Source organism: Thalassophryne amazonica, chromosome 8 (genome assembly GCF_902500255.1).
Source record: "Thalassophryne amazonica chromosome 8, fThaAma1.1, whole genome shotgun sequence".
NCBI lineage: Eukaryota > Metazoa > Chordata > Actinopteri > Batrachoidiformes > Batrachoididae > Thalassophryne > Thalassophryne amazonica.
The window spans coordinates 80,973,812-81,045,900 of NC_047110.1; the positions used below are offsets into that span (position 1 = coordinate 80,973,812).

The following is a 72,089-nucleotide window of genomic DNA, read 5'->3' on the forward strand; positions in this document are numbered from 1 at the left end:
GCAGTCAGTAACAGTTACTTTTTTAGGCCAAGCAGAGGGAAAAAAATATGGACTCACTCAATTCTGAAGAATAAATTATGGAATCACCCTGTAAATTTTTATCCCCAAAACTAACACCTGCATCAAATCAGATCTGCTCGTTAGTCTGCATCTAAAAAGGAGTGATGACACCTTGGAGAGCTGTTGCACCAAGTGGACTGACATGAATCATGGCTCCAACACGAGAGATGTAAACTGAAACAAAGGAGAGGATTATCAAACTCTTAAAAGAGGGTAAATCATCACGCAATGTTGCAAAAGATGTTGGTTGTTCACAGTCATGTTGTGTGGGCCGCTGAAGAGGAGGTACTGCTGGCCCACCACCACCAGAGGGCGCCCTGCCTGGAGTGCGGGCTCCAGGCACCAGAGGGCGCTGCCGCATCATGGGAGTAGCCTGGGTGACAGCTGTCACCCATCACCAGACACAGCTGTTCTACTCAGCACCGAGGTATATCAGGAGGACGCCGTCTCCACCTCAGTGCCGAGATATCGCCTAAGACCAAGGTAGTATTCTCTGCAGTTATACATTGCATCATCAGCTAAGACTGTTAAAACCTTTTTCAGGACTGGTGACTACTGAAAACCTCATTCTTTGGATAAGTACTCACCTTCCTGCTATACTTTGCCAAGAGGTGGAGGCGGCTTCTCCCCTCTCTGTTACTGGGTGCGTTCATCCACTCCTGTGTGTTGTTGCTCTCTCCTGCCAGCAGTACCGGATCCGACGAGCGGAGGCAGTGGCCACCTGGGAATTCGGGACTTGGCGGTTCCAGTATTTCCAGGGTTCGGTGGCAGAGGAGATCTGGGTGGTTCCGGTTCGACTGAGACAGACGTCTCCTACCTTCGAGCCTGCCCACACGACACCAGCGGATTCGACCCCAAATTGTGTTTGTTGTATTACTCGTGCTTGTTTCAGTAGTAAATCTTGTTATTTACTCTCTCCATTGTCCGTTCATTGCGCCCCCTGTTGTGGGTCCGTGTTCCTACACTTTCACAACAAGTCACCTGTGTCTAAACTCTGGACCAAATACAAACAACATGGGAAGGTTGTTAAAGGCAAACATACTGGTAGACCAAGGAAGACATCAAAGCGTCAAGACAGAAAACTTAAAGCAATATGTCTCAAAAATCGAAAATGCACAACAAAACAAATGAGGAACGAATGTGAGGAAACTGGTGTCAACGTCTGTGACCAAACTGTAAGAAACCACCTAAAGGAAATGGGATTTACATACAGAAAAGCTAAACGAAAGCCATCATTAAAACCTAAACAGAAAAAAACAGGATGAAAGTCATATTCAGTGATGAATCTCGAATTTGCATTGGGCAAGGTGATGATGCTGGAACTTTTGTTTGGTGCCGTTCCAATGAGATTTATAAAGATGACTGCCTGAAGAGAACATGTAAATTTCCACAGTCATTGATGATATGGGGCTGCATGTCAGGTAAAGGCACTGGGGAGATGGCTGTCATTACATCATCAATAAATGCACAAGTTTACGTTGATATTTTGGACACTTTTCTTATCCCATCAATTGAAAGGATGTTTGGGGATGATGAAATCATTTTTCAAGATGATAATGCATCTTGCCATAGAGCAAAAACTGTGAAAATGTTCCTTGCAAAAAGACACATAGGGTCAATGACATGGCCTGCAAATAGTCCGGATCTTAATCCAGTTGAAAATCTTTGGTGGAAGTTGAAGAAAATGGTCCATGACAAGGCTCCAACCTGCAAAGCTGATCTGGCAACAGCAATCAGAGAACGTTGGAGCCAGATTGATGAAGAGTACTGTTTGTCACTCATTAAGTCCATGCCTCAGACTGCAAGCTGTTATAAAAGCCAGAGGTGGTGCAACAAAATACTAGTGATGTGTTGGAGCGTTCTTTTGTTTTTCATGATTCCATAATTTTTTCCTCAGAATTGAGTGATTCCATATTTTTTTTTTTCCCTCTGCTTGGTCTAAAAAAGTAACTGTTACTGACTGCCAGTATTTTTTTTTCTTGATTTCTTATAGTGTTTCTTAAAGCCAGAAAGTTGCCATTTGAAATGATTTTAGTTTTGTGTCATGCCTGTGATCTGCTTTTTTTCTACAAAATTAAACAACTGAATGAACATCCTCCGAGGCCGGTGATTCCATAATTTTTGCCAGGGGTTGTACATTCTTCAGTCTAATAATGTGTATTTTATAATGTGTTTTTAATCATCTGATTGAACTTTCTACATGCAAATTTTCTAGGGAGAATGAACAGAGTAAGAATTTCATTGTGTGGTATAACTGCCTGTTTTTACTATGCACATGACAATAAAAACTCTTAACTCTTCAGAGAAGCAATAAATGGTCCTTGCTAATTTCATATATTTTAATAACGTGTTCGCTTCATATAGTATGTAAACAAATGGAATCCATTACCTGAAGGTTACCATCCTCAATATAGTGGAGGACCAAGCCGAGACATGTATGTACATGATTTAGGAGAGGATAACTCAACTGTTCTAGACTAATATGACCCCAATGAACATCTTGGGATATGTGCCAAAATTTCTATCTGGGATGAACAGCCCGAAAATGACCATGCCCTTTTTTGCCCCGAGTGTTAGTCAAATACAGCTGTATTTTCTGTATTTTCTTCACAGTGCAAATTTGGTCGAACTGCGCATGAAGCAGAAATCGTACGCAAAACATGTAAATTCGTAGCTGCCTCGAACGCCGCGTACACCTGTTGCTACAATTATTTGTGCACACCAGCAGCTGAAAGACAGAGTGTGCGCTGTGCCCTTGAACCCTCTCGCGTCAGGTGCCGGCCAAATTCCAGGTGACACACACGAACATCTAACACCGCTTGTTTGGCACTTAGAAAATGCGTGCCCATTCATACTATCATCAGGAAAACAGGCAGCAGACAATCACGGTCGAGCTGGATGTGAAATTTGTCTAAGTTCCCCACGACTGTGGAGTTGCCAAGTGCACATGTGACATGGTCCCCACAACACGTGTGTGTGTCACGCTCTCCCCCGCCTCTCATCCCCAACATGTGGTTTGCCCCCCGCAGGTGAGGCATCTCTCATCTGATGAGAGTGACACATTGGTTTGTGCACTAAACAGACGGGGCGTGGCAGCTGTTGACAACTCTCGTCCTGGGCATCAGAGCTGCAGAACACGCACCGCATTTTGACGGGCATGTGCGTGTGTATGCTTGCTGTCCTCACCTCAAAAAACATGAAAACATATATCGCTTCTGTGACGGGTTGGAGAGCACGCACATTGACAGGCCGGACTGCCAGTTCATGTGGACATGCAGCAGGCGATCTGAATGTCACATCTGTCTGACAGGACAGTGAGCACCGCGCCACAGGACCATATGAAAGACCAACAGTACGACAAATACGCCACTTTCAGTCATATCAGCAGAAATACGCCATATCAAATGCTGTTTGGTCAGTTGTCACAATGCTTTTTTTTAGAAAATACATTTATCTGGTTGTTGATTTTAACCATTTCACGCTACTGTTATGAAAAAGTGATTGTGGCATAGTGCTAAAGTTCTGTTTGGTAATCAGAGCTTGTGAGTTCAAATCCTGTGAGTGGCAATTTAAAAAAAAATTAACCAGGGTTATTTAACCGTGGGTTTTCTGTATTGCATCCCTTTTTATGTATTATTTATATCAACCCAGTGATATTCACTAATTATACAGCTGGTTTTAGTTTATTTTCCTCCACATCAGCAGCATGATGTGGTGCAGCTCGTCCCACAGTGTGAGCAGCTGCTACAGCTTGCACTTTGTTCCTGCTTGAAAGACACTGTCGCGTCACTGTCATGAACAGTCACACTGGGATCGTGCACGCCTGCCTGTCAGCGTGATGTTTCATGGTGCGCTAATTCGAATTGTTTTGCGCTGTTTCGCCCTAATTCGACCAAATTCACACTATATGTGAAGGGGCCCTAAACTGCAGCAGGTGTAGATTTTCCTGCTTTTTCAGAATAAGAGCAAATTTATAGAAAAGCGTCTTTTCTCCTTTTCTGTAACATTACAATGTCGCCTTCAAAACTTTTACTTTTTCTAAATTCACTAAGATTTTTAATCTGGTTCCACAAATTATTGCAAGCCACCAATGGCACCATTTTCAACAAACACCTTCACCTCTTGGGTCAAGCAAGTTCCGACGGACCTGACTGCCGAAGCATCAGCACAACTTGTCGGCAAATCAAGCCAACCCTGCACCTGGTATCCCTGGGAAAAACCAGCAGCTCAACCCCAGAACCAGGCAATCTCAGGCCAAACCCGGCCATCAGTGACAGACGAGGTTCATCGAACCACCTCTTAAACGGACCAGCTAAGAAGACCCCGTTAAAGGTTCCAGCAAGGGGTTTGTTGTCAATGGATGCAAAGAGGTTTTATGTTATGTGGGCCACTGAAGAGGAGGTACTGCTGGCCCACCACCACCAGAGGGCGTCCTGCTTGGAGTGCGGGCTCCAAGCACGAGAGGGCGCCAGACCCAGAGGAAGTGACAGCTGTCACTCATCGCACCAGCTGTCACTCATCTACACCAGTACATAAGCCGGACTGCAACTCCACCTCCCCGCCGAGAAATCGACTACCATTGGAAAGGTAATTTCTCTGCTGACTAACACTTTGTGTGTAATAACCTGAACTTCTATTGCAGCCGTTTTCCTGGAGTGTTGCCTTATCTGGAGGATTGGCGTTTGGTGTGACAGCGACGGCTTCGCCTCACACCCCAACCCAGATAAGTAGTTGACCAGGAGCTGCACGAGTGTGTGTGATTGGAGGTGGAGGTGCTCCCTCCTAACTGTGTTTGGACTGTGGATTACTGAGTGTGCGGACTCACACTCATACATCTTATCTCTGCTTTCTGCCAGCAGTACCAGGGTCGACAGCTGAAGACAGAGGCCACCTGGGGACTTGGGACTTGGCGGCTCCGGTGTTCTTCAGACCGTTGGTGGTGGAAGCCGTGTGGGACGCGGCTTCTCTCTTGTCGGGGTTCTTCTATCTTCGAGCCTGCCCACACGTCACCTGGTGTTAATTGACTGTGCAAATTCTGTGAATTTAGTTGTGTATTATCACAACATTAAATTGTTACTTTTTGGCTTACTCATTGTCCGTTCATTTGCGCCCCCTGTTGTGGGTCCGTGCTACGACACCATCACAACAGGATTTCTCGGCCAATCGTCATGGACTCCGAGGGGCGTAACCCGAGTTTGAACGGCCAATGGAAGAGCCAGGAGCGCAGGCGTCAGCGGGAGGCGTGTTGAGTGAGCTGCAGCAAATCTTAACCGCCTTCACGGCTCGGCTGGATTTAGTGGCCGAGCAGAATGTTCTCCTTAACCGGAGGGTGGAGGCTCTCACCGCCAGGGTGGAAGCGCGCGATCAGGGCGCTGCTGCAGCCACTCCTCTGGCTGGTCCTGGGCCTGTAACAGACGTTCCACTGGTCGTTCAACGACCCCCCCCACCGTCCCCTGAAGCATACATAAGCCCTCCAGAACCGTATGGAGGCTGTGTTGAGACGTGCGCAGATTTCCTCATGCAGTGTTCGCTCGTCTTTTCACAGCGTCCTGTCATGTACGAGTCAGACGCCAGCCGGGTGGCTTATGTTATTAGTCTGCTTCGAGGAGAGGCACGCGCCTGGGCTACGGCGCTTTGGGAGCAGAATTCACGGCTCCTAACGTCTTATGCTGAGTTTATACGGGAGCTCAAACAAGTTTTTGACCATCCCAACAGAGGCGAGACCGCTTCAAGCGTGCTGCTGTCAATGAGACAGGGGCGCCGCAGCGCAGCCGAGTATGCAGTTGACTTCCGCATCGCGGCAGCGAGGTCCGGCTGGAATAACGTTGCACTCCGCGCCGCCTTCGTAAATGGACTGTCTCTGGTCCTGAAGGAGCACCTGCTGGCTAAGGAGGAACCGCAGGATTTTGACGGGCTTGTCGATTTGGTTATACGCTTAGACAACCGTTTGAATGAGCATCGTCGGGAGCAGGCCAGGGGGCGTGACCGGGCATGAGCCGTCCCTCCCCCTTCCGGTTCCGAAAGGGTGACGTCGTCCCCACGCTTCACTGCCAGAGAGCTCCGTGTGGCTACAGCTCCCCCTGCTGAGGAGGCTATGGACACGAGCAGGGCCAAAATAAAAACAAACATCAGACAAAGGAGGCTGGCCCGCGGGGAATGTTTTGTCTGCGGCTCTTGTGAGCATATGCAGAAGGACTGCCCCAAAACGGTCAAACTACAACGCCCGTCCTTAGAAACTGGGCTAAGGGTGGGTCATAACACGCACGCGGGGAAACCCCGCAAATCTGCACGAATCCCAGTAACGATCCTTTGTGGGGATTTAACCCTTCACGCCCCAGCACTGGTAGACACGGGGTCGGAAGGGAATCTGCTGGATAGCGGATGGGCAAAGGAAGTAGGGCTCCCCCTGGTGGCTCTGCCGGCACCATTGCAGGTGCGAGCACTAGATGGCACCCTGCTTCCATTTATTACACATCAGACACAGCCAGTGACCTTGGTTGTGTCTGGAAATCACAGGGAGGAGATCGTGTTCCATGTAACACCTTCTACCTCCCGAGTGATTTTGGGCTTTCCATGGATGGTGAAGCACAATCCCCAGATAGATTGGCCGTCTGGGGTTGTGATGCAGTGGAGTGAAACCTGCCATCGGGAGTGTTTAGGTTCCTCGGTTCCTCCCGGCACGACGGCTAATGAGGAGGTTAAAGTCCCCCCCAATCTATCGGCGGTGCGAAAGGAGTACCACGATCTTGCTGACGTTTTCAGCAAAGATCTGGCGCTCACTCTTTCACCGACCGTACAATTGTGCCATTGATTTGGTCCCGGGCGCTGAGTACCCGTCCAGTAGGTTGTACAACCTCTCACGTCCGGAACGCGAATCAATGGAGACCTACATCCGGGACTCTTTAGCTGCCGGGCTGATCCGGAACTCCACCTCCCCGATGGGTGCTGGTTTCTTTTTTGTGGGCAAAAAGGACGGCGGACACCGTCCATGCATTGATTACAGAGGGCTGAACGAGATCACGGTTCGCAACCGATACCCGTTACCTCTGTTGGATTCAGTGTTTACGCCCCTGCATGGAGCCCAAATTTTCACTAAATTGGATCTTAGAAACGCGTACCACCTGGTTCGGATCCGGAAGGGAGACGAATGGAAGACGGCATTTAACACCCCATTAGGTCACTTTGAGTACCTGGTCATGCTGTTCGGCCTCACTAACGCCCCCGCGACGTTCCAAGCTTTGGTAAATGACATCTTGCGGGACTTCCTGCATCGGTCCGTCTTTGTATATCTGGACGATATACTCATCTTTTCCCCGGACCCTGAGACCCATGTCCAGCATGTACGTCAGGTCCTACAGCGGTTGTTGGAGAACCGGCTGTTTGTGAAGGGTGAGAAGTGTGAGTTCCACCGCACTTCTTTGTCCTTCCTGGGGTTCATCATCTCCTCCAACTCCGTCGCCCCTGATCCGGCCAAGGTTGCGGCGGTGAGAGATTGGCCCCAACCAACAAGCCGCAGGAAATTGCAGCAGTTCCTCGGCTTTGCAAATTTCTACAGGAGGTTCATTAAAGGCTACAGTCAGGTAGTTAGCCCCCTGACTGCCCTGACCTCCACCAAGGTCCCCTTCACCTGGTCGGATCGGTGCGAAGCCGCGTTCCAGGAGTTGAAACGCCGGTTCTCGACTGCACCAGTTCTGGTGCAGCCTGATCCTGATCGCCAGTACATAGTGGAAGTGGACGCCTCTGACTCAGGGATAGGAGCTGTGCTGTTCCAGAGCGTGGAGGATGATAAGGTTCTCCATCCTTGTGCCTATTTTTCCCGGAGGTTGACCCCAGCTGAACGGAACTATGACGTCGGAAATCGGGAGCTCCTCGCGGTGAAGGAGGCTCTTGAAGAGTGGAGACACCTGCTGGAGGGGGCATCGTTGCCTTTCACGGTTTTCACGGACCATCGGAACCTGGAGTACATCCGGACCGCCAAGCGGCTGAACCCCAGGCAAGCCCGCTGGTCTCTGTTCTTCGGGCGCTTTGACTTCCGGATCACGTACCGCCCCGGGACCAAAAATCAAAGACCAGATGCATTGTCCCGGGTGCACGAAGAAGAAGCCAAAGCGGGGCTGTCGAACCCCACCGAGACCATCATCCCCGAGTCCACTGTCGTGGCCTCCCTCACCTGGGACGTGGAGAAGACCGTCCGGGAGGCCCTGGCAAGGAGCCCGGACCCGGGGACCGGCCCCAAGAACAGACTGTACGTCCTACCAGAAGCAAGAGCTGCCGTATTGGACTTCTGTCACGGGTCCAAGCTGTCCTGTCATCCCGGAGTGCGTAGGACCGTGGCAGTAGTCCAGCAGCGCTTCTGGTGGGCGTCCCTGGAAACCGACGTCTGGGACTACGTCCAGGCCTGTACCATCTGCGCCAGGGGCAAGGCAGACCATCGGAGGACCTCGGGACTCCTCCAACCCCTGCCGGTGCCTCATCGCCCCTGGTCTCACATCGGCCTGGACTTCATCACGGGCCTCCCGCCGTCCCAGGGCAACACCGTTATTCTCACGATACTGGACCGGTTCTCCAAGGCGGCCCACTTCATGGCCCTCCCGAAGCTCCCGACGGCCCAGGAGACGGCAGACCTCCTGGTCCACCACGTCATGCGGCTGCATGGGATACCATCGGACATTGTATCAGATCATGGTCCCCAGTTCTCTTCGCAGGTGTGGAAGAGTTTCTGTAAGGAGCTGGGGGCCACCGTGAGTCTCTCGTCCGGGTACCACCCCCAGACAAACGGCCAGGCAGAGCGGACTAACCAGGAGTTGGAACAGGCCCTTCGCTGCGTCACCCCCGCGCACCCGGCAGCCTGGAGTCACCATCTGGCCTGGATCGAGTATGCCCATAACAACCAAGTCTCGTCTGCTACCGGCCTCTCCCCTTTTGAGGCATGTTTGGGGTACCAGCCCCCATTGTTCCCGCTGGTGGAGGGAGAGGTCGGTGTGCCCTCGGTCCAGGCTCACCTCAGGAGGTGCCGCCGGGTGTGGCGGACTGCCCGCTCTGCCCTGTTAAAGGCCCGGACGAGGGCCAAGTCCCATGCGGACCGCCGGCGTTCCCCGGCCCCCACGTACCAGCCTGGGCAGGAGGTGTGGCTCTCGACCAAGGACATCCCTCTTTGTGTTGACTCCCCAAAACTGAAAGACAGGTTCATTGGTCCTTTCCGTATCCTCAAGATCATCAACCCGGCCGCAGTGAAGCTCCAACTCCCGGCTTCACTGCGGATTCACCCTGTTTTTCATGTTTCCCGTCTGAAGCCACACCACACCTCGCCCCTCTGTGCTCCGGGACCTACGCCGCCTCCTGCCCGGCTCATCGACGGGGAGCCTGCTTGGACAGTCCGCAGGCTCCTGGACGTCCGTCGTAAGGGCCGGGGGTTCCAATATCTGGTGGAGTGGGAGGGGTATGGACCTGAAGAATGCTCCTGGGTGAAGAGGAGCTTCATCCTGGACCCAGCCCTCCTGGCCGATTTCTACAAAAGACACCCGGACAAGCCAGGGGGGGGGTCCTGTTATGTGGGCCGCTGAAGAGGAGGTACTGCTGGCCCACCACCACCAGAGGGCGTCCTGCTTGGAGTGCGGGCTCCAAGCACGAGAGGGCGCCAGACCCAGAGGAAGTGACAGCTGTCACTCATCGCACCAGCTGTCACTCATCTACACCAGTACATAAGCCGGACTGCAACTCCACCTCCCCGCCGAGAAATCGACTACCATTGGAAAGGTAATTTCTCTGCTGACTAACACTTTGTATGTAATAACCTGAACTTCTATTGCAGCCGTTTTCCTGGAGTGTTGCCTTATCTGGAGGATTGGCGTTTAGTGTGACAGCGACGGCTTCGCCTCACACCCCAACCCAGATAAGTGGTTGACCAGGAGCTGCACGAGTGTGTGTGATTGGAGGTGGAGGTGCTCCCTCCTAACTGTGTTTGGACTGTGGATTACTGAGTGTGCGGACTCACACTCATACATCTTATCTCTGCTTTCTGCCAGCAGTACCAGGGTCGACAGCCGAAGACAGAGGCCACCTGGGGACTCGGGACTTGGCGGCTCCGGTGTTCTTCAGACCGTTGGTGGTGGAAGCCGTGTGAGACGCGGCTTCTCTCTCGTCGGGGGTCTTCTATCTTCGAGCCTGCCCACACGTCACCTGGTGTTAATTGACTGTGCAAATTCTGTGAATTTAGTTGTGTATTATCACAACATTAAATTGTTACTTTTTGGCTTACTCATTGTCCGTTCATTTGCGCCCCCTGTTGTGGGTCCGTGCTATGACACCATCACAACATTTTAAACATATTCATTTAATCATTTGAATAATAATAATTGGTTTAAAAATTCATCACTAAATTCAAATCTGATTTATTTACTTAATTCCTTAAGCTTTATTTCACTGCTTTTTTCAACATCTCATGATTAACAAATGTGTCCATGATAAACTATTTAATCATTGTCCATATCCTCAAAATGCCAGTAAACTGTTCACACCTCTGCCAACGAAGTTGAACGGTTATGTTTTCACTCCTGTTTGCTTTTCTGTTTGTTTGTGAACAGCCTGTAACCCACAGTTATTCATACTTGTATATTGTTCTGAAATGTTTAGAGAGGATTCAAAGAACTGATTCAGTTTTCAAGCTCATAGGTAAAGTCTGGAAAAATCTTGGAAAAAGTCCCTATGTTTTAACATTGAACGGATTTTCAAAAATTCAGAACTCTGTCAAAAAAGATTGAAATGCTTTCATATTTGGTGCATTATGTAGGATTGTGACAAAGTTTGATCCAGATCTGGTCCAGATTGCAGATTTCGTGGTCATTTAAATTTAACATTGAAAACAACATTGAATGTATATTTTACATTATATCTTAATCAAACATGCACCAATCACTCTCATATTTGAAAGTGAGGTGCAGACTGGCACTTACAATCACCTGACAAAGTTTGATCTGGATCGTGCAATGTTGAGAAATGTTGGTTTTTCACAATGAAAAAGATGGAGAACCACGCCCTACTTTTCTCGGTCAGGCTCAAAATTTTTCAGTCGCCCTTGTATGTTAGTTGATCATTCCACAACTTCACACTAGTATTAAAAAAACAAACCTATTTTTTTTCTGAAAAAGAACCAATGTGGTTAATAACAAAAGAATCAAAAATATTCCTTGTATGGGTATATGAAGAGACTTGAAATTTTGATTTTCAAATATTTTGCAGCATTGTTGCTGTAAATGGTAATTTCAATGATAATGTTTAGATTGTTCTAGTTATCGGGGTCCTTCTAATCCCAATGATTTCAATTCTGAAGAGAAATTATAAACAATATCACAGTTCAGGCATTGAAGTTAAGCGTTTCTGATACAAGCTGCACTGTAGATATAGAAAAGAAATACCCTGACAAACACACCATTATGCAGCAGAGGTTCTTTCCAAGTCTGACATCTCACTGCGCCCTGGCATCAAAGCCTTTTGTGCAAAAGCCAACACCTGGTCCCTCTTTCCTTGCCAAAGAGATGGAGTGAGTGGGCTCAGATGATTGAAAGAGCTGTGAGAATTTAAACCAAACTCCTACGTAAACTCAGCCACACACAAGCTCCTGGATGTGCGGGTAATGGCAGAGTGTGGTGCCCCCGAGTTACCCCACATCACATACCTTCACCCAAACATATACTGACACTCGCACTATGTGTTCGAGCTGATTCATACATGCTGGATCAGTGCCAGGCACACACACTAACCTGCTGTGATAGCATGTGTATCTAATGATGCTAAATCAACAATACGGAGGTCAAAGATGGTTTAATTAGTTTTTGGAATGGACTGTTTCACCACTTGAGGGTTTTTGGCTGAAAAATTCAAACCATTTTCCGCTTTAATGCAGCAAATAATACTGTGCACATGTAGTGATTCCAGCCTTAGGCTGTGTGTTTATGTAACTTTGACTTTTCCTGATTTATGCATTATAATATGTAGGTTATTTATGCCCCTAGTGTTTCTGAAGGCTAGCGTGGGTTTTACATATTTGCAGGATGATGCAGCTACGCCACTCCAATAAGGTGCGAGGACTCAAACTCACTGCAGCCCCTAAAATGAGCATCCAAGACATTTAGGAAGTTTGTTTTTAATCTGACCTCTTTGAAGTTTTATTTAAAAGCAGTAATTGGAAGCTGCCTGTGCATGAATGTGATGGTTTTACACCATGTATAAGCAGTTACTGTCCACCAGTAATAATGGTAGAAATTGCAGTGTAATATGACAGATTGTACATGTGACAGCATTACATATCAGCTCATGCCCAATGTAGCCTAAAATATCTTCACAAAAGTTATTGATAGATTCCCTAGATGGTACTTACATCAAAAATGGCTTAAATATGAAGCCTTTATTGGTTATGTTGGGAGTTAAATTGTTTAATATTTTAGACACAACACAAACACTAACTATTAACATGGGAAGCCTTAAGTCCTGCTTAAGAGGTCACATAATTTCCTATACTTCTTCCAAATCTAAGGGCCCCTTCACACATAGTATGAATAAGTACAACTTAGGGTGACTCATGGCGAAACAGCTCATATGAGTGAACCAATCAACATCAAGCATGGTTCGTGCATATGCGATTGTGTCTTTCGAGCAGGAACACAGTGTGAGCAGCTGCACCACATTACGCCACTGATGTGGAGAACAATAAAATAAAAACAGGTGTACAATTAGTGAATATCACTGGGTTGATATACTGTAAATAATATATAAAAGGGGACACAATACAGAATCCCGCGGTTAAATAACACTGGTTTTAAAAAAAAAAATGTCACTCAACGGGATTTGAACCAGTAAGCTCTGAATACCAGATGGAAACTTTACCACTGCACTACCATTTCTGGCCTGTAATTAGTGCGGAAAAATGCCTGAAGCCAAGAAAGACATGGAGGAGGTGTGCTGTGTCCGGCTGCTGCAGCCCAGCGCAAAGGCAAAAGATGTTTTATATATTTCCATGTGAGGACAGCAGGCAGAGACACATGCCTCACGGAGGAATGTTGTAAGTTCATGTCCTTCCAAACACGGAACATGTTCTCAAGCTGGGATGTACAGGAACAGAGATCTTTACAGCCACGGCTGTGAGTGGCTGTAAATAATGAAAATGAACGATCACATAACACAGAGTGACCATATATATATATATATATATATATATATATATATATATATATATATATATATATATATATGTAACTGTCCTGGTGGTGGTGTCTGTGTTGTAATGTGTGCACTGAGTTGTCATCCAGCTGTCAGTGTGCTGTCGTCAGCTGACAGGCACCTTCCCATGCTGTGTGTGATCAGACCTCACTGTCCGGCCCCCATGTGATCAGATCTGTACATTCATATAAGCATTTTATGCAAGTGTGTCCCCACGGCACGTCCGACATGTTGGGGGGAGCGAGGAGGGGGGAGCGTGACACACGCGCACACGTGCTAGACACGTGCACCACATGTATGTGGCTGTTTGCATCTCCACAGTCGTGGGGCACTTAGAAATTTTAAGTAGTTGAACTGCACTATTTTGATTAGAAATTGTTTAATACAGAAACCACATTAACAGATTTGAACAACTTCAATGATCAAATTAACATTTATAGGGAAGAATATGATCATACTTATACTTCTCATTTTCCAAAGCATTCCTTCAGCACTTTTGGTATTTGATGAACACTGCATTTACATTCAGAATTAACCATTCTCTGTAAAAACAGAAGAGCTTGAAGCTTGGTGCTGCAGCTACTGTGTTGTAATGTGAAGTAAATAATTCACAAGTATTGTAATGTGGCAACTGCAAGCTTAATTTTTTTGATAAATTCCTATATTGCTTAGCACATGACATTACATTTCTTCCGACCATCATAAAAAGCCCAAGGGAGTTCTTCCTTTCCACTGTTGCAAATATGCTTGCTTGTGGTGTGGTGAGGTTTAAAAGTATATGGCCACTGAGCTTTTCAAGATTTAAGTGATAAAAAGAATTTTCTTTGGCACCACTATGATTTTATTTATTAGCCTATAAATAGGGGATTCCTAATATGACATTGGCAATATGAACAAATTTGAGTGTTAAGAAAAAGTTAATAGTTTCCCTGCCAGGGAAAATTTTAAATGAAGAGACGTTCGAAGTACTTAATAGCAACCCATACAGGCTATTATAATGATGTCATAGATCGAGTGGGGGCTGCTTCCAATTTGTGTGAGGGATGCGGGGAAGCACCACGGTGACAGTCAATCGGAGTACAGAAAGCATGGCGACATCTTTTTGTTCATTTATTTCTGTGTAAAGCTAATCTGTTTCTTGTATATTATGTAAAGGTTAGTAAGAAATAAACACTTCTAAATCTAAAAACACTGTTTTTTATAACCAGAAGTGATTTACAAGTCGTGATTTACAAGACGCCTCACGGATATCAGCGTGCATCACCTGAGGTCAAGTTTAGTCCCATTAACTCACGTGAGTTGGGGTCCACAAAATCGGACCACGGGTTATCTGAAACTGCGAGTTACTGCAACCCTGTCTCATGGCAAGTCGTGATTCAGCAGCACGAAATATACATTAATCTACTGGTTCGTGATATTGTGACAAAAAGCACCTCATTTTCATCACAGCAGCACAAATTCATTCTAATTCATTCCTTGATGGCTGCATGAAATTAAAAGTGAAGCGGTGGGGGGGGGGGGGGGGGTTGGTTGGGTGGTTATGGTTAGGGTGGGGAGAAGGAGTAAGATTAGGTTATGGTTAAGGTTAAGGTTAGGGTTGGGGGTAGGAGTAGGGTTAGTATGGTGAGTTAAAAAAATCCTGTCATGAAAATTGTGACTCAATTCATCACGGGAGCACGAAAAAAAAAACGTGAGGACTGGCTGGTTACTGAAGTTATAATATATATATATATATATATATATATATATATATATATATATAATATATATATGTATACAGTAGTCTAAATTTTTGGGGTCCGTGAGTAAAACCAAATCACGACTTATGCATGCGCGAGCTGATGGGGTTCACCTCTATGTTCTCTTCATTAAAATGAGCTATAATTTTGACATATGTCTCAAAAATCATATTTGGATTTCATTAGAAACTACATTTTGTCAGCTTAGTGATATCTGAATGGCTTCAAACCTTCCTCATGTGTTGCACATTTGAGAGTTTTATGTTGTGATTTGGAGCTGTATAAATAAATTGAGCTGAACTGAATTACCACAAGAATGCATATCAACAGAATATTATTTTTCTCTACCAAATCGATTTAGTAGGCTCCTTTTTGAGTTAACTCCATGCCAATAAACTAACTATCTTGGATGCTAGCTGGATGAGAAATGAGTAATTACATGAATGGAGTAGTGCAAATTATTGTATTATTGTGTTAATGTTTGGTATAGTGCAGAATTTTAGGAAAAATAACATGAACGGCAAATATGATAGCCAGCCACCACACGCCTTTTTAGTAAGCAGGTTATGAGATCTAGTTTAAACAGTCTGTAATTGACTACCAGCAATAAATAGACAGTTCTGTTCAGTATTATCGTGCAACATATATATATGTGGAAAAAAATATTATTTGGAAAGAACAGAATAATAATAAAAAAAATTAGAAAATATATTACCTAATGACATAATTCCCACAAAGGGATCCTGAGTTACCCACAGGTGATACAACAACAAACAAACAAAAACAATACCTATTAACTGCATACGGAATCACTTCTGATGGGTGAGTCCAGGAAGTGATTTAAAGCCTGGATTTCAGTCTTGATCCAGACAATAATAAAACAACATAATGTACTTAATATATAATCTGAAATTAAAGGTTCTTAGTTGTCTAGAATAGTTGTTAATTGCCAAATGTTTTACCACTTATTCTGCTCCTTGTTCCCATCTTTTTACAGTGTTTTATGAAATACAGATGAGTGAAAGCCAGTCTTAAAACTTACCCATACTCCAACTTTATTACTTTTCAAACCGTATGTGTTGGGAAAGTGTCAGTACACGGACCCACAACAGGGGGGCGCAATGAATGGACAATGGAGAAAGTCAAATAACAAGGCTTTACTTGTTGTGAACGTGCACAACGAATACAACCAATCACGAAATGGACAACAGTCCAATTCACAAAGTGTCGTGTGGGCAGGCCTCGAAGATAGGAGACGCCTCTCCAAGGTAGACCCGAACCACACGGCTTCCTCCGCCACAGACCCCGGAAATACTGGAGCCGCCAAGTCCCGAACTCCCAGGTGGCCACTGCCTCCGCGTGTCGGACCTGGTACTGCTGGCGAGGAACAAAGAACAGTTAGATGGGGGCGCGTTTGCACCCAAGACTCCCGAACAGCAGGGTAAGTTACCTCCCACTCTCATTGGAACAGTAATCCACAAGCTATACACTAATCCAAAAGGATACACTCCGTCAGCTTTGATACGTTACCGCGTAGGTAGAAACGATATCTCGGCAATGAGGTGGAGGTGCCGTCCTGCTGATATACCCCACAGATGATTGCCGTCAGCTGTCTCAGGTGATGGGTGACAGCTGTCACCGTAGCTGCTCACGTGAGGGCGGCGGCGCCCTCTGGTGCCTGGAGCCCGCACTCCAGGCAGGGCGCCCTCTGGTGGTGGTGGGCCAGCAGTACCTCCTCTTCAGCGGCCCACACAACAGTATGCTTGGAAAAATTCTCCAGGATTGAAAATCTTTCACAAACAAAATTCATTTCAGTTCCTTCTCTGACACAATGAAAATGAACATTATGTTACCCATCGGAAGCACTGGTCCATGTGCCTCTGAAGGTAAAGGTGACATCTTGCTATGACTTGGGGATAAAGGTGTGTTTATACAGACTGCAAGCATGACTCACATTACCTGCCTCTGTGAGCACACAGTCTGTTGAGGTCACACACCCGGAGAAAGCCTTCATTGAAGCCAACCTTACAACGGCGACCTGTGCTCCACTGCAAATAAATGCAACATTTGGCTTTTTTTCTCTGTTTTGGCTGTTTTCCATATAATATTTCTTGCACAAATCGACCTTTTCCTTGTTGTCCAAGGCTGTTCCAAACCCCACAACACTGAGGTTCATGGGTACAAAACCTTTATAAACCCTTGCATATTTTTCCTCATTGAAAGATTTAAAAGCAGCCTCACAAACATATTCCTTTAGCACCGTGCAGCAGCACGAAGCTCGCTCATGTACAGGGAGTCCCAAACAGGAAGCGCCAAATATTGAGTCCACAGTGAAACAGGGAACGTGAAATGTCAAACACTTCCTGGATCACACTCCCTCGATTGACAGACAAGATCCCATGGAATCTCACGGGAACTCAGTGGCAAGTTCACACTGAAACAGGAAGTGCCATATTTTAAATCCACAGTAAAACAGGAAATGCCAAATGTTGAACACTTCCTGGCATGGGTGGAGCCAGAGCGGAGCATTACTCAAAAAAAGTCTGAAGGACCTAACTGACATGGTGAGACCCTGAAGAGCTTCGCTCATTATGTCCGTAACATATACATATTACATTGTCATTTTGGAAGCATCATGCGATGTTTTGAGCAATGCTTGTTTGTTGCTCTTCATCTCCAAGGTTCTTTGTTCAATTTCCAACAACTTGGTATGTCAGTGAAGATTGACCCCAGAATTAACCTGAAAAGGTTTGCTTTTGCAAAAGTCAAGGCCATTGGGATCAACAGTGAAAAAATATATTTCACTCCGAAGTCCACCAAATGTAGCATACATATGTAGGTGGGTTATGGAATTGCATACATGAGATCAAATTTAACACAGGTTAATCATGGGGGACAAGGTTAGTGGAGAATAAGGTCAAAATTTAAAGGTTTTGCTCCAATTTTCACCAAAGTGGCACACGTGTGGAAATGGGTTCTCTGAAATGCTACGTCCTCCTCCCCACTGTTGTCAGTTGGCCCCTGTCTGATTCCTGGGGTCAGCTCCACACTTGCTTTCTTTTGATGGCAAGATTCAGATCAATGCACTCCTTCACCATCAAACTTGGACATCCTGTTGTGTGTTGGGGGGGCGTGGCTGGATGTTTGGTGTTCTTTTCTTTTTCTTTGCTCTCCAGGTGGCATGAGGGCTGATTTGTCTGTGAAGAAGGTGCTGGCTGAAGAGTCTTCACCCTCATCAACATCATGGAAAGCACCTGTGATTGGTGCTCACGTGCAACCTGGACGACTTGCAGCTGAAGCAGATAATTGGATGGCGTTCTGCATTTAAGTCATGTGTGATTTGAGCAGAACTGCCGGGAACTCGACCTTGTGACGTTCATTTGTGAGACGCTGAGGACCGCACCTGGGTTTTGACACATCGAGCCCGTGAAGCAGGGAGGGGTGAGGACACATGCTGTCAGCACACACTAAAGGTAATTAAGTGTTTAAGTAATTGTTGATAGTAACTTGGGTGTTTGTTACACAGTATACTGGAATGTGAAGAAGAATTGTGCAGTTTGCTTCTCACTGCTGTGGCGTGAAGGATAAGTGATCCTCCACTTGTTGTGAGAAGCTGCTCATTTGCATAAAGTAAAAAAGGACACTGACCTGAGTGTGTTGCTGATAGCGTGTGTTTATTGGAAGATATAGTTGTATCTGTTGACTTACCTCACCTTCTCTTTGCTTCACAGAGAATCAGTTTGTCGTGTCCACCTGGGGGGTGTTTGGCGGTGGTAGGAAGTCCAGGAGCGCCGGCTTTAATCCTTGCGGGCGCTGGAGAGCGAGCCACGAATCACTCCACCAGAGGGACGTTGTTTTTATGTTTTTACACTTTTAACCACAGCGTGAATAATAAATAGTTTCTGTTTGGAACCGCTTTCTGGTTATTTTTAGCGCTGGGTCCTGTCTGACGCAGGTCCGCTCCTCAACCCGCGTCGGCACATAACACATCCTTCAAGACTGTTCTAACATTCTGTACTATATCGCTATGGATTAAATCTAAAACTATTCTAGTCTCCTGATTCTTAATGGAACAACTATAGCTTTAACCCAACAGAAAAAGCTTATAAAATTTGTAGTAGTAATCATTCATAAATAAAGGATTAGCTCCAAATACAAGCAGAATTTTTCAAAGGAAATTCCTTGTGGTGGGAAGCAGGGTATTGTAATCACTCATGTATGTTTGTGTTTGTTGGTCTGTGTACAAAATAACTCGGAAATGAATTTTCACAAAAGTTTACCAACCCTTTCACCATTGTGACTGGGACATCCACCAAATACTGTCTAACATTCTGTACAATATCACTAGGCACTTAACTGTTGTCGTCTCAGTGTTATTGGTAAATTACCCTGCAAAGGTCAATTTGCCAAGGGTCAGTCATTGTGGTGAAGATCATGTCTGCCTGTCTGTTTGGTTGGCATACTCCTGCCAGGTCCATTTGGTGATTTCCACCAAATTTACTATGTCAATGAAGATTGCCCTGAAATTGCCCTCAAAAGAATTCATTATGACAAAGGTCAAGGTTAAATCATTTTACTTTCAACCCAGTTTGGACAAAATGTAGCGCACACTTAAATATAGCAAGGCCAGCCAGAGGTTTGGTGAAGTTCAAGATCATTGGGGCCAAATATCATAAGCATATCCTTATCTCTCTTTGCATCCATGGGTATTACTACCTTGTAAATTAAAAAGAAACATTTGCATTGACATTTTGAGGCTTTCTTGCCACATTGTCAAATGCAGTGCACTACTTAACAAAATTCCATAGCACCCAATCATACATTTGAGCTATTTTCAAGTCACAGCATCAGACAGAATCACTGCGGTGCCACAAGAAGGCAAGCTGCAGGAAACATGTAGCATCACCTCAAAACAGGAACATCCACTTAAATTATCAACTGCTCATCATTGAGCAAATCCTGAGCTTCAGAAGAACTCCTGCCATGCTAAATGATCACAATGCCTCTAAGCTTGAAATGAAGGCAGGAAGGCAAAGTAGAGTAAAGTTCAGTTGGTTATTACAGATGGGTGATAAGTTTACAAAGACTGGCGTTCCAAAATGCCACACAACTATCCATAAGTACGGAACCGGGAGAGGTCACTTAAAGTGATATTTTTTTTTCTGACCATGATAATTTGTGCGCACGTTTTCCTTTAATTGAGCCCACAAATTATAAAATGGCTCCCAAATTAATAAATGTGCGCACGTTTCCTGGCCGTGATAATTCATGCGCACATTTTAATGGCCGTGATAAGTCATGTGCATGTTTTCCTTTAAATGAGCCCTCGAATTATAAAACATGCCACGTTTTCCTTTAATTGAGCCCTCGAATTATAAACTTGCGTACGTTTTCTTTAATCAAGACCTCGAATTAATAAAATGTGCGCATGTTTTCCTTTCGTTCAAATGAAATTCATAATATGACGAAGCGTCTCCCTGTCCTCATGACGCAGAGACGCTTCACCTCAGCATTCCTTTTTAATGTGCTTAAACTCCAGATGATGTCATGCTGGGTAGCTGGAGTTCTCTGTATGTCTTTGTGTGCCCAAACCATGATGATACACTCTGACCAGATCCATTTCTAAAGGGGAAATGTATTACACTGTCTGCTGGTTGTTGGCTAATAGCCAACATTTATGTGTCACGACAATATTGAATGCACGTTTATGCACACAATGTAATAAAACGAGCGCACAATATAACAAAACGTGCGCACAATATAACAAAACGTGCGCACAATATAATAAAATGTGCACACAATATAACAAAACGTGCGCACAATACAACAAAACATGCGCACGTTCTCTTCACATGCAAAACATTTTGCAATGACACTTCCAGGGCTCCGTACATAAGGCTTAAAAGAAACAAGAACTCGACTCAGCTAATGTGGTATAGTGGAAACTGTTTGATGAAATAATTAGCTGAGGAGAAAAAAAAAGCTATGTCCAAAAGACCAAACAAAAATCTAAACTATTTCACAGAACAGAGTGATGCCATATAGAGTTCAAAGCATGTCTTTTTTAACGGTTTGTTCTGAGCAGAATGTATACCTGTGTTTCTGGTATTGGGTTACACTTTAAAATTATTGTTCTCGAAAAGGTTGGAAACCTAATGGGCAGCAGTTTTGTAGCTTGTTTTTCTGGCTGCTTTGGTGAATGACAATGTCAACTCCAGCTATTTTTTTTTTTAACTCTGTGGTTTAGCCTAACTGGAACTAGCATACTAGCTTGCTATTTTCCAACATTATTTCTCTTTACATGTTAGCCTGTCTGTCAAACACTGATGAGACCAACATTTACATGGTACATACCACAATATTTACCCATATACTTGAAACAGGGAGCTCAAAACTAGAGGGGAGCGATACCGGGAATTTTGGTATTGATCCGATACCAAGTAAATACAGGCCCAGTATCGCCAACACCGATACTTTTTCATATTTAAGCTTCATAGATTCAAAGGATCCAAAGACCTAGGATAGAATTTCGCCAAACATTGTACGTGACAACAAATACTTTATTATCACAATCAACATTTTTGTTTATAAATAAAACTCAACACAACTGAGTGGGCAGGCCAGGCTGAGCCTACCTGCATGGCTGTTGGCTGGCGCTGCTGAGCCACGTGACGGCGCAACAACAAAAGATAAGAGGGGGGATGGTGCGCTGCTCCGTGTTGTGTGACACAGCGCAGCGCTTCTGTTACAGACAGAGAGTAGACTTTGATGAATCTGCATGCGCAGCAGTCAGTGCATGCAGGAGAGAAAAAAGCTTGAGTATCGATCTTTTACACGAGGATTGTTCAATATCAATACCAGCTTTGGTATCGATATTATCGATATTAGGATCAATCCGCCCACCTCTACTCAAAACACATTTTACTTTAATTGCCTGCTAATGCCACATTTCTCTCCATCATTCAAAGACATGAAGACAGAAAGTGAAATCAGCAGTACGTTATTGTAATCATAAAAAATACATGTATAAAAGAATAAATAAAAAACCAACAACAAAAACAAACCATTATTAATGAGTTACTATTATTTCAAATAAACATTTCTGTTTACATATATATATATATATATATTATATATATATATATATATATAATATATATATATATATATATATATATATAAATAAAGCAATTTCTGTATATTAGCATATAGCCAGATATTTGATGGGGACCTCAACAGTCAAATAATTTCTTCCCTATCCATAGGAACGAGTTGTCTGCCATGTTTCATCAAAACTGCCTTAATGGACTGGTTGTCAGTCTGGATGATGCCCATTCAGGACTGAAGGCGGTTCTGTAGTGTGTTTAATGTGGACACGTGATACCCGCACATGCTCGCAGAACTGACCTGATACATTCAAACATAAATACACAGACCAAAGTGGGCACAAGTGTATGCCCCCTGGTGGCATTGCTAATTAATTACAGGGTGCAGGTTGGAGAGCGTTAATTGGGGCAAATGCATTTTGTCCTCCTCAATCAGCTGGCAGAGACAATAAAGCTACAATCACATATTTCTTGGCTCACTTTAGTTGTAAAAATAGGTTAAGACTATCAGAATTAGCACTGAATTAGAATACTTCAAAAATAATAAATAAATTGGTTGAATTTTAACTTGACCAGGTGCCATCTCTCCATAAAATGTGAACACAGTGCCTACATAAATTTTTAAAATGCAGTACGCTGATTACAAATAGAAAACAGGAACATTCACATATTTTGTTGCTAATAATAATTTTGTTTCCATTCCAAGATAATCAGTTTTCAAAACATTTGTCCTCACCAAAACCATTGATTAATTTGCTGTAAGCCCTGTGACCTGATCCCAGATAAGTGGTTGAAGATGAGTGAGTGAGTTTTCATTGTTAGCTGAAGTTGATTCCATGACATCTGTCGCTCTACTTGGTTGATGACCAGTTTTATTGTTCATATACAGGATTAACATTTGCTTGATGTGTCAAAAAGCTAGAGCCAGAGAAAACAAGTAATTATTAAGGTGCTATAGAATCATCACCACCACCTTCTTTGCCTAGCGAGGAGGTGCGTCTGCTGTCAGACGAGGCAGAAAGTGTGATTTTGCTGATAGAGTATGGTTGGGTCCATTGCAGACCTCATCAAGGACTCCAAGAAGGTCAGAAAAGGCATTGCTAACAGATGTTCTCAATCCACCCGGTAGATTTTTGTTTTTCATCTGACATGAAAAGCAACACTTTTTATGTTTTGGAGACCACTGTTCTCAAAGCACCAAAGACAGTAATACTATTATCAGTATGCTGGAGTACACAGTTTAGGTTTATACAGTCACAGTTGTAGGAAGCACACAGTGTTTTCCCCCCTCCAGCTTTATTTCAAAGAGACACCCTGAGCTCACATCCCAGGGAAGCCACCGAGGTAACACTCGAAAGACTTCCACAGAACATCACGCAGCAGGGTGGAAGGCATCAAAGTTGCTGTGACAATGACTTATGCTTTGGTTGAAGGTTGGTGACAGACCTCACAAAGGACGTTTCCTCAGAACAGTTTGTGATTGATGATTGCAGTCCTAACCCGTACACTAACCACAGCGTCTGTGGGGGTCTTCTGTACCTTTGGCGGTCACAAGCCTGTGAAGATGTTTGTGCAACCTTCACCAGTCACACTATGTTCTGAAAAGAAAAAAAAAACTCCTTCATCGGAACTCCTGCGCCAGAACACACTGAATCTATGGGACAAGATAGAGACCATCAGACAGTTTGTACCTTCCTGGTGGAGTTACCTTTCTCATGCACTCACTGAAAGAATTCAGAAAAATTTGTAGTTATTGGTTTATCAGTCAAATTATAATGACTTCAGTTTAAAAAAAAAAAAAAGTCTACACAAAGTGTACAGAAAGCAAGAGTTGTAAACCAGGAGGTATACAATGTTCAAACTGTGAGTGGAATGCATACCAACCAGTAAGAATGCTTGGTGACACAGCATTATTGTGTAGATAAATGTGGGGTCCCATGTAATTTTGGGACTCCTGCCTATCAGCTCAGGACAACCATGTGCTTCAGTCTGCATCTGGATCAAGGTACGAGGTGCCTTCAATAAGTTTTGAGACTTTTATCGTAGGGGCAGTCATAATCATCCCACACTCTTGTAATTTTGATATGTCATTACCATATGTCTAAGGAGATAATCTACCAATTTTTGTTATTCCAGGTTGAAAGAGATGGCTGTATTTGGACGTTAAGCGGACCCTACTAAATCACGCTCGTCAAAACTGCCTTTTTTGGAAAATGCATTCGGGACGGGAGGACACTTTGGAAGAGCGATATGCTATAGAATTTTGTGTTAAGCTCGGAAAGAATGCTACGCAGACTTATGAACTGCTTCAGACTGCTTATGGATTAAATTGCATGGGCAGAGCATCGGTGTTTCGTTAGCACAAAAAGTTTAAGGGTGGCAGAGAGTCTGTGAGAAACGATGAGAGGTGTGAGAGGGGGAGGGAAGTCAGAAGACCGGAGCTGGTGGGGAAAATAAGTACTTTTATGGATGAGGACTGTTGAGTGTCAATAAAGACAATAAGTGTAGAGTTTGAAATCAGTGTGGGAACTGTGCACACGATTATTCATGATGAACTGAACATGCGGAAGATTTGTGCGAAGTTCAGGACAATGCACCAGTCCACAGCTACATCTGTGTTTCCAACTATTTGACAGAGATGGGCATCAAGACAGTTTCTCCCTACAGTCCAGACCTTTCTCCCTGTGACTTTTGGTTGTTCCCCAAGCTCAAGGAAAACCTTAGAGGCAGTTGTTTTGAAACCATTGAGGAGATGAAAGAGGCTGTGATAAGGGTTGTGGACACGTTCACACCAGAGGACTTCCAGGGGGCCTTCCAGAAGTTGTTGGAACGATACAAGAAGTAGGTTGCATCTGGAGGATAGTACTTTGAAGGGGACTAGAGTTTCGTGCTTGTCCGAGGAAAAAAGTGTCCCTACTAAAAAATCTCTCAAAACTTATTTAAGGCACCTCGTAACAAGTTGATGATTTGAGGTGTTGCACACTGTGTTTTAGGGGTTTAAAACCAACAAGAAAAAGCCTTGGATGATGCCATTAAACAAAATGTGTGACATTTATCTGCAACTTTTAAATTTGTGCTGAACACTGATAAGCAACCTGTCAGCTTTACGTAAAAGAAACTATGTCATTACTGCAGTTCTTATCAGGAATATTTGAGAAAAATGTCCTTCTGCAGAATGTAAAGAGAAGTCTTATCTGGCAGAGGATAACAGCTGTTAAAACACATTGCTATGGTGACCTACAATTTTGGGACAATCCAAAAATATCCACATATGGGTGGAAAACCGCTCCTTCCCTTTTAATCCACTTCCAGCATGCTCCAAAGTCAATGCACAAATTTTAATAACAATACCAGTGGAGCTTCCTGGAATTGTTTCCCCTGCTTGCACAAGACACTTTTTCAAAGAAAAAGGTTTACAGCAATGTTCCTGCCAAGGTGAAGGACACACAAACAAACAAAAGCACGGTGACAGAATGGGGATGATGAAGAGTATGAGGCCATAAAACAAATCTTGCTCATTATGTTGTTGCAACTTCCTCACAATAAACACAGGATTGCCACTGGGACAGCTGTTAGCATTTTATTTGTAGATTAATAAGAAGATTAATGGATAGCGGAAATAATTAAAAATGCTTTTATCTTCCCAGTTTTCCCACATGGGAGATGTAGTATTAAATGTCACGCAAATGGTGTCACTTTGGAGTGTGTGCCATCCGATTATGATTCATATGGTCACAGTTTGGCCTCCACATGGAACACATCTTTTCTGAAATCAAAACAAGAGTACTCTCGATCAAGATTAAAAAAAAAAAAATTAAGGGAACAATTTGCAGGGATCTTTTTCCACTAATTCCAAATGGAATGTAAATGCTTAGTAAAGCATTAATTAAGTAGTTTAGCATACTTGATTTACTTTGTTGTGTACAAGGTTTGTGTTATACTGTAGGCCAAATAACTTCAATTAATTTATACTAACTTCTTTATTTTGCTTCTATTCTACTCAAAAATGCCCATACAAATTACCTGATTTATTTATTTTTGAATGTGATAGCCAGACAGTTAGTTTGCTTGCTTCTGAAACAGAAGGTTCCTGGACAGTGTTGCCACAGTTACTTTGAGAAGTTACTTTATTAGTTACTTTATACAGTTACTTCATTAGCAGCTGCTGACAATTTGTAACTATTCAGTAATGTAACTAACAAAGTAAGTAATAATCTAACTTGGTTACTCTTATGACTGAGTAATCAGCAAAGTAACTAATCAGCAAAGTAACTACTAGTTACTTTTCTGAGTTCTCAATCTTAAAAATAACCTAGTTAGATTACTACTTATTTGATTAGTTACATTCAGCAGCTGCCGACAAGTTGTCCACAGTGACTAATGAAGTAACTGTATAAAGTAAGTACAAAATGTTACTGTATAAAGTAACTAATAAAGTAACTTTTCAAAGTTACTGTGGCAAGATCACGGCTCAAGATCACCTCTGCCCATTCTCTATGGAATGCAAGGTTGCATCAGGAAGAGCATCAACATACCTCAACTGGAACATTTTCTTTACCGGGCGACTTGTTGTTTTTCATGCTGAGCAGGGCATTGCCGGGAGACTTTCTACTTTACATTTGCCGGAAGACGGTCTTGGTGATAATGAGATCATTTTTGGTGCACGTTGTGAGAAGCAGGGTTACATTGATGTTGCACTTGTCCACACCGTTTCTCCCAGTGTGGAGAAACAGAGCTGGTGGTCCTTTCCAAACATGGGCATTGAAGTCACCAAGGAGGATGATTTTGTCAAATGCTGGGATCGCAGACAGAACGGTGTCCAGCTTGGCGTAAAAGGTTTCTTTCGTTTCGTGGCTGGTGTCAAGTGTTGGCATGTAAGCACTGTTGATGGTAGCACAGGGTTTACTCACAAGTTGGTGACGGAATGTCATCAGTCATTCATTGATGCCCACTGGGAGTTCTGTCAGCTTTGAATGAAGGGGGTTCTTGATAGGCAAAACGGAAGCGATGGATTTGTTTTTCCTCAAGAAGCCCTTTCTAGAAGAAAGTGTAGCCCCCTTGTTCCTCCGGTAAATGAACTTCTCCTGCGCCTCTTGTTTCAAAGTGACAATGTTGAGTTCAAGTTTCTGGTCGGTTCAATTTTATGTTGTCCATCAATGTTTGTACATTCCATCTACCAAATTTCATCACTTGTCCTTTCATTTTTCTATCACAAAGCTGGTGACCCTCTGGAGTCAGTAATTCAGGAAATTAAAAAAAATATTATTATTGTTATAAAAAAAAAATGATTACACAATTTTTTAATTTATTTATTCATCTTAGTCTTGTGTGTTGATCAAAAAATTTTGTTAGGTTTGTTAGGTTTGTCCTGAATCAACAAGACTCTGTTACATAAAGGACAGCTTAATTAATTTCATGTAAAGTTAATCATACCAGACCTGGTGTTCTCACTGTCCTGAGGCCACGCAGGAGCTCGTTCAGGAATGAGACCCGGAACACAGTTTACAGTAAGGTTTTACAGACATCTATTGACATCACTGATAAAGAAGTGATCCTCCCATGTGTGTGTGTGTGTGCTTACGTGATCAAAAAATGCCATGTCATGTTCAGACCATGTGGCTAACTAGGTCAAACTTGAAAGATGTAAGAGCAGCATCTTGTGTTAATGGCACTGCTGCCTGCTATTTCCGTGTTTTCACATGGTACCAAGATAATGAAAGACGCTTAGTTTTTACAAGATATACTTTTGGTGCAGACCAAAATACAGAAACTTCCTTTGCAAATATCAAGAACATATTTACCCAATGCAAACTTGCTGATCGTCATTGCTCTTAACCTCACATAACCCCAGCAGAAATGCAACAATGGATTTAGAGAGTCTGAAATCAATAATATTATATGACATATGTATTTCTAAGTAATTTATTAACAGTTTGTTGGGCAGTTTCAGCATCAGCTTTAGAATCTAGCGCCCTTCCACAAATGGTGGTCAGATTTGGCATTGCAAACAGTTACGAGTATGTCACAATTGGAATACTGTGTGGAATCTATTCCAGTCAGTGCAACTGCGCTTTGACTGGACCTGATCTTTGAGATTAGATCAGGACATCTCTAATAAATTCCTTTAATTAACCAAGTTTGGGATAGTGCACTGTACAGTAGGTAGCTCAGTGGACAAAGAGTTTGCCTACCATTATATTGACATTGGTTTAAGTCTCACTCACATGACTTATCTGTGTCATTGAACAAGACAACTAATCTACAATGACTCAGTCCACCAAGCTGTAGATGGTTACTGCCATTGGTAGAGAAAGCAGCCCGAGTCTGACTGGCATTTCATCCATGCTGTGGACTCCAGAGGTACCAATGGGACTGAAAGCCTATGTAGGACTTTCCACTGATGGTATGATGCCAAACAATAACTCCCAGTTGCTGCTTTCCTGTCTTCAAAGCTTTTCAATTTGCTGGAAGGAAACAGCATTGGGTTAACAGCTTGATTGGTCAAGCATCACATCAGAGACAGGAGAAAACATTCACTGGCTGAGTGCTGCTGCTGCTTGCTTGCTTTTGTTTGCTCAGAAGACAAAAGGATAATGGGCACTGACATCCTTGGTGGCTTTCTTCGCAATTTCATCGTCAAGAAAAAAGCAAACAAACTGAGCTTGATAAGAAAGGGAGAGAGAGAGAGAGAGATTTCATTTGAGGTGATTGAGAGGCGAATCTCCCACAATGCTCCCCGCAGTGCTGTGAGCTGAGTATATATACCAGAATGAACCCCTGCCTGGTGCTGTGCTATTTCATTTACAGACATGAGGTCACGAGGGGGACGTCGTTTGGACTCCACTAGAATTCATTACTCCAACCCCATTACCTTGAATAGGAAATGAAGTCTCCAGAAATTGTGGGATTAAAAGAGCTGAGGGAAATGTGCTCGCTCCAAAAAACATCACTGCGTTCGGGCTGCCAAAAGGTTAACTCTTAACATTTCCCCGTGCGGCAGCTGCAGCGTCAAGGTGTGCTTGATGCCAATCTGCAAGCAGCCACAATGCGTTCCTTATGATGTGAGCGAATGGGGAAATTGGAATCGTTATCTCACTCACTCCCTCTTTTGCTGTGTGTGTGTGTGTGTGTGTGTGTGTGTGTGTGTGTGTGTGTGTGTGTGTGTGTGTGTGTGTCCAAGCATGTCTGGATTTGTTAATTAGAGAGATTGAGAGACCCTTCATTGTGTTAAGGACTCCATTTTCAGCAGTCTGGCCAGGAGTTAAAAGAGTTATCTGTTTTTATGAAGTATCATCAGATAATCATCCTGTGCTTCCACTGTTTCTAGAATAATATTGTTAATCTGTAATCCCCCTTACAAACTCCGCTGCTGTCACTATTTCAAAGCTCCTCTCAGTTTATTTTAAATACAGTGCAATTTGATTTAAATATGTTTATGAAATTTCAAAATTACTGGAAGAAAGTTCCAAGAGAAAAGATCTAGTCTACACTTGATTCTGCTCTCTCAGCAAATAATACACATTTCAACCAAGTACTTACTTGAATGACCACTTTAGGCCTGCTAAAGAAGCGAATCACTCTCCAAAGAAGGTCATATTAAAATGCCCAAATTTACAGCAGAAAGAAACATCTGAACAGTGGAGTCTAAAAGCCAGTTTTGTTGTCTGTAACTACTTTCCTCATTCATGAGAAAAGTGAGTGGGGTGAAATTTTACAATTCCTTCAGCAATTTCCCTTTTATGGTACTTGCATGGGATATATAATGTCTATTTTGAATATAAAAATGTTCATAACATCTTTCTGAATGTGAAATATATTTGTCTAGAACAGTGCATAAAACATATAATTTGCCTCAAAAATATGAAATGTCTTTTTTTTTTTATTCTTCATGTTTTTAGTAAATATACATTGGTATTCATTTGAACAAACTGTTTTGGTGTTAGACATGAGATTATCAATGTTATTAGGTCAGAAAAGTCACTTAATATATGACAATGATTTTAGAACTGTGTAATTACATGAAAAGAGGTGATATGTGCTGGGCAGTGCAGCACCACCACCCACTGGGAACTACTACTACTGGGAGATGTTGAGCATTCAAAAACACCATATTTGTAAAATAGTATCTTAAATGTGTGGTGAATATCTTGTCTTTTTCATTAATTTGTTTTTGGATAAATTAATTTCATCTGCCTTGAAAACAAAAAACAAGAACAAAAAAAAAAGAATGCTGCACCAATCCTCAAAAACTTCACATGTTTTTCCACAACAATTTTCTATCTCTCTAAATAAAAACTATTTTTTTCATGTTAACAGATCCATTCTTTAGCAGAATTTACTTGCTATCATGCTTCAGTTAGTAACAGACACTACAGCCAGAGTGCAGCCTCTACTAGTGTGAGATAGGAAACATAACCATGTGACATTCTCTGGCCTCTAGGATTGGCTGTAAGTTAAAGATCATCTGGAAGAGACATGGATGTTACAGCTGAGAATTTGTAGTTTCAGGAAGTGGTTGAATAATGTCTCTGTGATATTCCACCACTGACCTATTAAATATGACAAAAAGTATACTTGGATGTGGTGGAGCATGAACTCCAGAGGATTTTTTTTAAGCCCACATACCCAACCAGTCGATCGTGGACAACCAGTCCATCGCGGCCTGAATTCCAGTCGATTGCATGAGAAAAACAAAATCTGTCACTGGACTCATCGAGAGGATTTAGTGCTGCTATAACAGACTGATGATGAAGGTGGCAGCAATGCACTAATAATGCACCTTTAACAAAGAATTGGAAATTGGAGCAGCATTTCACAATGAGCCACAAGAGATATGATGCAAACTTCCTGGCAAAATCACTTCTGCACACCTGAAAAATCTAGGAATTGAAATGTCAGTTATCAGTACAACCATCCATTTTTACCAGGCCCAATACCACATGTAAGGCTGCAACCATAGCTTCTTATTGTGTCAGTCATGTTCTAGAAACGGGAAAGAACTTTTTCAAGGATAGTAAGATTATGAAAGAAGCGTTCATGGAAGCCGCAGATGTGCTCTTTGCCCATTTTAAAAATTGAAAGGAGCTTGTGTCTGCTATTCAAGATGTGCAGCTATTAAGAAATTCTGTTGCATGGTGATGCGAGGGAATGCGAGGGTGTTGAACCGCAACTGAGGAATGATAATGATATGAGTATTTTTCTCTCCAATTTGATGACACCACTGTTGCTAATGGATGTGGCTCAGCTATGTGTTTTCATTAGAATGGTTTTTGACAGCATGAATGCAAAAGAAGAGCTGCTGACCATTTTGCCTTTGAAAGGGCACATGAGAGGCACAGATGAACATGTTTAAAAGCAAGTTACACCTGTTATTAAGCAGGTTGCAACAGTGTGATCTGTGGAACTTTCCACACATGGACATGGAGCTTGAGCTATGATCATCAAGTGCAGACCATCTTGTCAAATTTCACAGGCGATTTACTGACTTTGCATCCATTGAGCCTGTTGTCAGTTTTCTGTTTTCCATTTGAGGAAAATATAGATGTGGATTGTATAACGTCCAAAGTAGCATCACTCTTCAACCTGGATAGCTGTGCTATTGTGAATGATATCCTCACACTAAAAAATTACATTGAGCTCAAATCCAGAGCAACACCTGCCATGAATGTCTAATTCTGGATCTAATGCAGAAAGAGAAGTACCCCAACCTCAGACAAATTGCATAGAATTTGACTGCACTTTTTGGATCAACATATTTGTGTGACTCTGCCTTTTAAATGGACTACATTTATATAGTGCATTTCCATCTGCATCAGACGTTCAAGGCGCTTTGCAATAATGCCTCACATTCACCCCAATGTCAGGGTGCTGCCATACAAAGTGCTCACTATACACCGGGAGCAACTAGAGGATTAAGGACTTTGGCCAAGGGCCCTTAGTGATTTTCCAATCAGGCTGGGATTTGAACCAAGGATTCTCTGGTCTCAAGCCCAGTGCTTAGATCCTAGACCGTCACCTTCCCTTTTCACACATGAAAATCATTAAGTCAAAATTAAGATCCACCATGACTGATGTGTTGTGAAAGTGTAGGAACACGGACCCACAACAGGGGGCGCAAATGAACGGACAATGGAGGAAGTCAAATAGCACTTTTACTGTTGTGAAATAAGCACAACAAACACGACAGATTACAATAATAGACAATAAAGTCAAATCACAAAAGGTGTCATGTGGGCAGGCTCGAAGATAGAAGACGTCTGTCCAAAGCAGAACCGGAACCACACGATTTCCTCCGCCACCGAACCCCGGGAATACTGGAGCCGCCAAGTCCCGAACTCCCAGGTGGCCACTGCCTCCGCTTGTCGGATCTGGTACTGCTGGCGAGGAACAAAAACAGTCAGATGTGGGTGCGCCTGCACCCAGCAACACGTATGGTGGAAAAACCACCTCCACCTCTCGTCAGGAAAACACTGGTTAGTGCAGGAATGTGAGTACTTATCCAAAAGGTCCAATACAGTCTCCTGCTGTTCTACTCACTATCTGCGCAAAGCAACAAAGTATTATGGTCAAGAAGACAACACAATTGGCTGAGTACATTACCTCCTCGGTAGAGCGATATCTCGGCAAAGAGGTGGAGATGACGTCTTGCTGATATACCGATGCGGATCAGATGATTGGTGACAGCTGTTGTAGGTGATAAGTGACAGCTGTCACCCCGGCTGCTCCTGCGAGGCGGCAGCGCCCTCTGGTGCCTGGAGCCCGCACTCCAGACAGGGTGCCCTCTGGTGGTGGTGGGCCAGCAGTACCTCCTCTTCAGCGGCCCACACAACAGGACCCCCCCCTCAACGGGCGCCTCCTGGCGCCCGACCAGGCTTGTCCGGGTGGCGGCGGTAGAAATCGGACAGGAGGGCCGGGTCCAGGATGAAGCTCCTCTTCACCCAGGAGCGTTCTTCGGGTCCGTACCCCTCCCAGTCCACCAAATACTGGAAGCCCCGGCCCATCCTACGGACATCCAAGAGCCGGCGCACAGTCCAAGCCGGCTCGCCATCGATGATCCGGGCAGGAGGTGGTGCCGGACCCGGAGTACAGAGGGGTGAGGTGTGATGCGGCTTAATCCGGGACACATGGAAAACGGGATGGATCTGCAGCGAGGCCGGAAGCTGAAGCCTCACTGCGGCTGGACTGATGACCTTGAGGATCTTGAATGGACTGATGTACCGATCCTGCAGTTTAGGTGAGTCCACTTTGAGGGGAATGTCCTTTGTTGACAACCACACTTCCTGCCCTGGCCGATACGTAGGGGCCGGGGTCCGCCGACGGTCTGCATGGGCTTTCGTCCTCATCCGGGCCCTCAGCAAAGCAGAACGGGCGGCACGCCACACCCGACAGCACTTCCGCAGGTGGGCCTGGACCGAGGGCACACCGACCTCTCCCTCAACCACCAGAAACAAAGGAGGCTGGTACCCCAGACACACCTCAAAAGGGGAGAGGCCGGTGGCTGACGATACCTGGCTGTTATGGGCATACTCGATCCAGGCCAAATGGGTACTCCAGGCCGCCGGGTGCGCGGCCGTCACGCAACGCAGGGCCTGTTCCACCTCCTGATTGGCCCGTTCTGCTTTCCCGTTGGTCTGGGGATGATACCCGGATGAGAGACTCACCGTGGCCCCCAGTTCCCGGCAGAAGCTCTTCCAGACTTGCGAGGAGAACTGGGGACCGCGATCGGAGACGATGTCTGTTGGAATCCCATGCAGCCGGACGACGTGGTGGACCAGGAGGTCCGCTCTCTCCTGGGCAGTCGGGAGCTTCGGGAGGGCCACGAAGTGGGCCGCCTTGGAGAATCGGTCCACTATCGTGAGGATGGTGGTGTTGCCCTGGGACGGCGGGAGGCCCGTGACAAAATCCAGGCCGATGTGGGACCAGGGGCGATGAGGCACGGGCAGCGGCTGGAGCAGTCCCGATGCCCTGCGGTGATCAGCCTTGCCCCTGGCGCAGGTGGTGCAGGCCTGGATATAATCCCGGACGTCGGCCTCTAGGGACGCCCACCAGAAGCGCTGCCGGACAACTGCCATGGTTCTTCGCACCCCCGGATGACAGGAGAACTTGGAGCCGTGACAGAAGTCCAGGACTGCAGCCCTAGCCTCTGGTGGGACGTAAAGTCTGTTCTTCGGCCCAGTTCCGGGGTCCGGGCTTCGTGCCAGGGCCTCCCGGACGGTTCTCTCTACGTCCCAGGTGAGGGTGGCCACGATAGCAGACTCCGGGATGATGGGTTCCGGTGGATCCGACAACTCCGTTTTGACTTCATCTTCATGTACGCGGGACAAGGCATCCGATCTCTGGTTTTTGGTCCCGGGACGGTAGGTGATCCGGAAGTCAAAACGGCCGAAGAACAGTGACCAGCGGGCTTGCCTGGGGTTCAGCCGCTTGGCGGTCCTGATATACTCCAGGTTCCGGTGGTCAGTGAAAACCGTGAATGGCACGGACGTTCCCTCCAACAGATGTCGCCACTCTTCAAGAGCCTCTTTCACCGCAAGGAGTTCTCGATTGCCGACGTCATAGTTCCGTTCGGCCGGGGTCAACCTGCGGGAAAAATAGGCACACGGGTGAAGGACCTTATCGGTCTCTCCGGTCTGGGAAAGCACAGCTCCTATCCCTGAGTCCGAGGCATCCACTTCAACCACAAACTGGCGACTAGGATCGGGCTGCACCAGAACGGGTGCAGACGAGAAGCGCCGTTTCAACTCCTTGAACGCGGCATCGCAACGATCCGACCAGGTGAAGGGGACTTTTGGAGAGGTCAGGGCTGTCAGGGGGCTAACTACCTGACTGTAGCCCTTAATGAACCTCCTGTAGAAATTTGCAAAGCCGAGGAACTGTTGCAGTTTCCTACGGCTGGTAGGTTGGGGCCAGTCTCTCACCGCCGCGACCTTGGCCGGATCAGGAGCGACGGAGTTAGGGGAGATGATAAACCCCAGGAAGGACAAAGAAGTGCGGTGGAACTCGCACTTCTCGCCCTTCACAAACAGCCGGTTCTCTAACAACCACTGCAGGACCTGACGTACATGCCGGACATGGGTCTCAGGATCCGGAGAAAAGATGAGTATATCGTCCAGATATACGAAGATGAATCGGTGCAGGAAATCCCGCAAGACATCATTAACCAATGCTTGGAACGTCGCGGGGGCGTTTGTAAGACCGAACGGCATGACCAGGTACTCAAAGTGACCTAAGGGGGTGTTAAATGCCGTCTTCCACTCGTCTCCCTTCCGGATCCGAACCAGGTGATACGCATTTCTAAGATCTACCTTAGTGAACATTTGGGCTCCATGCAGGGGTGTGAACACTGAATCCAACAAGGGCAATGGGTATCGGTTACGAACCGTGATTTCGTTCAGCCCCCTGTAATCAATGCATGGACGTAGTTCGCCATCCTTTTTCCCCACAAAAAAGAAACCTGCACCCATCGGGGAGGTGGAATTCCGGATCAACCCGGCAGCTAATGAGTCCTGGATGTAGGTCTCCATTGATTCGCGCTCAGGTCGTGAGAGGTTGTACAGCCTGCTGGACGGAAACTCAACGCCTGGAACCAAATCAATGGCACAATCATACGGGCGGTGCGGGGGAAGGGTGAGCGCCAGATCCTTACTGAACACGTCCACAAGGTCATGGTACTCCACCGGCACTGTCCCAAGATTGGGCGGGACTCTGACCTCCTCCTTAGCCTGGGAACCGGGAGTAACCGAGGAACCTAAACATACCCGATGGCAGGTCTCGCTCCACTGAACCACTACCCCGGACGGCCAATCGATCCGGGGATTGTGTTTTAACATCCAGGGGAACCCGAGAATCACACAGGAGGTGGCAGGAGTCACAAAAAACTCGATCTCCTCCCGGTGGTTCCCTGACACCACCAGAGTTACTGGAGGTGTCTTATGTGTGATTAAAGGGAGTAGGGAGCCATCTAGTGCCCGTACTTGCACAGGTGAAGTAAGTGCCACCAGAGGGAGCCCTGCCTCCCTGGCCCATTTGCTGTCTAGCAAATTCCCTTCAGAGCCCGTGTCCACCAGTGCTGGGGCCTGAAGGGTTAAATCCTCATAAAGGATTGTAACTGGGAGTCGTGTGGCAATATGGGTGTGTCCCACGTGAATGTCTTGACCCACCCCTAGCCCAGTTTCTAGGGGCGGGCGTTGGTGTTTAACCGCTCGGGGCAGTCCCTCACCTGATGCTCTATCGAGCCACAAACAAAGCATGCTCCGCGGACCAGCCTCCTCTGTCTATCCGGTGGTCTAAATGTGGCCCTGCTCGTGTCCATAGCTTCATCAGCAGGGGGAGCTGTAACCACAAGGAGCGTAGAGGCCGTGGAGCGTGGGGAGGGCGGAGCTCGGTCGGAGCTGGAAGGGAGAGGGACGGCGCGTGCCTGGCCACGCCCTTCATCTCGTTCCCGACGGCGTTCTTCTAACCGATTGTCTAATCGTATAACGAGATCAATAAGCCCATCTAAATCCCGCGGTTCGTCCTTAGCCACCAGGTACTCCTTCAGGACCAACGACAGTCCATTTACGAAGGCGGCGCGGAGGGCAGTGCTATGCCAGCCGGACCTTGCAGCCGCGATGCGGAAGTCGACTGCATAAGCAGCTGCGCTCCGGCGCCCCTGTCTCATTGACAGCAGCACGGCTGAAGCGGTCTCTCCTCTATTTGGGTGATCGAACACTGTTCTGAACTCCGTCACAAACCCATCATATGTCTGAAGGAGCCGTGAATTTTGCTCCCAGAGTGCTGTAGCCCAAGCGCGTGCCTCACCGCGAAGCAGATTTATCACATAAGCTATCTTGCTAGCATCAGTCGCGTACATGACGGGACGTTGTGCGAAGACGAGCGAACACTGCATAAGAAAGTCCGCGCACGTCTCCACACAACCCCCGTACGGCTCTGGAGGGCTTATGTATGCTTCCGGGGAAGGTGGGAGGGGTCGTTGAACGACCTGTGGAACGTCACTGTTACGCACAGGGTCGACAGACGTGATACGTGTTGGTTTACGTGTTGGCATCAGAATTTTGGCTCTCTGTTGGGACTGTTTACACAGAGACTGCTACCTGCTGCTTTGGACTTGAATTAACAGTCTTTTTCAAGACTTTTTTACTTTTTTACCTTTTTACTTTTTCTTTTTTTTTACTTTTTTACTGTGCTCCAACGCCTAAGGAAGACCTCTAACGGTCGAAACATCGCGACGGAGCACTTTTATCAGCTAACTTCCATCAGCGTTGGCAAGCTAACTAGCTTGCTAACGCTTTCGTTTTTATTTTTTTTATTTTATTTATTTATTTTTTTCTCTTTTAGCACTGTTGTCGTGCGTTATCTGTGCTGCTCCACAGCGTGTTTAGTTGATTTTTATTTTATTTTAGCACCGTTGTCGTGCGTTCGCTGTTGTCGTGCGTTGCCTGTGCTGCTTCATGGCCTGTTTGGTGCCTTGATTGGGGCACTCCTTCTGCTGAATCACCTTTAAATTATTTACACATTATTCACTTTGTGTGTTTTTAGGAATCCACTAGGTTGCGTAGCTACTAGCTCTTAGCCGATTTAGCATGGCGGCTTCTCCTGTCTCTCCCGTACTTTTCTGCTCTGGGTGTGAAATGTTTAGTTATTCCTCGGCCTCCTTTAGCAGTAACGGTACTTGTAATAAATGCAGCTTATTCGTAGCTTTGGAGGCCAGGCTGGGCGAATTGGAGACTCGGCTCCGCACCGTGGAAAATTCTACAGCTAGCCAGGCCCCTGTAGTCGGTGCGGACCAAGGTAGCTTAGCCGCCGTTAGTTCCCCCCTGGCAGATCCCGGGCAGTCGGGAAAGCAGGCTGACTGGGTGACTGTGAGGAGGAAGCGTAGCCCTAAACAGAAGCCCCGTGTACACCGTCAACCCGTTCACATCTCTAACCGTTTTTCCCCACTCGACGATACACTCGCCGAGGATCAAACTCTGGTTATTGGCGACTCTGTTTTGAGAAATGTGAAGTTAGCGACACCAGCAACCATTGTCAATTGTCTTCCGGGGGCCAGAGCAGGCGACATCGAAGGACATTTGAAATTGCTGGCTAAGGATAAGCGTAAATTTGGTAAGATTGTAATTCACGTCGGCAGTAATGACACTCGGTTACGCCAATCGGAGGTCACTAAAATTAACATTAAATCGGTGTGTAACTTTGCAAAAACAATGTCGGACTCTGTTGTTTTCTCTGGGCCCCTCCCCAATCAGACCGGGAGTGACATGTTTAGCCGCATGTTCTCCTTGAATTGCTGGCTGTCTGAGTGGTGTCCAAAAAATGAGGTGGGCTTCATTGATAATTGGCAAAGCTTCTGGGGAAAACCTGGTCTTGTTAGGAGAGACGGCATCCATCCCACTTTAGATGGAGCAGCTCTCATTTCTAGAAATCTGGCCAATTTTCTTGGATCCTCCAAACTGTGACTGTCCAGCGTTGCGACCAGGAGGCAGAGCTGTGGTCTTATACACCTCTCTGCAGCTTCTCTCCCCCTGCCATCCCCTCGTTGCCCCATCCCCGTAGAGACGGTGCCTGCTCCCAGACCACCAATAACCAGCAAAAATCTATTTAAGCATAAAAATTCAAAAAGAAAAAATAATATAGCACCTTCAATTGCACCACAGACTAAAACAGTTAAATGTGGTCTATTAAACATTAGGTCTCTCTCTTCTAAGTCCCTGTTGGTAAATGATATAATAATTGATCAAGGTATTGATTTATTCTTCCTAACAGAAACCTGGTTACAGCAGGATGAATATGTTAGTTTAAATGAGTCAACACCCCCGAGTCACACTAACTGTCAGAATGCTCGTAGCACGGGCCGTGGCGGAGGATTAGCAGCAATCTTCCATTCCAGCTTATTAATTAATCAAAAACCTAGACAGAGCTTTAATTCATTTGAAAGCTTGTCTCTTAGTCTTGTCCATCCAAATTGGAAGTCCCAAAAACCAGTTTTATTTGTTATTATCTATCGTCCACCTGGTCGTTACTGTGAGTTTCTCTGTGAATTCTCAGACCTTTTGTCTGACTTAGTGCTTAGCTCAGATAAGATAATTATAGTGGGCGATTTTAATATCCACACAGATGCTGAGAATGACAGCCTCAACACTGCATTTAATCTATTATTAGACTCTATCGGCTTTGCTCAAAATGTAAATGAGTCCACCCACCACTTTAATCATATCTTAGATCTTGTTCTGACTTATGGTATGGAAATAGAAGACTTAACAGTATTCCCTGAAAACTCCCTTCTGTCTGATCATTTTTTAATAACATTTACATTTACCCTGATGGACTACCCTGCAGTGGGGAATAAGTTTCATTACACTAGAAGTCTTTCAGAAAGCGCTGTAACTAGGTTTAAGGATATGATTCCTTCGTTATGTTCTCTAATGTCATATACCAACACAGAGCAGAGTAGCTACCTAAACTCTGTAAGGGAGTTAGAGTATCTCGTCAATAGTTTTACATCCTCTTTGAAGACAACTTTGGATGCTGTAGCTCCTCTGAAAAAGAGAGCTTTAAATCAGAAGTGTCTGACTCCGTGGTATAACTCACAAACTCGTAGCTTAAAGCAGATAACCCGTAAGTTGGAGAGGAAATGGCGTCTCACTAATTTAGAAGATCTTCACTTAGCCTGGAAAAAGAGTTTGTTGCTCTATAAAAAAGCCCTCCGTAAAGCTAGGACATCTTTCTACTCATCACTAATTGAAGAAAATAAGAATAACCTCAGGTTTCTTTTCAGCACTGTAGCTAGGCTGACAAAGAGTCAGAGCTCTATTGAGCTGAGTATTCCATTAACTTTAACTAGTAATGACTTCATGACTTTCTTTGCTAACAAAATTTTGACTATTAGAGAAAAAATTACTCATAACCATCCCAAAGATGTATCGTTATCTTTGGCTGCTTTCAGTGATGCCGGTATTTGGTTAGACTCTTTCTCTCCGGTTGTTCTGTCTGAGTTATTTTCATTGGTTGCTTTGTCCAAACCATCGGCATGTTTATTGGACCCCATTCCTGCCAGGCTGCTCAAGGAAGTCCTACCATTATTTAATGCTTCAATCTTAAATATGATCAATCTATCTTTGTTAGTTGGTTATGTACCACAGGCCTTTAAGGTGGCAGTAATTAAACCATTACTTAAAAAGCCATCACTTGACCCAGCTATCTTAGCTAATTATAGGCCAATTTCCAACCTTCCTTTTCTCTCAAAGATTCTTGAGAGGGTAGTTGTAAAACAGCTAACTGATCACCTGCAGAGGAATGGTCTATTTGAAGAGTTTCAGTCAGGTTTTAGAATTCATCATAGTACAGAAACAGCATTAGTGAAGGTTACAAATGATCTTCTTATGGCTTCGGACAGTGGACTTATCTCTGTGCTCGTTCTGTTGGACCTCAGTGCTGCTTTTGATACTGTTGACCATAAAATTTTATTACAGAGATTAGAGCATGTCATAGGTATTAAAGGCACTGCGCTGCGGTGGTTTGAATCACATTTGTCTAATAGATTACAGTTTGTTCATGTAAATGGGGAATCTTCTTCACAGACTAAAGTTAATTATGGAGTTCCACAAGGTTCTGTGCTAGGACCAATTTTATTCACTTTATACATGCTTCCCTTAGGCAGTATTATTAGACAGTATTGCTTAAATTTTCATTGTTACGCAGATGATACCCAGCTTTATCTATCCATGAAGCCAGAGGATACACACCAATTAGCTAAACTGCAGGATTGTCTTACAGACATAAAGACATGGATGACCTCTAATTTCCTGCTTTTAAACTCAGATAAAACTGACGTTATTGTACTTGGCCCCACAAATCTTAGAAGCATGGTGTCTAACCAGATCGTTACTCTGGATTGGCATTTCCCTGATCTCTAGTAATACTGTGAGAAATCTTGGAGTCATTTTTGATCAGGATATGTCATTCAAAGCGCATATTAAACAAATATGTAGGACTGCCTTTTTGCATTTACGCAATATCTCTAAAATCAGAAAGGTCTTGTCTCAGAGTGATGCTGAAAAACTAATTCATGCATTTATTTCCTCTAGGCTGGACTATTGTAATTCATTATTATCAGGTTGTCCTAAAAGTTCCCTAAAAAGCCTTCAGTTGGTTCAGAATGCTGCAGCTAGAGTACTGACGGGGACTAGCAGGAGAGAGCATATCTCACCCGTGTTGGCCTCTCTTCATTGGCTTCCTGTTAATTCTAGAATAGAATTTAAAATTCTTCTTCTTACTTATAAGGTTTTGAATAATCAGGTCCCATCTTATCTTAGGGACCTCGTAGTACCATATTACCCCATTAGAGCGCTTCGCTCTCAGACTGCGGGCTTACTTGTAGTTCCTAGGGTTTGTAAGAGTAGAATGGGAGGCAGAGCCTTCAGCTTTCAGGCTCCTCTCCTGTGGAACCAGCTCCCAATTCAGATCAGGGAGACAGATACCCTCTCTACTTTTAAGATTAGGCTTAAAACTTTCCTTTTCGCTAAGGCTTATAGTTAGGGCTGGATCGGGTGACCCTGGACCATCCCTTGGTTATGCTGCTTTAGACGTAGATTGTGGGGGGGTTCCCATGATGCACTGTTTCTTTCTCTTTTTGCTCCGTATGCATCACTCTGCATTTAATCATTAGTGATCGATCTCTGCCCCCCTTCACGGCATGTCTTTTTCCTGGTTTTTTCCCTTAGCCCCAACCAGTCTCAGCAGAAGACTGCCCCTCCCTGAGCCTGGTTCTGCTGGAGGTTTCTTCCTGTTAAAAGGGAGTTTTTCCTTCCCACTGTTGCCAAGTGCTTGCTCATAGGGGGTCGTTTTGACCGTTGGGGTTTTTCATAATTATTGTATGGCCTTGCCTTACAATATGGAGCGCCTTGGGGCAACTGTTTGTTGTGATTTGGCGCTATATAAGAAAAAAGTTGATTGAGTTGATTGATTGACAGGAGGGAGAGCCGCAGCAGCGCCCTGAGGGCGCGCTTCCACCTGCGCGGCGAGAGCCTCCACCCTGCGGTTAAGGAGGACGTTCTGCTCGGTCACTAGATCCAACCGAGCCGTGAAGGCGGTGAGGATTCGCTGCAACTCACCGATCATTCCTCCTGCGGACGCCTGTGCGCCCTGTTCTTCCATTGGCCGTTCAACAGCCGGTTGACGCCCCTCGGGATCCATGACGTTGGCCGAGATATCCTGTTGTGAAAGTGTAGGAACACGGACCCACAACAGGGGGCGCAAATGAACGGACAATGGAGGAAGTCAAATAGCACTTTTACTGTTGTGAAATAAGCACAACAAACACGACAGATTACAATAATAGACAATAAGGTCAAATCACAAAAGGTGTCATGTGGGCAGGCTCGAAGATAGAAGACGTCTGTCCAAAGCAGAACCAGAACCACACGATTTCCTCCACCACCGAACCCTGGGAATACCGGAGCCGCCAAGTCCCGAACTCCCAGGTGGCCACTGCCTCCACTTGTCGGATCTGGTACTGCTGGCGAGGAACAAAAACAGTCAGATGTGGGTGCGCCTGCACCCAGCAACACGTATGGTGGAAAAACCACCTCCACCTCTCGTCAGGAAAACACTGGTTAGTGCAGGAATGTGAGTACTTATCCAAAAGGTCCAATACAGTCTCCTGCTGTTCTACTCACTATCTGCGCAAAGCAACAAAGTATTATGGTCAAGAAGACAACACAATTACATATCACCTGGTTCGGATCCGGAAGGGAGACGAGTGGAAGACGGCATTTAACACCCCCTTAGGTCACTTTGAGTACCTGGTCATGCCGTTCGGCCTCACAAACGCCCCCGCAACGTTCCAAGCATTAGTTAATGTCTTGTGGGAATTCCTGCACCGATTCGTCTTCATATATCTAGACGATATACTCATCTTTTCTCCGGATCCTGAGACTCATGTCCGGCATGTACGTCAGGTCCTGCAGCGGTTGTTGGAGAACCGGCTGTTTGTGAAGGGCGAGAAGTGTGAGTTTCACCGCACCTCTTTGTCTTTCCTGGGGTTTATCATCTCCCCCAACTCCGTCGCTCCTGATCCGGCCAAGGTTGCGGCGGTGAGAGACTGGCCCCAACCCACCAGCCGTAGGAAGCTGCAACAGTTCCTCGGCTTTGCGAATTTCTACAGGAGGTTCATTAAGGGCTACAGTCAGGTAGTTAGCCCCCTGACAGCCCTGACCTCTCCAAAAGTTCCCTTCACCTGGTCGGATCGGTGCGATGCCGCGTTCAAGGAGTTGAAACGGCGCTTCTCGTCTGCACCTGTTCTGGTGCAGCCCGATCCTAGTCGCCAGTTTGTGGTTGAAGTGGACGCCTCGGACTCAGGGATAGGAGCCGTGCTATCTCAGAGCAGAAAGGCCGATAAGGTCCTTCACCTGTGTGCCTATTTTTCCCGCAGGTTGACCCCGGTTGAACGGAACTATGACGTCGGCAATCGAGAACTCCTTGCGGTGAAAGAGGCTCTTGAAGAGTGGAGACATCTGTTGGAGGGAACGTCCGTGCCATTCACGGTTTTCACTGACCACCGGAACCTGGAGTATATCAGGACCGCCAAGCGGCTGAACCCCAGGCAAGCCCGCTGGTCACTGTTCTTCGGCCGTTTTGACTTCCGGATCACCTACCGTCCCGGGACCAAAAACCAGAGATCGGATGCCTTGTCCCGGGTGCATGAAGACGAAGTCAAAACGGAGTTGTCGGATCCACCGGAACCTATCATCCCGGAGTCCGCTATCGTGGCCACCCTCACCTGGGACATAGAGAAAACCGTCCGGGAGGCCCTGGCACGGAGCCTGGATCCCGGAACTGGGCCGAAGAACAGACTTTATGTCCCACCAGAGGCCAGGGCTGCAGTCCTGGACTTCTGTCACGGCTCCAAGTTCTCCTGTCATCCAGGGGTGCGTAGGACCGTGGCAGTTGTCCGGCAGCGCTTCTGGTGGGCGTCCCTGGAGGCTGACGTCCGGGATTATATCCAGGCCTGCACCACCTGCGCCAGGGGCAAGGCTGACCACCGCAGGGCATCGGGACTGCTCCAGCCGCTGCCTGTGCCTCATCGCCCCTGGTCCCACATCGGCCTGGATTTTGTCACGGGCCTCCCGCCGTCCCAGGGCAACACCACCATCCTCACGATAGTGGACCGATTCTCCAAGGCGGCCCACTTCGTGGCCCTCCCGAAGCTCCCGACTGCCCAGGAGACAGCGGACCTCCTGGTCCACCACGTCGTCCGGCTGCATGGGATTCCAACAGACATCGTCTCCGATCGCGGTCCCCAGTTCTCCTCGCAAGTCTGGAGGAGCTTCTGCCGGGAACTGGGGGCCACGGTGAGTCTCTCGTCCGGGTATCATCCTCAGACCAACGGGCAAGCAGAACGGTAAATCAGGAGGTGGAACAGGCCTTGCACTGCGTGACGGCCGCGCACCCGGCGGACTGGAGTACCCATTTGGCCTGGATCGAGTATGCCCATAACAGCCAGGTGTCTTCAGCCACCGGCCTCTCCCCTTTTGAGGTGTGTCTGGGGTATCAGCCCCCGTTGTTTCCGGTGGTTGAGGGAGAGGTCGGTGTGCCCTCGGTCCAGGCCCACCTGCGGAAGTGCCGTCGGGTGTGGCGCGCCGCCCGTTCTGCTTTGCTAAAGGCCCGGACGAGGGCAAAAGCCCATGCAGACCGTCGGAGGACCCCGGCCCCTGCATATCGGCCAGGGCAGGAGGTGTGGTTGTCCACAAAGGACATTCCCCTGAAAGTGGACTCCCCCAAACTACAGGACCGTTACATCGGCCCCTTCAAAATCCTTAAGGTCATCAGTCCAGCCGCAGTGAGGCTTCAGCTTCCGGCCTCACTGCGGATCCATCCTGTTTTCCATGTGTCCCGGATAAAGTTGCATCACACCTCACCCCTCTGTGCTCCGGGTCCGGCACCGCCTCCTGCCCGGATCATCGATGGCGAGCCGGCTTGGACAGTGCGCCGGCTCTTGGATGTCCGTAGGATGGGCCGGGGCTTCCAGTATTTGGTGGACTGGGAGGGGTACGGACCCAAAGAACGCTCCTGGGTGAAGAGGAGCTTCATCCTGGACCCGGCCCTCCTGGCCGATTTCTACCGCCGCCACCCGGACAAGCCTGGTCGGGCGCCAGGAGGCGCCCGTTGAGGGGGGGGTCCTGTTGTGTGGGCCGCTGAAGAGGAGGTACTGCTGGCCCACCACCACCAGAGGGCACCCTGTCTGGAGTGCGGGCTCCAGGCACCAGAGGGCGCTGCCGCCTCGCAGGAGCAGCCGGGGTGACAGCTGTCACTTATCACCTACAACAGCTGTCACCAATCATCTGATCAGCAGTGGTATATCAGCAGGACGACATCTCCACCTCTTTGCCGAGATATCGCTCTACCTAGAAGGTAACGTTCTCAGCTGACTGTGTTTCTGACAGGAATATCTGTTGCTTGTGTGTGTTGGACAGCAGATATTCTGTTTCTTTTTTTGACGAGAGGTGGAGGTGGTTTTCCCGCCATACGGATTGCTGGGTGCAAACGCACCCACATTTAACTGTTTTTGTTCCTCGCCAGCAGTACCAGATCCGACACGCGGAGGCAGTGGCCACCTGGGAGTTCGGGACTTGGCGGCTCCAGTATTCCCGGGGTTCGGTGGCGGAGGAAATCGTGTGGTTCCGGTTCTGCTTTGGACAGACGTCTCTTATCTTCGAGCCTGCCCACGTGACACATTCTTGTGAATTGACTTCTTTGTCTATTGTTGTGATCCGTTGTGTTTGTTGTGCTTATTCACAACAGTAAAGTGTTGTTATTTGACTTCCTCCATTGTCCGTTCATTTGCGCCCCCTGTTGTGGGTCCGTGTTCCTACACTTTCACAACAATGTCCTCTGCAACCTTTCAGTTTCTCTCTCTCATTTTCTTCATTCGTTAGTTCCTCAAATTATTTGCAATAATTTATCAACACATTCTCCTCACTTGTTAGTAAATTACTATCTGCGTCCTTTACCATCCTAACCTACTGTACATCCTTTCCAGGTCTGTCTCTTTGTCTGGCAATTTGGGGCAAGTCCTTTCCCCCTTCTTTAATGTTTAACTTAATGTACAGCTGACTATATGCCTTTCCCTTAACCTTTACCACTTCAGCTTCCACCATCTGATCCTTTAAGTTCGAACTCTCACTCAGAACTCAACAAAGTCATCCAACAAACTACCAGCTGATGTTGCTGAGCTAGAGTCTCCCCTGCCACCACCTTACAGTCTTCAATTTCTTTTATGTTGTATATCCTACAAAGAATGTAGTCCACCTCTGTACACCTTCCTCCCCTCTTATATGTCACCCTGTACTCCTCCCTTTTCTTAAAGTTGGTATTCACCACAACCATTTCCATCCTTTTTACAAAATCATCTACAACCCCAATTCCAGTGAAGTTGGGACGTTGTGTGAAATGTAAATAAAAACAGAATACAATGATTTGCAAATCCTCTTCAACCTATATTCAATTGAATACACCACAAAGACAAGATAATAAATGTTCAAACTGATAGACTTTTTTTAGGTTATAGGTTATATAGGTTGAAGAGGATTTGCAAATCATTGTATTCTGTTTTTATTTACATTTTACGCAACGTCCCAAATTCATTGTAATTGGGGTTGTACTATCTGCCCTTCCACATTCCCGTCCTTGATACCCATTACTACCCATTACTTACTCATCACCTCTGATCACTTGACCAACATGCCCATTGAAGTCTGCTCCAGCCTCCAGTCTTTCTGGCTTGGTGTCACTCTCCACAACCTCATCTAACTCACTCCAGAAATCTTTCTCCTTCATCTCACAACCTGCCTGTGGGGCATATGCACTGATGACATTCATCATCTGCCCTTCAATTTCCAACTTCACATTCATCACTCTATCAGACACTTGCTTAACCTTCAGCACACTCTTAATATAATCTTCCTTTTAAAATGACCCCAACACCATTTCTCCTCCCATCCACACATGATACAGCAGCCTGAACCCACCTCCAATACTCCTGGCCTTACTTCCCTTCCACTTGGTTTCTCCCCTCCATCATAACAGCCAACTCTTTCCCTTTACCAGTCATATTGTCAATATTCAAAGTCCCAACTATCACTTCCACTCATCTAACTTTCCTTCTCCCTCTATCTCCGGGCACATTCTCCTCCTCTTCTTCTTCCTCACCCAGCAATTGCCCAATTTCCTTGGGCACCCTGTTGGGCAAGGGTACCAGTGGTGATTATTGTTAACCCCAGGGTCTACTGATCTGGTATGGAATTTGGACTTCTGACTTGATGCAACCCTATTCATTTATGGGCAGCATGGTAGATTAGTGGTTGGCACTTTTGCCTACCAGCAAGAACGTCATGGAAGTGATTCCCACCTGTGGCCTTTCTTTGTGGAATGTGCATGTTCTCCCTGTATTTGTGTGGGTTCCCTCTGGGTGCTTCGGCTTCCTCCCACATCTAAAGCCATGCAGGTTAGATGAATTGTAAACTTTATAATTGTCTTGTAAAAGAGATCTTGATCTCAATGGGACTAACCTGGTTAAATAAAGGTGAAATGAAATTAATACCCCAGCACTCAGACCACTCAGACCAGAGTGTACTAGCTGCAAACCCCATGCTGCTAAGCGTTGACAAATTTTTTTATGAATGGCTGCATTACCTCCTTCTACCCTCCTGTTTTTTTGTTTGTTTGTTTGTTTGTTTGTTTGTTTTGTTTTCGAGGCTTGGAACTGGAACCCAAAATGTAGTGACTGCATTTCCCATGTGGATGAGTTTGCAGGTCATATCTTGCGATACTTACTCCCAAGCCACTACTTTTGAAAACCACCAGCAAGTCCGCAAAAATATGTTCATCATACAAATATGTTCATCATACACCCAAAATAAGGTTAGTCTGTTAAGCTTAGCTTATTTAGGGAACACAAAATAGGGTGTATTCAGGTTTCATTCATCCCACCAAGGTCATGCTGGTATTGCCCACACTCCACCTCTTTATCCATATCTGGGTTGACGGAGAATTAGATGGAGTCAGATACTGCCAAGATGGTGACATTTGGAATTAACACAGTTTAGCTTCAAACTTGCTTTTCAGTGAAGTTGTGGGTAACATCAGGAAGGATTTATCCTTAAACATATTCATAGTCTATGATTTCCCATCTTGAAGTTGCATCATTGAGAACTGCTTGATCCATAATAGGCAACATATCAGACTATCTGGGATCTTGACATTGAAACCAGCACTTCTTGTAGTAGGTGTTGATTAACAACCTTTTCATGCAACTTTTCTCTTTTCCTCTTAACCCCACCTTAACTTATTCTCTCCACACATCTCTGTGTCCTTGCCCTCTCTGTTTTGTGCGGGAGGAGGGGTGTGAGGATCGGGGTGGGTGGGTGGGTGCATGCATTAATAATGCAGTGCTGCCTAGAAACCAAACACGCTGCAGCAGAGTGCTGTGTGGAATTCTAAAGAGGTATTTGTTTGTACGCGGATGCTGCTCTGCTCCCACCGCTCCCCTTGGCAGCCTTCTCATCTCTACCGTGCCACCCTGATACCTGCCTCAACAACCAGCCAGCACCGGCGTTCAGATCTGCCTGTCTCCTCTTAAGGAGACGCAGTGGTGTCAAAAGTACACACATTTGTTAGTTAAGTAGAAGTATAGATACTGCAGTTTAAAAACACTCTGGTAAAAGTTGAAGTATCAACTTGACCTCTTTACTCAAGTAAAAGTGAAAAAGTATGTGCTCCAAAACCTACTTAAAGTATAAAAGTATAAAGTAACCTTAAAACAAAAAAAAAGGTAGATGCCACTATATGAATTGAAAGCTTAATTTAAAAACTGATTCGTTCTACATGTGGCCCAAGACCCCAAACCCAAAATTACTCCCCAACACCACCTGCACGAAAATGTTTCAATTCTAGAAGCTCTGAAATGCAATCTGGGACTATTCCAGACAATAAACTGCAGTGAGTGCAGCATCCATTTAGTGAGAAAAAAAAAAACAACAACTTTCCTTATTCAGATTCATTCCAGTAGTATTCTGCTCTTACTAGGATGCAGCAGTTTTCTAGTTTGGCAGAAAGTTCTGGAGGAAATCACTGAAGAAATTAACACATTGACAATATGGTTTGACCGAAACAAACTGTCATTAAACTTAAATAAAACAGGGATGAAATGGAGGTGTAAGAGTCACTAGGTGTTCACAGGAAACACTTATTTATTTCTGTATGTATGTATGTATGTATGTATGTATGTATGTATGTTCATTGTTAGTTGCTTTTATATTTTATTTTCTGTTGTGTTTCTATTCAGGTTCTTTTTGTCTCTTTCTCTGAAATTGTATATAATAATTATCTGTATATAATAATTATCATTAGATTATTAATATATAAACAAAAATAAATGTAAGAAATATTACAATTTGAAAACAAATGCAACCGAACGTGAAGACAGCTGGAACTGCTTCATGCCAACTTTTAACATTGAAAATGCCATAGACATGCTAACGTGTTAGCGTCACTCCCGTTTTTAAGTTATAAAATACATATATCAACTGTTTCAGAAGACCATAACAGGTCGGTTTAACATAGAAAAGGTAAATAATACTCACAGAAGTATGCTCTTTAGGGTTTTAGCGGGGGAAAATTAAGCGAAAGAAAGAATAAACGAAACAATAGGTCGAAGCATTGCTTCAATCTGCGAACCACTGCTTCGATTGGTTCAAAATCCATTCCTTTATCTTCATTGATCCATGTTTCTGATATAGCAATTATGTTAAATATTTTTTAAAATTGACTTAAATATTCTTTAATGTTGTTAAAGTTTGCATACAGACTTCTGCTGTTGAAATGGATTATTGATAATTTGTTATCCGTTTTAATGATCCGATTAAACTGTTCATCTGTATAATAGCAACAACTGTCATTAATATTTGAGAAGAAATTATTGTCCAGGTCTATATCATGCTCCAAGTCCAGTACATTGTGGTCTGTGTATTTAAATGTTCTCAGTTCTAGTTTTCCATGATCAGCAATCCTTTGAGTTATATCCTTCTTGTCTCCAGATGTAGATGATATAGTAGATGAATAGGTTCCTCTGGTCTGTGTCATGGTGTTGTGATGTGTTTGTGTCCTCATACCTTATTGGTCGTATTTGTCCAGTTCCTCGATGTTCCTGATTACCATAACCTTCGCTTGTTCTGGTGTTCTGTTCAGTTTGATGAATGTTTTGCAGTTAGATGTCCATGTCTGTTGAATTTTTCCCTGCTTTTTTAAGAGACGAGCTTTCCTGGCGATGTCTGCGTTTGTTCATTGATGAATACGTTTGTTCCTTTGAGTTTCTGTCCCTGTTTTAACAATGCCATTTTATGTTTTCTGTTGACAAACCTCATTATAACTGCTCGCTTGTCTCCATCCTCTCTCCTGGGCAGGGGGTGGCACGCTTCAATGTTATTACAGTCCATTTGAATACCTTTAGATTGCAGGAAGTCAGCCACCTGTTGTTACACTGAGCTGGCCTCCTGCTCACTGGCCTCCCCTCCGCTGTCTTCTGACACCGCCCGTGCGTAGGATCGAGGTTTAATATGAATTCCTGTAATAATAACGTCGTTCATCCTTGTGTACTGTTCCAACTCCGCAACACGGTTCTCCAGGTGTACCAGACGCCGGTCTTTCTCGGCATTCTGGATCCAGAGAGCCTTCACTTCTTCCACCAGCTCCATAATGGATTTCTGCTGCATTTTAACAACAGAGATTTCCTCAGACAAAAAGTCCAGGGACTTCTTGATATCGTCTCCCTCCTCCGCCGTCAGTGCCTTCTTCGGACCCATGGTCAGATAAATCCGTGCTGGCACCTCGGTAAAGCCACGCCGGTGGAACTGCGCTGGCGCCTCGGGCTTCAGGTGGAGCCGCGCCGGTGGATGTGCGCTGGCACCTCGGGCCTCGGTGAAGCTGCGCCGGTGGAACTGCGCTGACGCCTCGGGCTTCTGGTGGATGTGCGCTGAGGCGTCAGCGCACATCCACCGGCGCTGAAGCCAAGAGTAACGAGGCTGTTTGTTTTAAAAATGTAAGGAATAGAAAGTACAGATACTTGTGTGAAAATGTAATAAGTAGAAGTCAGAAGTAGGCAGAAAAATAAGTAATGGAGTAAAGTATAGATACCTAAAAAGTGTACTTAAGTACAGTAACGAAGTATTTGTACTTTGTTACTTGACACCTCTGAGGAGACGTCTCCTGCAAGGGCTGAAAGATGGCTCAGGAAAAGTGCCAATCTTGAAATTTCGCTGTAATCAGGACAATACTTTCAAGTCCTTCCACCAAATTGGCTTCTTTGCTGCTTATACTTTTCTTCAAGTTTGCATTGCAAGAAAGAAGCAATGCAGCTCTCAAGCTAAATGACAGTGAAAGACTTCATTTGGGCAGTACCTGTATTGCAATGAGACATAAAGGCATGAAACATTTTTGTGAGTTAGATAGATGTTGCACAAAAGAAAAAAACTGCACTTCACTGTTGTGTGTTTGTGTTAGTATCATGTGTATATATAATATACTGATGTGGATGTGAGTTAACTGTGTGCAGAGTTTAGGATTTCCTATAAATCCTGCAGGCATGGAAGCATGCAGTACTGTTCCTTTCTTTTTCCTTTTTCTTGAAAAAGAAGAGTCATATTTGCCACAATTAACATCTGCAAACACAAAAACACAGAGGAAGGGGATACTACATAGAATAGTGGTGCCACCCATATGTTTTCAGAAGAGTGGTTTACTTGTGTGAAACACCTTGAGGAAGCTTTGTTGCAATTTGGCGCTATATAAATGAAATAAATTGGGTTTGACGATCAAACAGGGTGGCTCCAAATGTCAACCATCCACATAACTCTTTCCCAACCCAAAATTGGGCAAAAAGGTGGAGCATGGGCAAGTTAGATGGGGAGGATGAATGAAATCTGAACATGCACCCATCTCACAGTTACCAAACAAAGTAAGACTAAACAGGCTAATCTTTGTTTTCGTGTTTCTATAAATGCAGGTTTTTTGGAGACTGTGGGATTGTTACCATAATGGTTAGCTTGAGTGTGGGTATTAAAAATTATGATTGCCACATTGTGTCAGTCACACTATCAATGTTGCAAACATCACTAAGTTATAGACACCTGTTAATTCATGCTAATGGCGCTAAGACACATTAAGTAAGACTAAAATTTCACTCAAAAGAAATACTGGAGCACCGAGCTCTCACAGCAAGCCATGTGATCGCAGATATTTGTAATAAAATACTCAAAAAGGACAAAAACAGTTGAGTTCAGAGTGGCTAGCAGCCCCTGCTAGTGGGACCCTGGACCCCGACCTGCCAGTGCAATAGCTGTCACTCAAAGTGATCACAGCTTTAATTATTGATAACTTTATGCTTAAAAGAGATTTACTGTTGTCTATTTTTTGTCAACAGATCTTTGATTGCTGACGTTGATTCCAGGATCAAAGACATTTAGATCAAAGCCACGATCCAACCCTTGATCACAATCCACCCCTTGATCAGGATCCATTCAGAAATATAATAAACTCTTTTTTTTGTCCCAAGGCCTAAATCGTTACCTTGTTTCTTCGTGTTTATCTGAAATACACTCCAATGAATATGTGACCTTATCAGTAATTCATATAAAAATGCATGCATTACATATCATTTTAATTTAACACATGAAATTACATCAATTATAATTATTAAACTACATTTGCTTAAAGCTACTAAGTGTCTGAGAGCACAGGTTACAAACAAATTAAGAATGTATGCCAAAATCTAATAGCTGTACTGCTGATTAGATTTCTTACCCATACATACAAGTTAATAATGCTTTAACGTGAATTGAAATCTAATTTCTTGCGTGGTGGGAATTTTCCTCTCTGATATCACATTTGGTATTGGTTTAGAGTGCTTTTCACAAAAATTAGGCAGCAATTAACCAACACTTGAAGTTAGAGATTAGAGATTAACATAAGTACAACATGCTATTATTGCTCTTATATTTGTGCCTGCAGTTGCCCTTTGCCCCTCAGCTTTAATTCTTTCAAACTGATGTGCTGTGCTGCATACTAAATAGTGTGAGCTGTGCACATGCTGACACCCACTGAAGTCACTGAGTGGATTAATGACGCACAAAAATAAATAAATAAATAAATAAATCTGGAGTCAGTGTCAACTGTAATTTTATTCTAAATACGAAAATGACTGCAATTGACTCCAAGCTGAAGGTCTTCATACATAAACTGATGTATTAATCAATTCTGCTATTCAGAGTCTCAACACCTTTGTTTAATAATGACAAGATGGTGCACGTTCTGCTGCGACAGCATTGACTGTACTCCGTGTTTCTTTGTGTTTGTGTTAAGTCTAAATGTTTAATGTGCACTATATGTGGGCTAAATCAGACTGATCAGCCATGACAACAAGCTATAAGGTGATCACCGTTTTCCTCGCAATCCTATGGCTAATCTGTGATAGCTTCGCACTCCGGCCTAATACCTGCAATAGGCAACTCACCTCTGGCCGAGATGTACTCCTGCTACACCGGGCCTCGCTGTGGAGCAACACCAAGTGTGCCGTGGTTCTACCGCTGGAGCTTAAGCCAAGGAAAAGGGGGAGACGTTGAGGTATCCAATGCCAGGTGAGGAGACATCCCTGCAAACTCCCTCTCCCCACCATCATCATATCCAATGTTCGGTCACTCTGTAACAAGATGGATCTATTACAGGCAATGTGCCGATTTGAAAGGGCCTTCAGGGACATCTGTATCATTGCTGTCTCTGAGACTTGCCTAGAGGAGTCGGTTCCCGACTCCGAGGTCATCCTGGACAACTTCACTATCATCAGGTCCGATAGGACAAGGCACTTGGGGAAAACACGAGGTGATGGGGTCTGCTTTTACATCAACAGGTGGTGTAATAACATCAAAGTGCACCATAAAATGTGTACACCTAACCTGGAGCTGCTGACCCTGTCCCTCCATCCCTTCTATCTCCCCTTCAGGCACAAAGACTGAATCAGCCTTAAGGAAACAAGTAGGAACATAAGGAACAAGGTTTTATAGCTAAACTGGACTACATAAACAAACTTGAATTAGAATGTAGTAATATGAACACCAAGCATGCTTTTCAGAAGGTGAAAACCCTGACAGGATGTGAACCCAAATTCACATGTACAGTCATTGACCCAGAAACCCTCACTAAAGATCTGAACACATTCTACACCCGTTTTGACAATCAGGACTTTTCATCTGAGTGTCAGGCGTTGCTGAGAACCACCAGGCGTTGCTCCGTCCACCACTAGACCCTGAGGAACCAGCCTCTTTCACAGAGGAGGAGGTACAACATCAGCTGAGCTGCTGCAAGGCTCCAAGGCCTGATGGCATCCCAGCCAGGGTGCTTAAGACCTGTGCCATGGAGCTCTCTCCATTTCTGCACTCACTTTTCTGCCAATCTTATCAGACTGTCACAACACCCACATTAGGGAAAACTGCCAGTATAATTCCAGTACCAAAAAAAACCCCTAGACCTACTGAACTTAATCATTACCGTCCCATAGTCTTAACATCCATAATCATGAAATGCCTGGAGAAACTGCTGCTGAACATCATTCTTCCACTTGTCACTCCACACTTGGATCCCCTCCAATTTGCCTATAAGGCAAAAAGAGGTGCAGAGGATGCTGTGGCCTGCTTGCTGCAACTCCTCCTTCAGCATCTAGACTCTCCAGGCAACTTTGCTAGGATACTATTTGTAGACTTTAGTTCCGCCTTCAACTCCCTACACAAACATCTGCTGATCCAGAAGCTTTATCATCTCAACATTCCCCCTCATCTGATCCATCTTACCCATAACTTCCTCACAGACAGACTACAAGCAGTAAAGCCCAGGTTACACATAGACGGTTTTGTCGGCGGGTAGTACGTAGAACGAAATTCGCGGTAGTTCCGGCTGTTTTCGTGGTGGAAAGGGGCGGAGCATTTCACCTGCGTTTTGAGCGCCGTACTAGCCGCAAATACGCGGATAAAATGCCGCTAAATCCGCCGAATAAAGCAGAGTTTTGACGCCGTAGTATCCGGCACACGTCAGGCAACGGGGGTTAATACCCAGTTCTATCCTTTACAATCGCAGGTTAAGACGCGTGTGAGAACGGCGGTGTTCTCCTGCCACCGATAATGCCCTGTGTACCGCTGGATTTATCCAGGCAAATCCTGCGTTACTCCAGGAACTTTTGCATATAGGCACCACCCCCAGAGTATAATAGGCTGAAGCAGCTGTCAGTGCAGGGGGAGGGAGCTCATCTCTCAGCCTTTTCTTTTCTCTCCTTTTCCCCTCCTCAACGTGTTGCTCCGTCTCCACCACAGGGCTACCCTCTGCTTCTGAACCAGACCTCTTGGTAAGTCCTTGCTGCTGCCAATTTTATTTTAGGAGGCATACTGGAGCTTCTCTGCAAAAATATCTGGAGCTGGCCGCGAGTGAGAGACCTGCATGCAGTGCGCTAGAGTTTTTATACTGACCGCCGCCTATCGGCCGTTTGGAACGCCATTAACCGGGAGGTGGCGTTTAGAGCAGCGTACTGTCCGCTAGCGCCGCCATTTTGTCTTCCTCTGTCGCCGGTTAAAACACCTTTGAGGACGCCGATGTGGGCTCTATCGCCGTTTTACATACATGGTTAGGGATACAACGCCGGCCGCCAATTATGGCGCTGTAAACTGCGGCACTACAGGAAGGGGCGGGATGACACGGCGATTAAAAAGTATCAAACACCATTCTTCGCGTTGTCTCCGTCGTCAGGCCACTTCTCCGGGAGCGCTCCCAGAAGTATTCGACATGTTGAATAATTTTTTCGGCGATTCCTGGTGAAGCCGGAACCAAACCACGCCCCCGTGCGCCGGCGTTAACTACGGCGTTTGAGCCCTAAAACGGCCCAGAGGGGGCAAAATCTCTGCCGGGATGCTTCCGGGAGAGTTTACCATCTATGTGTAAACAGGGTTTAAGGGTGGGCTCAACCACATCCCCTGTACTTACCATTAACACTGGGGTCCCACAGGGATGTGCGTTGAGCCCATTCCTGTACATTCTCTACACCAATGCCTGCCTAAGCATCTCACCAACCATATCATACCAATATTCAATATTCAGACAACACAGCCATCCTCGCACTCCTTTCAGGAAATCAATCCACCCTGGACTACCACAACACAGTCACTCACTTCACCAAATGGTGTATTGACAACCATCTCCAAATAAATGTCAATAAAACAAAGGAACTTCTGGTCAGCCCCCCCTCACCCCAGCTTCCCACCATCATAAACACACAAATAGTTGAGGCAGTGGACACTTTCAAATACCTAGGAATAACTTTGGACAATAAACTCACCTTTGATCAGCAGACCAAGGACATTAAAAAAAGAAGCCAACAAAGACTGTCAGCCATCTGCAAACTCAAAGGACTACACATTGCACCCCACTTGTTGTTGTTACTTTATCAAAGTATCTTTCAACCCATTATTCTGTACTGTTCCTCATGTTTCTTTACCATGCTTTCTGTCACAAACTGGGCCAAACTCACACACATTACAAACATAGCTGCCAAAATCATCAGACTCTCTACACCTAACCTCATAGAATTGAACAACAGATCCATTATTCATCTTGCTTGCCTCTACTGGTGGTTGGCTCTCACTGCGGTATTGTATCACTTCCTGTTCCGGAGCACAGCGGTGTTTTTCTGTATCTGTTAGCTGTTTAATCTGCGCAGTTAGATTGATCTAGTTATCTAGATTACGATTTGTTTCCCAGTGTAATCTTTACGTGCCTTAACTAAAGCGCTCCTTCTGCTGAATCACCTCTAAATTATTTACACATTATTCACTTTGCGTGTTTTTAGGAATCCGCTAGCTTAGCGTAGCTACTAGCTCTTAGCCGATTTAGCATGGCGGCTTCTCCTGTCTCTCCCGCACTTTTCTGCTCTGGGTGTGAAATGTTTAGTTATTCCTCGGCCTCCTTTAGCAGTAACGGTACTTGTAATAAGTGTAGCTTATTCGTAGCTTTGGAGGCCAGGCTGGGCGAATTGGAGACTCGGCTCCGCACCGTGGAAAATTCTACAGCTAGCCAGGCCCCTGTAGTCGGTGCGGACCAAGGTAGCTTAGCCACCGTTAGTTCCCCTCTGGCAGATCCCGAGCAGCCGGGAAAGCAGGCTGACTGGGTGACTGTGAGGAGGAAGCGTAGCCCTAAACAGAAGCCCCGTGTACACCGCCAACCCGTTCACATCTCTAACCGTTTTTCCCCACTCGACGACACACCCGCCGAGGATCAAACTCTGGTTATTGGCGACTCTGTTTTGAGAAATGTGAAGTTAGCGACACCAGCAACCATAGTCAATTGTCTTCCGGGGGCCAGAGCAGGCGACATTGAAGGAAATTTGAAACTGCTGGCTAAGGCTAAGCGTAAATTTGGTAAGATTGTAATTCACGTCGGCAGTAATGACACCCGGTTACGCCAATCGGAGGTCACTAAAATTAACATTAAATCGGTGTGTAACTTTGCAAAAACAATGTCGGACTCTGTTGTTTTCTCTGGGCCCCTCCCCAATCAGACCGGGAGTGACATGTTTAGCCGCATGTTCTCCTTGAATTGCTGGCTGTCTGAGTGGTGTCCAAAAAATGAGGTGGGCTTCATAGATAATTGGCAAAACTTCTGGGGAAAACCTGGTCTTGTTAGGAGAGACGGCATCCATCCCACTTTGGATGGAGCAGCTCTCATTTCTAGAAATCTGGCCAATTTTCTTAAATCCTCCAAACCGTGACTATCCAGGGTTGGGACCAGGAAGCAGAGTTGTAGTCTTACACACCTCTCTGCAGCTTCTCTCCCCCTGCCATCCCCTCATTACCCCATCCCCGTAGAGACGGTGCCTGCTCCCAGACCACCAATAACCAGCAAAAATCTATTTAAGCATAAAAATTCAAAAAGAAAAAATAATATAGCACCTTCAACTGCACCACAGACTAAAACAGTTAAATGTGGTCTATTAAACATTAGGTCTCTCTCTTCTAAGTCCCTGTTGGTAAATGATATAATAATTGATCAACATGTTGATTTATTCTGCCTAACAGAAACCTGGTTACAGCAGGATGAATATGTTAGTTTAAAAGAGTCAACACCCCCGAGTCACACTAACTGTCAGAATGCTCGTAGCACGGGCCGGGGTGGAGGATTAGCAGCAATCTTCCATTCCAGCTTATTAATTAATCAAAAACCCAGACAGAGCTTTAATTCATTTGAAAGCTTGTCTCTTAGTCTTGTCCATCCAAATTGGAAGTCCCAAAAACCAGTTTTATTTGTTATTATCTATCGTCCACCTGGTCGTTACTGTGAGTTTCTCTGTGAATTTTCAGACCTTTTGTCTGACTTAGTGCTTAGCTCAGATAAGATAATTATAGTGGGCGATTTTAACATCCACACAGATGCTGAGAATGACAGCCTCAACACTGCATTTAATCTATTATTAGACTCTATTGGCTTTGCTCAAAAAGTAAATGAGTCCACCCACCACTTTAATCATATCTTAGATCTTGTTCTGACTTATGGTATGGAAATAGAAGACTTAACAGTATTCCCTGAAAACTCCCTTCTGTCTGATCATTTCTTAATAACATTTACATTTACTCTGATGGACTACCCAGCAGTGGGGAATAAGTTTCATTACACTAGAAGTCTTTCAGAAAGCACTGTAACTAGGTTTAAGGATATGATTCCTTCTTTATGTTCTCTAATGCCATATACCAACACAGTGCAGAGTAGCTACCTAAACTCTGTAAGGGAGATAGAGTATCTCGTCAATAGTTTTACATCCTCATTGAAGACAACTTTGGATGCTGTAGCTCCTCTGAAAAAGAGAGCTTTAAATCAGAAGTGTCTGACTCCGTGGTATAACTCACAAACTCGTAGCTTAAAGCAGATAACCCGTAAGTTGGAGAGGAAATGGCATCTCACTAATTTAGAAGATCTTCACTTAGCCTGGAAAAAGAGTCTGTTGCTCTATAAAAAAGCCCTCCGTAAAGCTAGGATATCTTTCTACTCATCACTAATTGAAGAAAATAAGAACAACCCCAGGTTTCTTTTCAGCACTGTAGCCAGGCTGACAAAGAGTCAGAGCTCTATTGAGCTGAGTATTCCATTAACTTTAACTAGTAATGACTTCATGACTTTCTTTGCTAACAAAATTTTAACTATTAGAGAAAAAATTATTCATAACCATCCCAAAGACGTATCGTTATCTTTGGCTGCTTTCAGTGATGCCGGTATTTGGTTAGACTCTTTCTCTCAGATTGTTCTGTCTGAGTTATTTTCATTAGTTACTTCATCCAAACCATCAACATGTTTATTAGACCCCATTCCTACCAGGCTGCTCAAGGAAGCCCTACCATTATTTAATGCTTCGATCTTAAATATGATCAATCTATCTTTGTTAGTTGGCAATGTACCACAGGCTTTTAAGGTGACAGTAATTAAACCATTACTTAAAAAGCCATCACTTGACCCAGCTATCTTAGCTAATTATAGGCCAATCTCCAACCTTCCTTTTCTCTCAAAAATTCTTGAAAGGGTAGTTGTAAAACAGCTAACTGATCATCTGCAGAGGAATGGTCTATTTGAAGAGTTTCAGTCAGGTTTTAGAATTCATCATAGTACAGAAACAGCATTAGTGAAGGTTACAAATGATCTTCTTATGGCCTCGGACAGTGGACTCATCTCTGTGCTTGTTCTGTTAGACCTCAGCGCTGCTTTTGATACTGTTGACCATAAAATTTTATTACAGAGATTAGAGCATGCCATAGGTATTAAAGGCACTGCGCTGCGGTGGTTTGAATCATATTTGTCTAATAGATTACAATTTGTTCATGTAAATGGGGAATCTTCTTCACAGACTAAAGTTAATTATGGAGTTCCACAAGGTTCTGTGCTAGGACCAATTTTATTCACTTTATACATGCTTCCCTTAGGCAGTATTATTAGACGGTATTGCTTAAATTTTCATTGTTACGCAGATGATACCCAGCTTTATCTATCCATGAAGCCAGAGGACACACACCAATTAGCTAAACTGCAGGATTGTCTTACAGACATAAAGACATGGATGACCTCAAATTTCCTGCTTTTAAACTCAGATAAAACTGAAGTTATTGTACTTGGCCCCACAAATCTTAGAAACATGGTGTCTAACCAGATCCTTACTCTGGATGGCATTACCCTGACCTCTAGTAATACTGTGAGAAATCTTGGAGTCATTTTTGATCAGGATATGTCATTCAAAGCGCATATTAAACAAATATGTAGGACTGCTTTTTTGCATTTACGCAATATCTCTAAAATCAGAAAGGTCTTGTCTCAGAGTGATGCTGAAAAACTAATTCATGCATTTATTTCCTCTAGGCTGGACTATTGTAATTCATTATTATCAGGTTGTCCTAAAAGTTCCCTAAAAAGCCTTCAGTTAATTCAAAATGCTGCAGCTAGAGTACTGACAGGGACTAGAAGGAGAGAGCATATCTCACCCATATTGGCCTCTCTTCATTGGCTTCCTGTTATTTCTAGAATAGAATTTAAAATTCTTCTTCTTACTTATAAGGTTTTGAATAATCAGGTCCCATCTTATCTTAGGGACCTCGTAGTACCATATCACCCCAATAGAGCGCTTCGCTCTCAGACTGCAGGCTTACTTGTAGTTCCTAGGGTTTGTAAGAGTAGAATGGGAGGCAGAGCCTTCAGCTTTCAGGCTCCTCTCCTGTGGAACCAGCTCCCAATTCAGATCAGGGAGACAGACACCCTCTCTACTTTTAAGATTAGGCTTAAAACTTTCCTTTTTGCTAAAGCTTATAGTTAGGGCTGGATCAGGTGACCCTGAATCATCCCTTAGTTATGCTGCTATAGACGTAGACTGCTGGGGGGTTCCCATGATGCACTGTTTCTTTTTCTTTTTGCTCTGTATGCACCACTCTGCATTTAATCATTAGTGATCGATCTCTGCTCCCCTCCACAGCATGTCTTTTTCCTGGTTCTCTCCCTCAGCCCCAACCAGTCCCAGCAGAAGACTGCCCCTCCCTGAGCCTGGTTCTGCTGGAGGTTTCTTCCTGTTAAAAGGGAGTTTTTCCTTCCCACTGTAGCCAAGTGCTTGGTCACAGGGGGTCGTTTTGACCGTTGGGGTTTTACATAATTATTGTATGGCCTTGCCTTACAATATAAAGCGCCTTGGGGCAACTGTTTGTTGTGATTTGGCGCTATATAAAAAAATTGATTGATTGATTGATTGATCCACTCCACCAATTTATCATTCCACTTCCTTCAGGGCATAGATACAGAAGCATTAAGTTTAGAAGGGCTCACCTCGGGAGGAGCCTGATCCCTGCAGCTATAGCAGCCTTTAACAGCAAGCCCCACTGACCAGTCTGTCTGCCATTGTATTGCTGCTTGTTACTGTTGTTATCAGTGTTATTGTAAATGTCTGTGTTGTATATCTTGTACTGTGCTACTGTGATATTGTTGCTCTCTGTCTTGTGATGTGCTATTGCATTTATTGCATTCTGTCTTGTTATGTACAATGTATTGTACAGTTGGTGAAGACAAATTTCCTTATGGGGATCAATAAATCTAATCTAATAATAATAATAATAAAAATAATAATAATAAAAATATGAGCGAAGCATCGTGCAACGGCGCAAAGCTCACTCATGGTACAGGACATCCTAAACAGGAAGTGCCAATTTCAAATCCACAGTAAAACAGGAAATGTTCAAATGTCAAACACTTCCTGGATCGACACTTCCTGGATTGACAGACGAGATCCCATGGAATCTCACAGGAACTCAGTGGCAAGCTCACACTCAAACAGGAAGTGCCAATTTATCAGTCACACAGAAACAGGAAAAGCTGAACAATTCCTGGCATGGGTGGAGCTAGAGCGGAGGCTGGTGTTTCACTGGACTCCCCTGAAATCTGATTGGACACAGCTGATTTACATGTCACAGCACCACACGTCTGATTCAAAGACCTGCATTTTGAAATCAGTGAGTCACATTGACTGCTAGGTTCCTCCTGTCCAGTAGTTTGTGCTGTGTACCACAAAAAGTTGTAATCCAACTTAGTAGAAGAAGAAAAATGTTTACTTCAGATTTGAACTGAACATGTCAATTGAACTATGGACTTCTAATCACACCAAACTTATATTGGTGAGTAAATGACCGTATTTTATGCCAGAAATGAGGTCCAGGTTGCTAAAAACAGCATTTCTCCGTTAATTCAGGTTGCCTTATATACACATGTTTAAGCTAACAGACAGCAGCTGGTTCATCGTCTGTTGGCTTATTAGTGCAGCAGATAATTGAAACAATCCTTCAAATGGTGATACAAGCATCAAACTCAGCACAAATACAGCTGGAGCAAACGTGATAGAGCAACTTTAACTTTTGACCCCTGTATAAACTGAAACTGATCTTTGTCACCATTCTTGCTGCTTTTATCTCATATTCTGTGACATGTGACATATGATACCCCGTAACGTGATAAGTACGGATGATACATGGTCCAAACTATTCCTTTTTAAAACCGTGTTAACTCAACTAGTAATTTGCATCACTTTTTACCAAAATTGGAGCAACTTTAACTTTTGACCCCTGTACAAACCGACACTGACCTTTGTCACCATTCTTGCTGTTTTTATCCCATAATGCCATAGAATTCGGTTACAGACCATCCAAACTATACCTTTTTTTGGAATCTGTATGATCAGGAAAATAGTGTGGTGTAGTTTTCTATATGATTGGAGCATCTTTTAATTTAGACCCCTGTGTAATTCTTCAATTGACCCCTACCTGGCTGCCTATTGAAAATTCAAGTGGCCAGTCAGTTTTTTTAAAAGTTCATGTCTATGGATTATTTGTGCTGAATGTGATGCTTGTATCACCATTTGCAGGATTCCACTTTCAATTGCCCTCAAAAGTATTGCAATACTTGATATTTCACACATTTTAATTTGTTTATTCCATTTCAAATACATTATTTTCTAAAATTATCTTCCTTAACTCAAAATGAAAGAAAATCTCTGCAACTTGCCCCTCCAGAAGCTGAAAGGCAAAATAAGGAATGCTTAAAAAGGCGGGGAGTCTGGGGGGCAGAGCTCCCCCAGAAGGTTAAAGGTTTTAGTCATGCTCATGCTCCCAAGAACGAGGCGAGGAGCTTTTCCAGCATGTGAGAGGCAAAGAAAGAAAAATGCTTAAAAAGGCGGGGGGTCTTGGGGAGGTTTGGAGCTGAAGCATTTACTCAAAATACAGTAAAGTTTGAAGGACCTAAATGACATGGTGAGATGCTGACGAGCTTCGCTCATTCATGTCGGCAACATATGCATATTAATAATAATAATGTGTAGTGAATTTGGCCACAGACATATCAAGAGACAATCAACAGTTGCCTTAATTTTCCACTTTTAACTAAGAACTGACTCTCCAGACACCTCTCCAGGACGGAGTTATCACTTAACTTTGTGTCAGGCACCGAAAGCCCACACCTTTTGGGCAAGGCATGCCTTGACCAAATTTACAGTGCCTCTGGAAAGCCTCAACCAATAGTCCCTATGGATCAAACATCCTTGTTGAAACTGCGAGGAAACATCAACACCCAAGTATTCTGTAATCAATTTATAGCATCTCATGTCTCCAGAAGGGGCCCTCAAAGCATTCTTGTTCATGCCTCATTGCTAAAACGGATCAGTTCAACTAGCCAGATGACAAAAGGTCAAAGGTCATAAAAACAGCCAACATTAGGATGGAACAGTGGTGGGCACAGATAACCAAAAAATTAACTTCGATAACAGATAATCAGATAACTGAAAAGTTATCTTTGAGAAAGATAAACCGATAAACCACCCAAAAATGTATCGGAAGTTACAGATAACCGATAAATTCCAGCATTGTTTCTGGTATATTTGCATCCACTAATAAACTGAATTTGAGTTTTAACACCACGATCGCTTCTGGAAACATCAAAACCAACAACACCTAAACAATGAACCCACATTTCTATGTTTAAACATCCTGCCCCCTGCTGGAAGCTCTTATTTACTACATGACTTACAGCAGCTGAGAGCAGCCATAAAGCACAATTCTCTACCCAATCACAATGCTCCGGTCAGGCGGAGGTCTTGGAAAATAAAGTCATACTGACTTATGGTTTGGTGTATAAATAAAATGAATACTGATAGAATAACTCCATTAATGTCAATTCTGTCATTTGTAAATCAAATCAAATCAAATCAATTTTATTTATATAGCGCCAAATCACAACAAACAGTTGCCCCAAGGCGCCTTATATTGTAAGGCAAGGCCATACAATAATTACGGAAAAACCCCAACGGTCAAAATGACCCCCTGTGAGCAAGCACTTGGCAACAGTGGGAAGGAAAAACTCCCTTTTAACAGGAAGAAACCTCCAGCAGAACCAGGCTCAGGGAGGGGCAGTCTTCTGCTGGGACTGGTTGGGGCTGAGGGAGAGAACCAGGAAAAAGACATGCTGTGGAGGGGAGCAGAGATCAATCACTAATGATTAAATGCAGAGTGGTGCACACAGAGCAAAAAGAGAAAGAAACACTCAGTGCATCATGGGAATCCCCCAGCAGTCTAAGTCTATAGCAGCATAACTAAGGGATCTGTCTGTGTTTGTAACAAACACAGACAGATCGCAAAGGATTCTGGGTAAAAGTGCCTCTGCTAAACACTGATTGGTTCAGTCATTCATTATGTAAACCAACACATTAATGTGTTAATGTTAATGTAATGTTAATGTTACTACGTTATCGGTCTAGAAGTTATCGGACAAAAATTTATCGGAAGATAATTAGTCCGATAATGGTTTTTAATGTTATCTAAAAAGATAATCCAATAATGAAAATATTATCTTCGATAATTATCTGTTAATGGATTATCGGAACTGTGCCCACCACTGGGATGGAATTATAGTGCCTCCTATTGGGAACAACACAGACCTTTCAATACACAAGTATACTTTCTTTTAATACTTTCTGTTTGAGGTTTCTTCCTCAAATCATCAGAGGGAGTTTTTCCTTACCACTGTCGCCTGTATGCTTGCTCTAGGTGTTGGTAAGGTTAGACCTGACTTGTGGCAGCTAAAATAAATTGAAACTGAATTGAAAAACTGTAAAAAGCAAACAAACAAACAAGCAAAAAAAGCAGAAAACAAACTGGACGCTACACCATTGTCTCCCGTAGACGGACGGACGCCAGAATCAATCAACCTTTTTCTTATATAGCGCCAAATCACAACAAACAGTTGCCCCAAGGCGCTCCATATTGTAAGGCAAGGCCATACAATAATTATGAAAAACCCCAACGGTCAAAACGACCCCCTATGAGCAAGCACTTGGCCACAGTGGGAAGGAAAAACTCCCTTTTAACAGGAAGAAACCTCCAGCAGAACCAGGCTCAGGGAGGGGCAGTCTTCTGCTGAGACTGGTTGGGGCTGAGGGAAAGAACCAGGAAAAAGACATGCCGAGAAGGGGGGCAGAGATCGATCACTAATGATTAAATGCAGAGTGATGCATACGGAGCAAAAAGAGAAAGAAACAGTGCATCATGGGAACCCCCCCACAGTCTACGTCTAAAGCAACATAACCAAGGGATGGTCCAGGGTCACCCGATCCAGCCCTAACTATAAGCCTTAGCGAAAAGGAAAGTTTTAAGCCTAATCTTAAAAGTAGAGAGGGTATCTGTCTACCTGATCTGAATTGGGAGCTGGTTCCACAGGAGAGGAGCCTGAAAGCTGAAGGCTCTGCCTCCCATTCTACTCTACAAACCCTAGGAACTACAAGTAAGCCCGCAGTCTGAGAGCGAAGCGCTCTAATGGGGTAATATGGTACTACGAGGTCCCTAAGATAAGATGGGACCTGATTATTCAAAACCTTATAAGTAAGAAGAAGAATTTTAAATTCTATTCTAGAATTAACAGGAAGCCAATGAAGAGAGGCCAACACGGGTGAGATATGCTCTCTCCTGCTAGTCCCCGTCAGTACTCTAGCTGCAGCATTCTGAACCAACTGAAGGCTTTTTAGGGAACTTTTAGGACAACCTGATAATAATGAATTACAGTAGTCCAGCCTAGAGGAAATAAATGCATGAATTAGTTTTTCAGCATCACTCTGAGACAAGACCTTTATGATTTTAGAGATATTGCGTAAATGCAAAAAGGCAGTCCTACATATTTGTTTAATATGCGCTTTTAATGACATATCCTGATCAAAAATGACTCCAAGATTTCTCACAGTATTACTAGAGATCAGGGAAATGCCATCCAGAGTAACGATCTGGTTAGACACCATGCTTCTAAGATTTGTGGGGCCAAGTACAATAACTTCAGTTTTATCTGAGTTTAAAAGCAGGAAATTAGAGGTCATCCATGTCTTTATGTCTGTAAGACAATCCTGCAGTTTAGCTAATTGGTGTGTATCCTCTGGCTTCATGGATAGATAAAGCTGGGTATCATCTGCGTAACAATGAAAATTTAAGCAATACCGTCTAATAATACTGCCTAAGGGAAGCATGTATAAAGTGAATAAAATTGGTCCTAGCACAGAACCTTGTGGAACTCCATAATTAACTTTAGTCTGTGAAGAAGATTCCCCATTTACATGAACAAACTGTAATCTATTAGACAAATATGATTCAAACCACCGCAGCGCAGTGCCTTTAATACATATGACATGCTCTAATCTCTGTAATAAAATTTTATGGTCAACAGTATCAAAAGCAGCACTGAGGTTCAACAGAACAAGCACAGAGATAAGTCCACTGTCCGAAGCCATAAGAAGATCATTTGTAACCTTCACTAATGCTGTTTCTGTACTATGATGAATTCTAAAACCTGACTGAAACTCTTCAAATAGACCATTCCTCTGCAGGTGATCAGTTAGCTGTTTTACAACTACCCTCTCAAGAATCTTTGAGAGAAAAGGAAGGTTGGAGATTGGCCTATAATTAGCTAAGATAGCTGGGTCAAGTGATGGCTTTTTAAGTAATGGTTTAATTACTGCCACCTTAAAGGCCTGTGGTACATAACCAACTAACAAAGATAGATTGATCATATTTAAGATTGAAGCATTAAATAATGGTAGTACTTCCTTGAGCAGCCTGGCAGGAATGGGGTTTAATAAACATGTTGATGGTTTGGATGAAGTAACTAATAAAAATAACTCAGACAGAACAATCGGAGAGAAAGAGTCTAACCAAATACCGGCATCACTGAAAGCAGCCAAAGATAACGATACATCTTTGGGATGGTTATGAGTAATTTTTTCTCTAATAGTCAAAATTTTGTTAGCAAAGAAAGTCATGAAGTCATTACTAGTTAAAGTTAATGGAATACTCAGCTCAATAGAGCTCTGACTCTTTGTCAGCCTGGCTACAGTGCTGAAAAGAAACCTGGGGTTGTTCTTATTTTCTTCAATTAGTGATGAGTAGAAAGATGTCCTAGCTTTACAGAGGGCTTTTTTATAGAGCAACAAACTCTTTTTCCAGGCTAAGTGAAGATCTTCTAAATTAGTGAGACGCCATTTCCTCTCCAACTTACGGGTTATCTGCTTTAAGCTACGAGTTTGTGAGTTATACCCCTGAGTCAGACACTTCTGATTTAAAGCTCTCTTTTTCAGAGGAGCTACAGCATCCAAAGTTGTCTTCAATGAGGATGTAAAACTATTGACGAGATACTCTAACTCCCTTACAGAGTTTAGGTAGCTACTCTGCTCTGTGTTGGTATATGACATTAGAGAACATAAAGAAGGAATCATATCCTTAAACCTAGTTACAGCGCTTTCTGAAAGACTTCTAGTGTAATGAAACTTATTCCCCACTGCAGGGTAGTCCATCAGGGTAAATGTAAATGTTATTAAAAAATGATCAGACAGAAGGGAGTTTTCAGGGAATACTGTTAAGTCTTCTATTTCCATACCATAAGTCAGAACAAGATCTAAAATATGATTAAAGTGGTGGGTGGACTCATTTACTTTTTGAGCAAAGCCGATAGAGTCCAACAATAGATTAAATGCAGTGTTGAGGCTGTCATTCTCAGCATCTGTGTGGATGTTAAAATCGCCCACTATAATTATCTTATCTGAGCTAAGCACTAAGTCAGACAAAAGGTCTGAAAATTCACAGAGAAACTCACAGTAACAACCAGGTGGACGATAGATAATAACAAATAAAACTGGTTTTTGGGACTTCCATGTTATGTGTCGACGCGGATTGAGGAGCGAACCTGCGTCAGACAGGACCCAGCGCTAAAAATAACCAGAAAGCGGTTCCAACAACAAAAACTATTTATTATACACCTGTGTTAAAAAGTGTAAAAACATAAAAAAACAACGTCCCTCTGGTGGAGTTATCGTGGCTCGCTCTCCAGCGCCCGCAAGGATTAAAGCCGGCGCTCCTGGACTTCCTACCACCGCCAAACACCCCCCAGGTGGACACGACAAACTGATTCTCTGTGAAGCAAAGAGACGGTGAGGTAAATCAACAGATACAACTATATCTTCCAATAAACACACGCTGCCAGCAACACACTCAGGTCAGTGTCCTTTCTTTTTACTTTATGCAAATGAGCAGCTTCTCACAACAAGTGGAGGATCACTTATCCTTCACGCCACCGCAGTGAGAAGCAAACTACGCAATTCTCTTTACAATTCCAATATACTGTGTAACAAAACACCAAGTTACTATCAACAAGTACCTAAACACTTAATTACCTTTCGTGTGTGCTGACAGCATGTGTCCTCACCCCTCCCTGCTTCACGGGCTCGATGTGTCAAACCCAGGCGCGGTCCTCAGCGTCTCACAAACGAACGTCACAAGGTCGAGTTCCCGGCAGTTCTGCTTGAATCACACATGACTTAAATGCAGAACGCCATCCAATTATCTGCTTCAGCTGCAAGTCGTCCAGGTTGCACGTGAGCACCAAGCACAGGTGCTTTCCATGATGTTGATGAGGGTGAAGACTCTTCAGCCAGCACCTTCTTCACAGACAAATCAGCCCTCATGCCACCTGGAGAGCAAAGAAAAGAAAAGAACACCAAAACATCCAGCCACGCCCCCCCCAACACACAACAGTACCCCCCCATCAACGGGAAGCCTCCCGGCAACCGAACAGACCAGGCCCGAGAACAGCCCCTCCCTCCGGGGTCCACGTCAGGAAGCAGACGACAAGACAGGCACCGCAGCTGGAAGGCCGGCTGGAAAACAAAAGCCCCAAAACATTCCCCAATACACTCCAACACAGAAAAAAAAAAAACATAAAACCCACCCAAAACCTCCCCAGGGGACCGTCCCATCAAACCCCGGGAAGAAAAGAAAAACTCCCAAATGCCACAACCCAACACAGCCCCACAAACACAATACAAACAGAAATGCATAAAAGAAAAATAACAAACAACCCCCCCAGAATGACCTGCAGAGTCCAACCCCCCCCCAGAAGGCCTTCATCGCCAGTTCCAGGAGGAACAGCCAGAACCATGATCCCACACAGGTCCCCAGGTATACATGGAGCAAAACGGCGCCCCCCAGGGGACCGTACCATCAACCCCAGGAGGTACCCTCCCCACAACCCCGGAACCCCAGACCCGGTCACACTTGGCCAGTTGGCCCCAAGCCAATTCCCCCCCAGAGGACCATCCCATCAACCCTGGAGGTGGAACCCGGAAGGAAACAGAACAAAATCAAACATCAACCCCCGGAGGACTACCACAAACAACCCCGGGGGGATATAAAATGACTGTAAACCCTGTTACCCTCCCCGGCACCTCGAAAGACCCCAGGTCCCTCCCAGAGCCTTCGGCGGCTCAATTTCGGCGAACGGCTCAAAATATCAAGCCGGAGAAGGGAACAGGTAAAAACTAACCCAGCTCCAACCCCAAAGCGCAGCGGAGAACCGGAAATACGTCCGGTGCCCCAACTCGACCATACCCCAGCCACTCGGGAGGGGTGGAACTACCGAAATGGCAAACAGCAACAGATCGGCCCACCCCTCCGACTGAGGCATGTCTCCGCTGCACCACACCCCGGCAACACCCATGACAATCGGTCCAAAGGCTCACCGAGGCTGGAGTGGAACCGGGCCCTAACCAAACCAAAAAGAACGCCTCTAACACCCCCCCCCCCTAGGTGCAGAGGTCTTCTGAGAATGCTCAGCGTGACCAACGTGCACCACCCCACAACCCACAAGACAAGCGGTCTAAGGGCAAGTGAGGTTGGGGTTAGGAATGTAGAGAAATAAAAACAACAAAACAAAACGACCCAACAACCCAAACAGAAAATACCTAAAAACACATACACAATTGACAGGTAAGTGAGCCCAGGCGGGCTTCTGACCGCCTATCACTCCACCAGATACGCCCCTACCTCCCCAAACAAGTCTAACCCCTGATTAAAGAAACCAAACATTTACGTGTGCTAGAAATGTTTTTTTATTTTATATATATATTTTTTTTTTATTTTTTTTTTTTATGTGGGTTCTGTTGCCTGTCCAAGAACACTTGGAGTTATGTCACCGTTATTGCTCTTGACGCTTACGTGTCGGGGCAATACAGGAATCTCGACTCGTCCGAGCTGCATGGGCTCGTCAATAGGAGGAGCCGGAGGTCCCGTCGGAGGAGCCTCAGTGGGGCGAAGAAGAGGCGGCCCAGCTTTGTGTCGGGGAAAGCCCCGAGACAAAAAAAACCGCTCTGATGGGCGTCCTCTCTCGCGTCCACGCTCCTTCATCCGATCATCCAGACGAATCACCAACGATATTAGCTCGTCTAAATCGTTTGGCTCATCACGGACCGCCAGCTCGTCTTTTAATGACTCATTTAACCCGTCTACAAACACGCCCCGTAATGCTGCGGGAAGCGGAACAGCTTGAGCTGCAAGCTCCGTAACACGGGCGTCTGTTTGTTTAATTTGATTTGCGAGGTGCTGTAATTGCTCCCATATTTTCTCCAAGTGTTCTTGAATCTTTTCGGCAAAAGGAACCGCTTCTGCCGCTGGGTCCATTATGGAATGGCCGGGAACTTCTGTTATGTGTCGACGCGGATTGAGGAGCGAACCTGCGTCAGACAGGACCCAGCGCTAAAAATAACCAGAAAGCGGTTCCAACAACAAAAACTATTTATTATACACCTGTGTTAAAAAGTGTAAAAACATAAAAAAACAACGTCCCTCTGGTGGAGTTATCGTGGCTCGCTCTCCAGCGCCCGCAAGGATTAAAGCCGGCGCTCCTGGACTTCCTACCACCGCCAAACACCCCCCAGGTGGACACGACAAACTGATTCTCTGTGAAGCAAAGAGACGGTGAGGTAAATCAACAGATACAACTATATCTTCCAATAAACACACGCTGCCAGCAACACACTCAGGTCAGTGTCCTTTCTTTTTACTTTATGCAAATGAGCAGCTTCTCACAACAAGTGGAGGATCACTTATCCTTCACGCCACCGCAGTGAGAAGCAAACTACGCAATTCTCTTTACAATTCCAATATACTGTGTAACAAAACACCAAGTTACTATCAACAAGTACCTAAACACTTAATTACCTTTCGTGTGTGCTGACAGCATGTGTCCTCACCCCTCCCTGCTTCACGGGCTCGATGTGTCAAACCCAGGCGCGGTCCTCAGCGTCTCACAAACGAACGTCACAAGGTCGAGTTCCCGGCAGTTCTGCTTGAATCACACATGACTTAAATGCAGAACGCCATCCAATTATCTGCTTCAGCTGCAAGTCGTCCAGGTTGCACGTGAGCACCAAGCACAGGTGCTTTCCATGATGTTGATGAGGGTGAAGACTCTTCAGCCAGCACCTTCTTCACAGACAAATCAGCCCTCATGCCACCTGGAGAGC

General features: G+C 44.7%; 1 long non-coding RNA gene across 1 annotated transcript; it reads left to right on the forward strand.

The window, feature by feature from the left end:
• The first annotated feature begins 30,534 nt into the window (after window positions 1-30,534).
• On the forward strand, window positions 30,535-58,773 carry LOC117515133. Its single transcript, XR_004562070.1, has 3 exons — window positions 30,535-30,650; window positions 48,190-48,192; window positions 58,762-58,773. It is a non-coding gene; the product is annotated as an uncharacterized LOC117515133 (long non-coding RNA).
• The last annotated feature ends 13,316 nt before the right edge of the window (window positions 58,774-72,089 follow it).